General features: G+C 40.5%; 2 protein-coding genes across 2 annotated transcripts; both read left to right on the top strand.

The window, feature by feature from the left end:
- Nucleotides 1-45,861: 45,861 nt before the first annotated feature.
- On the top strand, nucleotides 45,862-53,105 carry IL12B (interleukin 12B). Its single transcript, XM_009815889.2, has 6 exons — nucleotides 45,862-45,943; nucleotides 47,902-48,183; nucleotides 49,337-49,454; nucleotides 50,486-50,679; nucleotides 51,499-51,644; nucleotides 52,980-53,105. Exons 1-6 carry the CDS (start codon nucleotides 45,862-45,864, stop codon nucleotides 53,103-53,105), a joined length of 948 nt encoding a protein of 315 aa, XP_009814191.2.
- Nucleotides 53,106-62,774: 9,669 nt separating this feature from the next.
- LOC104259613 (ovomucoid-like) lies at nucleotides 62,775-66,635 on the top strand. Its single transcript, XM_009815057.1, has 4 exons — nucleotides 62,775-62,838; nucleotides 65,580-65,599; nucleotides 65,954-66,081; nucleotides 66,590-66,635. The coding sequence occupies exons 1-4, from the start codon at nucleotides 62,775-62,777 to the stop codon at nucleotides 66,633-66,635; spliced, it is 258 nt and encodes an 85-aa protein (XP_009813359.1).
- Nucleotides 66,636-72,089: the final 5,454 nt, after the last annotated feature.

Here is a 72,089-nt window from a genome sequence, read left to right as displayed (position 1 = left end):
CACTGCATGAAGATTATTTTTCTTCCTTGGCATGGGACCAGCAGGTGAAAGACATTTCAGCAGTTCTGTCCTGTGGGGATAGCAACTGCTGGATTTTACTAATCCATCTGAGATTATTGCTGTAGTCCAGATAATGGAAACTGCTTCTTTCACTACTTCTTTCCCACTATAGGTCCCTCCCTTTCCTACAGAACTAGCTACCAGTTCTGAACTAGTTCTCTTTTTATTTTCAAGAAAAGAGAAGAGAGTACCCAACTCATGGGGAGCTATTTAGCCAGATAAGGACTTTCTCTGGGGCTTGTAATGCTTTCTAGGGAAACTGGACAGTTGCTTCTTTCTGACAGAGGAATTAATCACTGAGCATTATTAGCAAGTGAGAAAACACACACACTTTCAGATGTCGTCTTCATAGCTTTGTGCGTTTATCAGAAGACTAATGAGGAAACATTATAGAACTCTGAGTTCCTTATACCACTTCATTTGCATGAAAAAGATATCTAACCTGATGGAAGATACTCCCAGGGGATGCCCCAGCACAAGAGAACTTTCTGCTCATCACAGTAATGCCAGAAAATCTTCCCTGTGGCATTTCTTGCCACCCGAGAGTGCTCAGTGCAGAGGCTGAGGCCATGTTTTGCCTGTTCTTGGCCAGCTTTGTGCTAACTAGAACAGTTTTAAGGCTGCTCTGCCTTACACGAGGACCCATATGAAGAAACATCCTTGCTCCTATCTCTTTCTTGGGTGAAACAGACCAACAAGCACACAGAGAAACACAATCATGCTTTTATTTCTACCTTTCTGGAGAAGAAAGGAAAGGAAAATGAGACTTGCTAGCTCTGAAAAACTTGGTGGGGCAATGCCAATGCATAAACTGTCATTAAGTGAGAGAACCAGTTCTGCATTATTGAAGCCTGAGGTTTTAATTGTACTCAAGGGAATTTTGTATTTATTCCCTCTGAAATTCAGACAGGTGGAGCACCATAGGATTCCTTGGCATTCCCAGTGGCAGCACTGAAGATAACTCAAATTGTAAAACTCCACCCCACTCCTGGGACTTCCAAAAATACAGCAATGGATGTACAGACAAAACAGATGGCTGTGAGATTTTGGCAGAAATTAGTTTGAACAGAGCATCTCTGGGGAGCATGAGGAAACAAGGCATTCATTCCACTCTGCTAAAAGTCATGGCTCACTCACAATTTGACCAAAGAGAGGTTTTCTTCAAAGAAGAAACTGTCACGGAGCAAGTAGCCTCATTTTGGATACTCCTTTGCCTTCCTTCTGCTGGCTAGTCCTTCTGGTCCCTCTGCTTTTGGACATCACTTCTCTTTTAGAAAGTGTACTTCTGGCAGCAATTCCCTTCACAGCCCAAGAGTCCCTCACAGCATGGGCTCTGCAGAGCACAAAGGAAAGCAGTGTAGGGGGGAGGCATGGTGTGGCTCTGCTGAAGTTGTAGCTCTTTTGCCTATTGAGAAACAAAGCCAGGTTTCTCTCCAGAACATATTTAGCCAAACATTTCCGCCCTATGGAGCTACAGCCCTGTGATATAAAGTGCTGAGAATGGGCTTGAAGGATTTTGAGCGTGATGCATAAACTTTTCCTTTCTTCTGACCTCAGTGGGGGAAATACACTCAGGATTTATACCCTACTCCCTTTTAACCAATGGAGACAAATTCTTCCAGAGGTTCTCATGTTATTCTGGCCTGCTAAGAAGAAGCAGGTGCAAAGGCTTTAAACACTTCTTCAGCCAAAAAGGGATTTTGAGTATGAGCTAAAAGTGCCATACCCATAATAAAATGGTACATAGCTGTCATAGTCATAGTCAAAAGGAAGCACTGCCTCTTCAGAGGAAGAACAGGTCCACAAGAATGTGTTTTTCAGCTTAAGCAATTGGTAGTCCAGGGAAAGTCCAGTGAAAGCACAGTAGCAAGGTACCTCCTGTGGAGAGGGGATGAAGGTACAAACTTCAATGTGGGAGTGTACCCAGCTCTTCAATAATGTAACAGCCTTTGCTGGTTGGCAGCATGGCCCAAAACATATGAACAGAGTATTGTGATTTCTCCCTTTCTGCACCCAACATGCCTGCATTCACCAACAAACTTATCTTTCCTTTTGTGAGAACTATTTAACATCCTAACCCAACTCCCAGCCTTCCAACAGATCATTTTGAAGATTTTGGGGAAAAAATGGCTAGTAAGATCACATTTTCAAAACAAATGATCCAAATTTCTCCCCAAATGGCTGGTTCCCTTCTAGTTCTAGTGGTTATTACATTTTAGAAATTTACTATATAAAGTGCAAATTATTACATGGCTTGGCTCATAAAGCTGTGAGATGAGGTGCTGTCTGCGGAGTTTGAGGGGCTTGTTTGTACTTTGCTGGTTGCAGCCATTTGGGCTGGAACAGCCTTTGCTGTTAGTCAGGAAGTTAATTGCTGGGACATGAAACTGAGGTAGCATGTCTTATTGCAGCTCTCCTCTGAGGTTACTGAGAAACAATTGAGTGGAAGAGAGTCTTAATAGCAATCCAGCATGGGCCATTTCCCCAGACCTTCAATTTCTTGCTGAAGATTTATATTTTTAATTCTTTTAATGAAGGTTGTCTGAGAGGTCAAGAAATTCCTAATTGACACTGGCAAGCAGAATTATACATTAAACAGCGTTTCCAGCCACGTGCTGGCAGAGGCTTTTTGGGCAGAAATTCTGGGGGATCTCACTCATTGCAAACCCCTTGCAGCGCTTTGAGGCCAGGTTTTGTAGAGAGAGGCAACAAGCTCAAAACTGACCTTTTAAAGTAAACAAAGTCATCAGTTACAGTCCCCAATTTCATCTTCTGATTGAACTTGTTTGAGGAAAGAAATAATATTTTTAGGCTTATTAAGTTGAATTTTCTGCCAGCAGCACTATATGACTGGATTGCACACATATGGAAATGAGCTCTTATCTGTCCCAACACACTCCTGATGGAGTTAGCTCTGAAGGACCTAATGGTGTCTGGACAATTTTCTTCATAGCTGCTTAAAGTTCTATTTGTTAAACGTGTGTGGTATGTCTAGAGAAGGTAGGTGCAATACTGGTCCCGACACATATCAGCCCTAGCCCGGGTCCACAGGAGGATGATTTCCCTGATGTATGAAGGCCCACCTGCCTTCATCACTGCCATCCCCAGGGGGAAGGTGGCTGTGGCAGGGAAAGGCTGTATTTCATACAAATTAGAGGCATCCTTTTTCTGCATAGGTCCTGAAGCCTCTTCTCCCAACCTTAGGCATGTGACAGTGAAAAGAGACTCCTAGAAAAGCACCTAATCTCCAGCACACTCCTATTCCTGCTTCAACAGCCACTGCTACCTGAGCTGCTTCCCCCAGCCCAGGGCTGCATACCTCAGGGAGCCACGGAAGCATTTTGTGTAAAAGCTCAGGCTCTGATTTAAGCGACTGGAGCTAATGAAGGAGTTCCTGCTTCTCACTGTTACCTATGCATCAGACCCCCTTGCATGGCTTTAGCCTCTGGCCCTGGTGGGGCAACCGCCCGGGGCTGCTGAAGCCAGCGGTGGCAAGGCCATGGGGGTAGCAGTGGCTAAACCTGCCCTGCGCTAGCGGAGAAGGCATTTCCATGGGGTGAAGCTTCGTGACCCATTCACAGCATTTCTCTTGTTTTTCTTCTAAAATGATTACGTGATCCTAGAAATAGATTACTGTTGGAAGCCATTTCCGAGCATTTAATTTGTCCAGACTTCTATGCCGCAGGCTATGATTTTCTTTGAATAAACAGAGTCCATCTGCCAGGAAACCTGACGAGTAGGGATTTTTTAAGAGCAGGAATACAGCACAAGGCATCTGCGGGCAGTGGGATAAATTTTATTAGGTGTGAGTATGTGCAAGGAACTCACAACTTACTTAGTTTTACCTGCAGAGGACTAAACTACGCAGAATGTGACATGGGATGAAAGGACATTTGTGGGAACACTGAAACTTACTGACTGGAAAGCAGACATTTGGGGACATATCGACCTTAAGCAGCTGTCCACAGGGATGTTTGGAGCTTTAAAGATATCAATTTTTACTACCTTAGTAGCAGCGTACGTTCTTGTCCAGAGATATGAATGCTGTCAAGAGAGAAGCGCTGTCCAAAGTATCATATTATCCATTCACTACCTGTGAGAGACTAACTTTTGTAAAAGGGCACTGTGTGAGCATTTCCTGGCACGTGCTGAATCCTTGATCTTTTCAATGTCTTTGAAACTTTCCAGTTATTCTGAGCAAGTGGCAATTGCTTATGGCAGTTTAAAAGTCTAAAAATACCAGCTTCTTTCCCCTTCTGATTGTATTAGCAATGGTGTGAGCCGCAGCAGCTGGCTTTGGGGCAGGCTGCCATCAGATCTGAACAGGTCTGAAGTTCTGGCATGTCTCAGTATGGTACTAAGCATCATTCACAGCACCAGGATCAGAGTTTCCATCAGGACTGAGACTTAAGGGAAAGCTGAAATTGTGGGTTTCCCTTTCTGGAATACTTACATGGGAAGGCTGATGGCTGAGCCAGCTCAGCAAGAGTGTGCCTATTTAGGGTTTTAATTAATACAGTATTAAAGATGGGTTTTCATTGTGTTTGGATGCACACACTAATTAAGTAAATAGAAATTCTGTAATTTGCTGTAGGGATTTTTCTTGTGCTTGTTTTAAGTATGGTACATTCAGAGCAATCTTCCTGAGGAGATCCTGTGAGCCCACATACTGCAATCTCGGGAATCCTGGCATCGCACTTTCTTCAGCGATCACTGCAAACACTCTGGAGAACTTGCCCTTAGTTTCTCTTTTGCAACCCTTCAGAAGATAAGCCAGACTTGATCAACAATACAATGCAGTCCTGAGCAGAAATTTTATCCTAAAAAGAACATCTGGAAACTTTATGCCATTCAGTAGGGACTTTGCTATATTGATTTTACGTGGAAGGTACTGTGGGGAGATAAATGGTTTAAATGGCTGAGTTATGGTGACTAGCTTCCATGTTTCCCTCCACAGGCTGTGCTAGAAGAAAGGTCCTCTGAAAGACAACTTGGAGAGCCTTGAGCTGGCCTCTTGCTCTCCGTTTCTTACACCCACCATTTCTCTTGGCTCATCCATTGCTGAGGAAGAGCATCCCTGGGGGTGCTGTGGGTGAAAAAGCTACCTCAGAGCTCTGCCTGAGCCCAAGGTGTTCCTCAGCCCCTGCGACTGCTCCGTGACTGGGGTCACCAGCGCTTCCCTCCCTCGCTGAGTGCAGAACCATTGACAATTTCAGGGATCGTTTTTCTAACAGGGCTTGGAAAGACAGCAATGTAGGAAGCAGGCACTTCAGAAGTAAACAGTGTTACTGGTAATTACAATAAGCCACCAACCTCAAGTTTTCACAACCCAAGAGCAAAATAGTGGGAATTACATCTGAAAAAGGCTTAATCGTGCAGAAATGGCACATAGATTGGCATCATGAAAAAAGGAGAATTGAGAAAGCTGCATATTTTCAAGATAGTGAAAAATGTCACATATCTAATTCAGCACAATTGAACAATCACTGTTTTACAGTCTTCTAGAGCAAAATAAATGTCAAAGCAAAAGTAAGCTGATCTGCTGCAAGAAAGAACACCTCCCAGTCAAAACATTCAATTGCACTGATGATATTGCTGTTAACTTAGCAGTATATTGCTTTTTCTAAATGATATGAAATATAAATGAAAGTTGTAGACCAAAGGAAGCGCGTGTTGACTGGGTGGGCATGCTGTGTTTCAATTACATCTTTGTTTAATCATAGTTAGAGGTGTTACCTAAATAAGGTGGCATTATCTCCTCCTTAACTGAATGGCTGAAAAATGCATTTATCAGCAGGAAATTGAAGGAAAACAAGTGCAAGATGCCTGAATAATTCCCACTGAACTTTCTAGGGGGGCTAGCCCCACCACTCACAATAGGCTTCTCTCTCATCTCTTCTATTAAAATTCATTGAACAGAGGTACAAGTAGGAAATAATTTCAGGAGCTGAAGACGCCTCTGGAATGAATTAAGCAATTTCTGTTTGACATAACTTCTTACAAATCCAAATATTCAAAGACACCACCTCAAAGTAAAGCCATGGAGATACTGATCTATCACAAGTCCACACTGCATTTATCTCAACCCACTGAAATCTCTGCAAGCCTTTCTTCCTGTGTTGGTCAGTGTCAGGCCAGACCCACCGCAGGTGATAGCTGAGAGGACTCCAACAGAGCACTGAAACAGCAACGTTTCAGGTTGCCATTTGATGGAAAGGTTATTATTGCTTGTAAATGCCTACAAGAATAATTCTTGATGCATACGTATCCAGGCTGTGCAGGTCTGAGGAACACTGCCAGGCCATCTCCTGAGGTACAGTAAGGGAACTACTATGCTTTTCAGTCAAGAAGGGAAAGGCTGAAGGATAGTAGGAATCTAGGCTGAATGTAGTCACTGCGTATGATTGAATCAGTTGGATTGGCAATATGGGCACCTGGCGGGAGAATATACATAGTACTGCAAATAGATACATGGTACCATTTAATGAACATATCTTCTTCCTTTCTTAGTCCGTAGGAAGTGATACCACTTTGCTAATTGGCATGAAAAACTAAGAAGGTAGGAACTATGGGAAATGAGACTGATGATCCATCTGCTAGGCAGAGGCCTCTGAGAGTGGCTGTTCCACGTACAACAAAAGGACATTGCAGCCTTGTGAGGGAATTTCTTTCCTTACTCTAACCCCGTTATGCCTTGTCCAGTCAAGAATGAGGAGCTGGAATTGCTCCTGTCCCATAAAGAAGAAGTGCGGGAGAAATGAGATCACTGGAGAGGAAAAATGGTTTGGGGAAAATGAGACTTTGTGGGGAAAATTAGGCAGTAAAACTTCACTTCTCATCATTTGATGAGACAACCTGTAAACTGCATTTACTTACAAACCCTTCACTGCCAAAAGCAGCTTGCTATGGTAAGAGACTGAGTCACTGCTGTTGCTGACACAGAAAGGAGGGGCTCCCCATATGCTCACTTTACATTATTAGCTCCAGCATATGAATGTGCCAGGTCTAGGAGGGAATAGAGAAAACACAATGAACTTCAAAGGTCCTGGCATGATGGCATTTAGGGACTACGGTGGCCAGCATAAAACTGATGTTCCTCTGTGGCTGTTACATATTGGAATCCAAATTAGACCCAAACCAGTTCTCCAATAAGGGGAGCTATAGGAATAGCTAATAGCCTCTCCCGGCAGATGTAATAAACATATACAGAAGATATGATACTGAATAAATATAAAAATAACATTTTTGTGGCTTTTAAAGCACTTCTTTTGCAATCTCCTAACACAGGATTGGTGAATCATCATGTCATGCTGTCATTTGTGGAAGTGCAACAGATGGAGGAGCAGTCATCAATGATCCATCAGAAACCATCTCAGGGCTGAAACTGGTGTCATGGGGCACCCTCAGAGAGATAACTGTGATGGAAGACAGCTTCTGGAGATGGTCTGCAGGAACCCTGGATCACAATGTTTGTGATGGGTGCGTATATTTTATATGAAACTACTGGAAGGAATGTTACCAGATGATTCATAAAGGTGCCAAAAGCAAGGCAATACCACAGCTACTATTGTCTGATGGGCATTAGATCAGCCATCTTATATTTATGCATTACAATACAATGCTTAATTACTCGATTGCATACTATGTTGATGGAGGACCTGTCTCAACCACTGCTCAGGGTGAACTTCGTGGGATAAATCACCTGCATAGCAAAGCACTGTTGTGTGCAAGACCCTGCCTTCTTGTTGGAGGCACGGAAAGTCATGGACTGCGTAAGTCAGTGATCTGCCTGAAGGGCCAGAAGGGATAGCTGCTGAGCAAGTCACCTGAAATCAGACTCCCCAGATGTGGTTGCTAATTGTGTCACTAATTTTGTGGTAACTGTGGTATTCTAATGTATGGCACCAGGACATGTTTTGTAGCAGTACTGGCAAAGTACAACTGCAGTGAATGCTGATGAGTATTATGCCGTGAACAAATAAAGTGTTATCGATACAGTGGTGAGTATGGGAGAAAATTGTGCTGAAGGCATCCCAAAAATGTGCATCCTGGCTGGAAGGAATGTCCTATGAGGAGCGGCTAAGGACTTTAGGTTTGTCTAGTTTGGAGAAAAGGAGGCTGAGGGGCAACCTCACTGCTCTCTACAGCTTCCTGAGGTGGGGAAGTGGAGAGGGAGGTGCTGAACTCTTCTCCCTGGGATCCAGTGACAGGATGCATGGGAATGGTTCAAAGCTGCACCAGGGGAGGTTTACACTGGACATTAGGAAGCATTTCTTTACCAAGAGGGTGGTCAAACACTGGAACAGGTTTCCTAGAGAAGTGGTCGATGCCCCAAGCCTGTCAGTGTTTAAGAGACATTTGGACAATGCCCTTAATAACATGCTTTAAGTTTTGGTCAGCCCTGAATTGGTCAGGCAGTTGGACTAGATGATCATTGTAGGTCCCTTCCAACTGAAAATATTCTATTCTATTCTATTCTATTCTATTCTATTCTATTCTATTCTATTCTATTCTATAAGAGTTCTTTGATTTTCAAATGCAGTAGAAGTGTTTTGCGATGTCAGCACTCCTATGACTAAAGAGACTCCTTTTTTTCAATTTTTAATTTTTAAGCATTCATAAAGGTCTGCAGTTCTGGCTCTTGAACACATTGTGTGTTTGATTTCATTTTTATCATGGTTTCCCCTAAAAAAAACAGTACAGCTATAAGAGGACTCCACAAAATTTGTGAAATAAATGGAAAGGCAATCCCTTTGATTTGCAGATACTAGCAAAATCAAGACAAGACAGACTTGGAAAAGCCAGTTCAAAACTGCAAATAGGGAGGAAAGGAAAAGCTAGAGGGAAAGAGGTAGTATAGTCAGAGCAATTTATCTTTAAATTTTGCTTTTTTTAGTGGAGAAAGAGAAAGGGCTTGTAATATGTTGATCACCAAAACCTGATAAGACTTAAAATAGTTGCAGAGATGGCTATACTGGTAAAAGCAGAACCATTTAGAGGATCTAATAAGTTAATTTTCTTGGCAGAATTAGGAAATAATCAGCTGAAGAGAATCAGTGGCGACAGACAATCACAACAGAGAAGGGGGAAAAATCTGTGCAGTGGCATGTCCAGCTCACAACTTAGGAATTCATCCAAAGGGACAAGTAGTGTAGTTGCCTGGGTCTCAGTTTCACAAGGTGCTTAAATTTAGGTATGTAAACTGACTCAGTAATTTAGTAGATGACCTCAACAGAGCCTTTCTGAGTTATTCTATGATTAATCTCAGCAATATTAACTTGTTGATGTTTAAGGACACATTTATGCCAACTGAGTAGCTAAATTTGGATTCTAGGGTCCACAGCAGCAGACAACTGTTTAATTTTCAGTGTTTATGAAAGAGAAATTACTAGGCCCTTAAGAGTTAATACATCTATTTTGCTTCTTGCTTGCAGTGAAAATGAGATCAGCAGTATGTTTATTACATCCCCTAAATCATTCCAGACAGACAGCACCCTTTTGCAAGAAGTTTCCTAGCGGGCTGTCTGAGGACAAGATAATTCCTACTTCAACTTTGTTACCTTTGAGGATGTTTTCCCCAGAATGACTTTGATGTTTAGTGGACAAAGTAGAGTGGAATCAGGAGAAAAAAATTAAAAAGTATTCATTTGACCTGCACTGCTTGATGCTGCTGTGATAAAATGTAGCTTATTTTTTAACAGGTATTTTGGGAAGATCCATGCAATCTAACTTGAGTCTAAACTACAAAGTAATCTCAGCTTCCCTGTAGCAAGCGGCAAGAGAGAGGATATTCAGCCTATCCCAAAACAGACCTATAATACAGAATTAATTTCTCTTCCTCTCTACTGACCCAATGACTGTCTACATCAGAGGATATGGAGTTTACTTTCTGACAAGGAAGGGCCTTTTTATTTTGCTCTGTTGTTGTCATCATTTTCTGGTTTAAAAAAATAATATTCCAAAGCTTTAAGATTGTTTCCTTTTATTTTATTAAAGTTCAGCTGACAAGTTGCAATTTCTTTGATGTTGCTCCAGGTCATTGTTTCTGAGGAGTGATGGTTTGGGTGTAGAGTATCTTTGAGGTATTCTACAAACACATTTTCTGTAGCAACATAATTTTCAGCAGCATATAACCATGAAGGGGACATGCTGGTTCTCCTCGTGATGCAAAGCTGTCATTGTGTTCTGCACTTCTGCTACGAAATCATGCCAGGGGGTTGCTCCACTGCTGCCCACTTAATAAATACGATATCTAAGAGAGACTTTAATGGGAGTTAGATAAGGCATTGAAAGATTTAATTCTTTGCCTGTCTCTGGGTTTGATGGCACTCTGGAACAGAAAACACCAGTTTCATAATTCGCACGCCTCTTAAGCAAAAGAAGCTTTTTCCTTAATCTTAGGATTGTGTTGCTCGGTTTTCAGTTTTGAGGTTTCTGATTTAAAAACGTGCTGCCTTTCTTGAAAAGTTTGTGGATGAGGAGGTTGGAATGAGTTAAAAGGAATATTTACAAGAGTTCGATACAGTAGTTGGCTTGCTGCTTCTTGTCCCCCTCCGCCCCTCACAAAGACTACAGGCCTTTCGGCTCTACAGTGTTTTCAGAGGTCTGCAGCCCTCACCCTGTCCCTGACTAGTTTATCAGGATTTTAAGATTTTACATTCCCATAAAGTCCCTTGTCCATCTAATACTAAAAGGGTTCACAATTCCCACAAGAGGACATAACAAACCTGCTCTGCTGTTATTTATGGAGAAAAACTATTTATGGAGAAATAGTCAGGACATGCCTGCTTCCTTTGTGAACACATTCACAAATCCTAAAGGCTGTTAAAATACAAGCTTAAATATAAAAATACTTGCACCAGGCGGTCCTTATTCATGGCATGCCACTTGTCATTCTTGACTTTGAAAGCTTTAGTCAGCAGTTCAGTGAGCAGCACTTATCCTGTGTGACTCTGTAATAATGAACAGCCAATACTGAAAAACCCAACAATAGAAATTTGTCCTCCAAAACAACTCAGTTAGAAACAAAAGCACTCTCCTTTTACTTGAAACACCCCAAAATGGGATGGAATAAAAGGATAAATTGAAAAATATAATTATTAATGTAAACCATAGACTATACTGTAATAAAATAATTCCAAATAATACTTGATCAAAGGCTTAAAAGGCTTTAACCTGCTGCTTGTGCTGACCATATTTTTCTTAGTTTGAATAATTAAAAAAAGGTTTCCTTTCCAGTTATAAAGAAAAGCTCAGTAGTAATTATAGTGGTATAGAGACAGCTAATGTGGACAGGGGGAGTTTTACAGTTAAGTGCTTTTGAAAATCCCAGTAGATATTGATCTTCTGGTGTATTTCAAATTCTCATTTCTTTTTTCTAATTAGTTTTATTGAAGCATTCGTATGTGGTGGAACAATGTTGACGTGAGTGAGCTGTGACTACCGCAGGAGAACGCGTACTTGTTAAACATACAAGCTCTGAGTATACTTCTAGGCATATTTTAACATGATGAAGGCATCCCTTTGTCTTACATGCTAAAGTCTACATTAGGGAATGATTTGACATGACCAAACTTCTTTAAAGAAGTGTTGGAGATCAGAATCTACAAGCTTTGAGCATGCATTTCTTACCAAAGTGTGATTCCACACTTTTTCAGAATATCTCTGCATATGGTCTATCAGCCCATAATTCTCTCAAAAGAGGAGGAGCTTATTATTAATTTGTGTCTATTTCCTCACAGGAAATCTTTTAGGATTCTACCACAGAAGGATCCATATGATTGATGGAGTAAAGTGTCAGGAGCTCTTAGACAAAATAGTGCTGGCTGTATATACCAGCTTTACTGCAAAATCTTGGACACCTATCACATACCAGACTCCAGAGGCCCACACTGTGGAATTTTCCTTGGATCTTAGGTGATGACAAGGTAAGGCAGCATGTGCACAGCTCAAGGCATGGAGGCCATTAGTGGGATGTGGTGGGTGCCTTCCAGTCTGGAATAAAAAACTGTGTGCCAAATTTCAGAGTACAAATGGAGACAGAATATAAGGGAAGGTTCAAAGGAAGCATCAGATTTGGCTGCACCTGGAGCAGATTCTCTCTCCCACACTGCCTGCATATACCCCAAACAGAGATTAAGCTGTTAGGGTCCTAGAGACAGGCAATATGAAATACCTTCTTCCTCTCTCTGTGTCCACACCTCTTCCTCTCCTCACCACAAAGCCATCACCCAATAGTCCACACACCTTTCTTGGGCATGAGAAGTAGTTCATGGACTCCCAGGGACGAAAAGCAAATCTATTGATGACAAGCTTAGATTTGTTAATAGGGCTACAGATCTCCTTACTCCAGACCCAAGCCTACCCATACATGCAGCAAAGTTCACTGTATATGCTATCTCAATAACTTACTTTCTGAAAAAAAGCAAAAGTAACTTCTCTGTAATTGTGATCACATTGCTTTGGATCTCTTTTCTTGCCAGTGCCAGTGCATTTGATCTGAATCTAATGCAGGTCAGTCAGATGTGGTATTCATAGACATTTTGGATCAGCTCACAGCTTTCAGTACTGACCCCATTGACATAAGCCGTATCTGTAAATTCATTTGCACTGAATAAATGAAAAGAAGGAAAAGTTGGGGAGATTAAATCCCAGCAAAATCAAACAGCTTGCATAGTATAGTGCCTAGAACATTTTGTATTTGCCTTGTGCATAAAGATTTGAGAATGTAACAGCTATTGTATGTCATTCAGCAATTTCCTGTTTGAGTCAGTGCAGAGGTATTTATCCCCAAGGAACTTGAAGAAACCTTCGTTCTTAAGTCACTTGAAAGTAGAGAGGGCGATGCACTCCAGATTATAAACTCTGTAAGTAAGCTCTGTAGTGTGGTCTGTAGCCCTGACCTAGTCTTTGGTGTCTGGGAAGCATTCAGTGGACCTTCCATCAAGCCTGTAAAGGTCACTGAAAAGTTCCCAGGGCTTTTGGTTGCATTTGTTTAGGCCCAAATAGGATGGTCTTTTCTAACTTTACTTTCTGTGATTCCGTTAGAAAACCTCATTTTTCATTCATAAGGCCAAATTTCTATCAGGCCAAATTTCACTTTCACTTTGGAAAAATAGCAGCTTCAGGGGGATTTGGGCTCACCTGCCTGAGAGCAACATTGAAATTAACTTTCAGCAGTTGTCTTCAAGGCTTCCACATTCATTAGAGTTTACAAAGCATTTCATTTGTCAATGTAGCTTTTTAAGTACAGAAACTGCCAGATCATACTCCTTCTCCCAAGTACACCTCCCTTTGTACAAGTGTGTCTTTGCCCTTAGCTGTGGCTGCTCCGAGTCACCTTAGTGTAGGCAACAACAGCCCTTTACTGTGACCAAGCAGTCTTAGAAAATAACTGAAAAAACTTTCTCACTAAAATCTGAACTTTTTCTAAGTTGTGGAAACAAGCCATAGCTCAAGTTGGAGGACATTAAGTTCCCTTTTTCCTTATCTTATATTACCCTCTAGTGGCTGAGTCCTTAAGCATCAGCATCTGAAGTAAAGAAGTTAACTGAAGGTTTTCATGCATTGTTATTTAACTGACCATACAAGACCTCTAAATGTCCGATACGTTTTACCTTTTTTAAAAAAAACTTTCTTCAAAATAATAGAAAGCTTGCAAAAAAAATCCCAAATCAGTTTATCTTTGAAGGAAATGAATGTGAGAAACAATATCTTCTTGCCAAAGCAGAAGAAATGGTCTTCAACACTGAGTGATAGAGAACCACACTAGGAAGATAAAAATAGACCCTAAAAATGGATAAAGGTCTGTTTTTATCTTCCCTGACATCTTTCTGGACTAGGTAAGGAATGGGAAAGGCAAAAAGGCAGTGAGTTTAAATATTAAATACTTAGGAAAGGAGGAGTATATTAAAAAACTTTCATTTTTACTGCGGTTGTCATGGAGGAACAATCATTCAAGGTTCCTAGGGAATAAAACTGTTTTAAATTTCAGCTTCTATTTCTAATTTCAAATTCTTTTAAGGGTTTGGAGGGATTTATATAACAAATTCATCAATGTTTATCTCAAGGGATTAGCCTATGTAATCACTAAAATGTGTTTCATTGTTCAGTTTGTTAATATTCAATTATCATTCTAAATTCATTGAAGAGTCAGAACAGTGTGTCTATTATTATTAACAAATTAACAGACTCCTATTAGCTTAATTCCAGTTAAAGCAATAAAATAAATCTCAGGGCAATCAGGTAACTTTTCACACTTCTCTTATTTCCAAAGGAATAGAGAGATTCAGCTGCATATTTTCTTCAGAACAAGTACATTGAATTTCATATTTCTCTGACTTTGGTTACATTAGAAATGTTCAACGAGTACTCATGATGTGCTGTTTGCACTGTCATGGTAATGAGTTATGTGCTATTAGTTCTGTTCTGGCAGAATGACTATGCAAATAACCAATGTGATTCTAGTTATGAATATAAGAACAGAACATTCAATTTGAAATTACATTGTTTCAGTGTGATTCTATTGTTTATTGTAACTAACAGAAACAATTCAATCAAATTTGCATAACTGCCCCATAGTTAGACATTTCACATGATGTATTTAATGTCATTATTTTCCTCTAGTAAATCTTTCCATAAGAATTACATAGCAAAGCAAACTCAGCAGGCATTCTTGATGAAGACTTTTCAAATAAATGTATAATATTATTAGAAATTAATTCAGGATATACTGGAGCTTGGAACTCCAAGCATATGAATATTTCTGAATCACAAAACAATCCCCAAAATATAATCAGATCGACATTTCTTTGTAACTGGAACAAAATGTACAGAATGTTTCCCCCACCACTCAGGCCTAGTGTATGCAACGGTCCTAAAGACCAAGTTGTGGGATTATTTTTTTTTTGCCACTCTCAAAATGAGGGCAGCTGCCCAAAAGAGCATCCTTTCTGTCCATGGAACTTCACTGTAGTAAAACTCAAGTATTGTCGGGGATGTTTTATGTCCTGCAGTCCCAAACAGCTGGGTACTGCCTCAGAGAAAAGAAATCACGCCCAAATATCAGCACAGCACAAATGCCACGTGCACAATTTCTTGAGTTTTTTTGCCCCAGCGGGTTTGCTATCTGCAAACATCAGACCAGTTGCAGCCCATGCCCCGAGCATGGAAAGAGTGTGTTTATTCTGTGCCACGGTCTTCCTCCACTACGGAGAGATGGGGCTCCCCTGCATTCACACTGTAATGCCGCCACTGCTCTTCCCTCCGGACTGTGCTGCTGCATGTCACCTGGTGCGGATGTGTCAGGGACCCACGCTGCAGAACTCCGCATGGCCCTACGCCCAAAGAGAACCAGGTGCAAGACATGCACCGCTTTGCTAGCCTCTTCCCAAGGTTCAGAGATAACAGGACACAGGTGCTCACAGCTAATTCCTAGTTGAAACACCTTCCTAAACACACCCTGTTTGTTAGAAGGTATAAATTACTGTGGTGCCCCATTTTGTAGAGCAAAGGAAAATCTGAGGGTGCTGAAAAGAGATTGTTTTGGTTGTAGGGCTCTACTGGGACTCTCAGGAGTGCGCAAACCCGTGTATGTTGTTGCTCTGATGCTCTCTGGTAAGACAAGAATATGAGGAATTCCTTAGATTCGTACTCAAAATGACCTCTTTCTAGCCAGAGCTTTCTGTTTGGTTCTCTTTGTACTCTGTGAATGCTTATGCAGTAGGAACCTCCAAAAATACAGCAATTAAATAAGCTGAAATACCTTTGAACTGATCTAAAAACCTGTAATTCCTTGGGATATAAATTATTGGAGGAAGTGCTTTCTCATGGCTCTTTCAACTCTGAAGCTAAAGTTCCATTTGACATACAGAAAGAATTACCTTTCAGTATGTTGCCTTGCTTTTGCAAGTGGCTTATGGGTTAGGAGATGAGGGAAGTGGGGGACTAATTATTTAAAGTGAATTTAACAAATGTTGTATAAGCCTCAGTAAGGTCCACCTGAATTTGGTTCTGGTTGAGGTAGTGGTAGTAGTTCCTACATCTTCATAGACAATTTTCTTGTTTTTACAGAATATTATTCCTCAACACACCACATTTTTATAGTGTGAAGCTATTATACTCCCCTCTAATTTTCTAAGCTAATTAAAGAAATAGATGGTTGTTTCCTGGCAATCTACCTTCTTACACAAACTCTAATGTGTATATTCATATATAACTAAGTTTGTCACTATAACAAATAAAAAAATCATAAGTAAGAGATTGCTACTTGTGCCTAGAAATAGAGTTAGAAAGTTCCTGAACAAACAGTTTCTGTTCCCTTGAAAATGCTCCTACAAGGTCCCAAATTCCGTAATCTTTAATTACAAACTCCCACGGATTTAGCCAAGGATAAGGGGAGGGTAATCCTTTGGGATCCTACGGAGAGTCATGTGGATGTTCTAGTCTGTTTCCTGAGATGTTACTGTGTCATTAAGATCCAAATTCACACTTTTGGGTCCCAGCACTCAATTGAGTGCTGCAAAGTGTCTTTCAGATGAGATTTCAGAAACACTTGCATGGTGCTTTGTGGACTCATGGCCTTTTGACCACCTTGATCAGCCAAACATGGAGCAAAGCTAATGATGTCTCCCAGATATCTTTAATCAAAACTCTTAAAATCCAGTTAGGTTTCTGCTTTAATGGTCTGTCAGCTGTAGCCAGATTTGGGCTTTCTGCCTTTCCTGTATTGATATGAAGTCTAAAACTCATTAAAATGTAGCCATGGAATGGTGGAACAAGATATTATTTCTCACATAGGAGAGCCAGAGCCTTAAGAAAGGTGGGTACTGTAGGAGTAATTTTTTTTCTTTTTGGGCACAAAGGCATTACTCAACAGAATGTGGATGATTTTCTTGCTGGTTAGTAGCTTCAGAAACAACAGTGTCTGAAGACAATCACAAAATCAGATTCAAGCATCCATGCCTGCCTGACACCTTGATCAAAACTCAATGCTTGTGCAAGCTGCAGAGATTCTCCCGTGCCAGCTGCTGTATCTGAGTGCCTAATGAAATATAACCACGGTACAAATCCTTCTATAGTTGAGTCCTTAACAACGTTTTAGTAAGTTAGAAAAAATTTTAAACCTTATAGCTCAGTTGGTGGTTGGACAGATTTGGAGTTACCTATAATAATGTTGAACATGATACTCTGATTTCTGCTTAAGACAATCTTGGACTAAATTGTTAGAGCTGCTGTGAAAAATACAGAAAAGCAAGGTATTGCCTAGAGATGTGTATATCCCTCAACCCTTTGAGGAATCCTTAAGAAAGAGAGGCAATAGTAGGGCTTGTTTCTTTCACGGTTTTGTTCAGCCCTTGGAAAGTGTACCTGTTTGATTTTTAGGCTGTACTTCCAAACTGGGTATGTGCAAACAGGTAAGCCTGGCTGGATTTAAACATGGTAAGAAGCAAGAGAAGATTAGCCATGTCAATAATGTGAAGAAAATTAGGCTTTAACAGAATACCTTGTTAAATAAACAATACTGATATTTTAAAGCTGGTTTGGGTCATAATCAGAGGCAGCAAGGGTGCATAATGCCAATGTCTGAACCCTGTGAGACTCACAAAGAAAGCAACACTGAGACTGAAGACTGTGGTTCAGGAGACAGTGTGCATTGGAGAATCACCTCTAGGGTGGGAAATGTCATGGCACAAAATCTGACTTCTGAGGGCTAAGAAACTGAGAGCTTATTTCACTATCTGTATTTGAAAGAGGTCTCCGCAAAAATGAAGAAGCCTTTTTCAATGAAAAGGGTACCTTTCTCATAATACTTAAAAGAAAATACGGAATTTTTCTTCACCTCAAGAAGATGATACCATTCCTCAATTCTAAATATGGGTTTGCATGTGTGTGTTTGTGTGTTATTTTTTCTCAAACCACACTGATGTTGTCAAAACCGTCTAACTCTCAAAGACTACAGAGAGAATATTGCAGAACTGAGAATCTGATTTGGGAATACTATGTCAGTGGTGTTCTCAGTGTTTTAACAAGGGGATCCACAAAACAGCTCTTTTCTAGCAGCAGTGAAACCTCTAGGGAAACTTGTGGGTATGTGTTTGCCAAGATGAGAGATAAAGGTTGAGATTCATGGTAAGAAGATGGTAGAGTTTGTTATATGCTTGTGGTATGTTTGTTTGTGATACACTGCTTTTGGTGCTTGGGTGATTAAAAAAATCAAACAACTTCTAACACAGGGCAACATGGTGGTTTGGAAAGCAAATAAGGGCAGATTTCTCTTTTTGTTTTTGTTTTTTTAACCAAAGGGATAAATTGTCTGTGAACTGGTAGCAGAGATGTAGGGAGACCCCCCTCCCCTGCTATGCAATACTTGAGCATTTTCTGAACAAGCCCTCACAGGTGAAAAATTACAAAATCAAAGATTATGGGAAGACTTTGTATTCACTGGACACAGTTTAATGTCAGGACTACCAACACTGCGATGTAACTCAAAGGTCTGAGGCTGCAACTGCTTTATCCAGGACCTGAGCTTCATGGGGGCATGTCTGACCTGCTGCAGCAGCAGTCTCCCAGCCAACCCACCCAGCTGCTCACAGCCTCGGCGGGGGCAGCCACCCGCAGCCACCAGCACAGAGTGCCCCGGACAGTTTACTTCTGACCTCAAAATGTCTGTCCTGCTCTCAACCACTCCACCCCCAAGGCCTCTGTTCTGGGGATAGAATATAGTACTTGTTCTGTCCGTGTACCATCCCAGTTAATGAGGAAAGTCTCTGGAAGAATGAGGAGATGCTGGTTTTGCCTAACCTTTTGATTTCCTCCCTATAAAGCACAGCTTAAAGAAATTAAGTTAAGAATATATTTTGCTCATGTATTTGGTGTTAAGCCAATTAATGGGATGAGAATCAGAGAGGAATTTTCAGTGAGATTCAGTAAAGGACTGTGGGAGTTTCTTTTGCCTTTTTCTGGCAGCAAGAGATATGGTCCTTTTTTCAGGTGTTTTGTCTCGGGAATTCCCTGGAAGTGGAGGGACTCATTATACTCAATATAATGTCCTTGGTCTTTCCTGCTGTGTTATTGTGAGACACTGGTTTTGTAACCTTCAATTCTAAAGGTTTGGCTTGGGAAGGGGCTGATCAGGGGATGCTTTGGAATAAACATCTCTTGTGTACTTACGATGGGGAATTGAACTTGGTGATCCAGGTGTTTCTTCCAATTTCTTTTTTAACAGGCATTTCTTTAAAAAAAGAAAAGATGTCTCATAAAGAGATGTCTCAGAGTGGATAAATTTCTTTGTGATTTTTTCAGTCTTCCTCAGGGCAAAAAATATGGACATCTGAACTCTTTGACCATTACTGAAACACATGGTCTTTCTTTTCAGTGTCAGCCACTTCTTTTTAAACTTGAATCTACCAATTAAGGGCATTTTATTCACACATGTGGAAAATGAAAGAGGAAGAAAAGAAAATTGCCCCAATGAGTTTCCCCATTTCATACCCCTGTTAGTATTGTAAGAGGTCTCTTGATGTCATGGGAATGAAGCTACCGCGGACATTTTCCACCCACCCATGAGATAGGAAGTCCACTGTATAAGGATTACATTGCTTTCTCAAATACTAAGTTCTTTAATTACTTTATGATTTTGTTCTTATTGAAGCAAGAGGTTTGAATGCTTATGAAGACAGACAACCAGCACAGAATAAACGGTCACAGACACTGAAGAAGCTATGGCATTTCACATTGATGTGTGCCCCCAAGCCCAGTGCTTTCCCTGTGCCTATGAGGGGAGCTCATGTCCACAGTTATTCTGGCATTGGCTTCATCCCTGCAAATTCTGTTTGCTGAGACACAGTAATAGGTTGAAGATGACTGGAGGGGCCCTAAGACATGGAGTGGAGGCTCTCCTTCACTGTGGAGTGGGAGCCACCTCTATAGCAGAATGGCTGTGAGGAATTTGGATGGCTGCAAGCTGTTTCCAATCCAGGCTCTGCTGAAGAGCCACATTGCCTCCTCCTGCAACCTTAGGGTAAATTTGTGAGATCATTTCAGCTCACCTAGCAGCACACTGTTGTGAAATGGAGCAGTCCTGCTTCTTTCCATGTTTGCCACTGGTTCCCAACCACATGCTCTTGGTGCTGGGCTGTGGAGCTCATTGGCCTCTGCTGAAAGTAAAGGAGCTGGCTGATGACCATGGAGGAGCAATATTTCCAGCAGCCAGGACTTGTAAGTACACCTGGAGAAAAGCAAAGTCTCTTTCATGTTTTGGCTCTGGGTCCTGGAAGCCCTTTGACTCTGGGCAATTGCCTGGTCTGTGGAGGAGCCCCAGGGTGGTAGCGCAGCACTGCCTTGGGGACATCTGCCTTGGAAGTGGGCACAGCTGACCAGAGGTGTCTGATTCAGCCAAAAACATGAACTGGGCATAGGGAGAAATAACAAAAGGGAAGTGGACTGAAGAAAAGAATTGACTGTACATTTTTTTAGGAATCTTTTTGGAGTTTGTTAATTCTGAGATGAATTGTGAGCATTAGTCTTGCAAGTGAGATCACTCTTGATATGAGTCTTTAATGGGGATTTATCTATCAGAATGTGGACTGAAACTACTCAAACTTTCTATGAAGCTACCCATTAAATATCAGTGGCTTTCAGTCACTGTAGACTAAGGTTGGAAGTGAATTTCTGATTCATAGGTAAAGACTCGTCATCCTCTATGTTAGAAATTCTTTATACAATTTCTTTCCCATTTTTAAGTCATTTGCCTAAACAGAGAAGTGGACTGACCTTGTAATTAAAGCACATGGCAGAAGCAAATCATGTGCGTTTGCATTACTTCAGTCAGGTTACTTAATCTTTCAGTATATGAATTTCTCAATATCAAACGCCACGGTAATCCACACTGAGACTTCGTGGACAGTCAAGACTATCAATATGAAATTATTGGAGGGAAGATACAAATGCTTAAATAATATTAAAATAATGAAGGCATTTGCAAAATACTAAGTTGAAAGGGGAAGTTGTGTCAGGTAACATTTTCTGCCATGAACTAGTTCTTGGTGGACTGAACTTTCACAGTCCAGTTGCTTTGGGCGTACCTGAATGTCATACTCCATTTTTAAAGAAAGTGGATTATAGCACTATGTTTCACTTAAAAAATCACTTTCATACTGTCATTTGCTTTCACATTACCTAATACAGCTCAAAATCACATTACCTTGTATTCTTTTCTACTTAAAATACCTGCCACATGATTCTTGTGTAAGATCCTCCTTTTCCTTACCTTTTCCTTTTATTTTCCTTCTCTCCTTTCCCTTCTCCTCTCCATTCCTCTCATCACTTTTGCCTTTTCTTCCAAAGAACACATATGTAACGGTGACATAAAATCTGTGTGTTTACAATGTGGTGGTTGTTTCCAGGAAAATAATGTTCACTAATAATAGACTCTGTTTTTCACATTTAATTTGCCTTACTGTGATGGGTTGACCCTGGCTGGATGCCAGGTGCCCACCAAGCTGCTCTATCACTCCCCTCTGCAACTGAACAGAGGAGAGAAAATATAACGAAAGGCTCGTGGGTTGAGATAGGGACAGGGAGATCATTCAGCATTTACCGTCACAGGCAAAGCAGACTCAACTTGGGGAAATTAGTTTAATTTATTACCAATCAAATCAGAGTAGGATAATGAGAAATAAAAACTAAATCCTGAAACACCTTCCCCCCAATCCTCCCGCCTTCCAGGGCTCAACCTCACTCCTGATTTTCTCTACCTCCTCCCCACCTCTAGTGGCATGGGGGGGGATGAGGAATTGGGACTGTGGTCAGTCTAACACACGTTGTCCCTGCTGCTCCTTCCTCCTTAGGGGCAGGACTCCTCACACTCACTCTTCCCTTGCTCCAGCGTGGGGTCCCTCCCATGGGAGACAGTCCTCCATGAACTTCTCCAACGTGAGTCCTTCCCATGGGCTGCAGTTCTTCATGAACTGCTCCAGCGTGTGTCCCTTCCACAGGGTGCAGTGCTTCAGGAACAGACTGCTCCGGTGTAGATCCCCCACAGGGTCACAAGTCCTGCCAGCAAACCTGCTCCAACGTGGGCTCCTCTCTCCATGGGTCCACAGCTCCTGCCAGGAGCCTGCTCCAGTGCGGGCTTCCCATGGGGTCGCAGCCTCCTTCAGGTACATCCACCTGCTCCAGCGTGGGGTCCTCCATGGGCTGCAGGTGGATATCTGCTCCACTGTGGACTTCCATGGGCTTCGGAGGACAGCCTGCCTCACCATGGTCTTCACCACAGGCTGCAGGGGAATCTCTGCTCCGGTGCCTGGAGCACCTCCTCCCCTCCTTCTTCACTGACCTTGGTGTCTGCAGAGTTGTTTCTCTCACATATTCTCAGTCCCCTCTTCTCCGGCTGCTGTTGCACAGTTGTTTTTCCCCCTTCTTAGATATGTTATCCCAGAGGCGCTACCACCATCGCTGATGGGCTCAGCCTTGGCCAGCGGAGGGTCTGTCTTGGAGCTGACTGGCATTGGCTCTGTCGGACATGGGGGAAGCTTCTAGCAGCTTCTCACAGAAGCCACCCCTGTAGCCCCACCGCTATCAAAACCTTGCCACGCAAACCCAATACACTAACAGGTAGCATTATGTCACTGAGTAGCAGGAGAAAAAGCAGTGTAATGCAGAGACCGGTATAACTCTTAGTACAGACTACTGTGTGCCCTTCGCAGTGTTGTACAAAGTGAATTCACTTGTTCAGGACAGGTTCCTGATTTTTGTTATACCAGTTCATTTTGCATTAGTTCTTTTGTTCTGAAGCTGCCAAGCTTTCAGCTTGAACAATTTTTCAGTTCCCATAATCAGATCTTTTTGTAAAAACCATTGCCAAGATTTGGTTTTGATATCATCTTATGTCATTGCATACTTGCATGGGTCATATGGACTTTGTTGGCACACCAGAAGTGAGACTTGTAGTCACATTGGAAAATACGTTAGTTGCCCAATTTGAATGTCACAAATACATTTGAAGTTTCTGATTCCAGCACTCTGATGCCAGCAGTGGTCTAAAAAATGTTAATGAGGTCTGGGTTTAGTGAAAATGTTCACAAAATTCAAATGAACTGCAGTTTCTGTTGGGCTTTTTAGAAAATCACTGAGCTTTGAGAATTCGGGATCTGGTTTAAACACTGCAGATGACTCCTTGATAAAAAGGGCATGAACCAAAGGCTAGAATTAGACACAAGGAAAGGTTAAAATTTGGTATAAAATGCAAACTGGAATGTATAAACTCTAGTCAACATACATGATTCAAGTCAAGCATTTCATGCAACTTTATTACCTTCAAAGCAGAAGAGGTTCTTCTGAAATGCACTTGAGGGAAGTGAGCATGAAGGGAATGAAAAGGGATAAGAGGCTTGGTGTGGTTGGGAATTTCGGAAATTCAGCAGTAAGTCTGGAGAATGAAACTCAGCTTGTCTGTGATGAGAAGGATGTAAGGAGAGTGAGTAGTAGGAACTAGCAGGGAAGGAAGGCAGCTGGGACACTGCGGAGGAGAGAGAGGATGGGGACAGGGTGGAGTGTGGGGCAGAAGGTTGGGAGGGAACGATGCCAACTGTGGTCCACAGTTCTTAAAGCAGGTTCTTGGCAGACATGAACAAGGGACTTGGGGCTTCTGGCAGTCAACGTGACTCCACTGCCAGAGAACAGGGACAAAATCTATTACTTAAATTATGTGTCACATCTCATCCTACTTGCACAGATGATGGCCCTCCCTAGCTCTCACCATGTCTGTCTTAACCTTGTTTGTGGGTGTCCAAAGGCTCCTGGTGACCTATATGGTGGCAATGTGACATGACACAGTGGGACTTCTGTGTTTCCAGTTTGGTTTTGTTTTTTGTAAGTACTGAAAAGTACTGACAGAATAGCCACAAAAAATTACTAAAATCGCCAGTCAATTACTAAGATATGTGTAAAAGCCCAAAAGAATAACTTCCCTTAGAAGGGTGGTGGTGTGGATATGGGAGGGGATGAAAGTCAAACACCTCTATAGTTAATGTAAGTGCTGCATAAGAAACTTGTATCAGACCATCTGTGCTCTTCTGTCAAATCAGAAATTCTATTGAAAAAATAATCTTCATAATTTATTCCGATGTTTTATTTTGCCAACAGCTAAGCACTGATTAGTATTTTTGAGGTGTGTCCATTTAGCTTTTCTTCTTATTTGGCAGCACCTGGAGTATGAAATTAAAATCCTCCTTGTTTCTATTTAATCTCCACTGAGCAATCAGAAATTCTTTAATTCCTACTGCCATTTCACAAGTCACATCTGTAAATACCAGGAGTGAAATCCTGACCCAGTGAAATGAACACAAGTTTTTTTTCATTCTGAGTTAAATATTCTGTTATTTAAATGGAGCAGAGATAAAACTTCAGTTCTTAAGCACCTAGAAATCATCAGCTAAATCCTGACTCCAAAATAGTCAATGTAAAGCCACCATTCATAGTTACAGGACTGTGTATTGACATGAAAAATATGTGACACAAGAATGAATTGATGTCCAATATAACATGGTAGGATTTTATGTGAAAAAAAAGCATTAGAAATTGATTTGTGAAATGTTCTCAGAAAATGAAGAAAAACAGCTTCTTTATAATTATTTTTAATAGATGACGCTGATTTTTCACAGTGTGAGAGATTTTTCTATATAGAATATGGTAATTAAAACTCTAAAGAGCAACTGATCAGCAGGACAAGATACGTACAAAATATTGGTGTAGTTAGAGAATTAGCTCATGTTCTGTGCTTTAAGGATGCTATCTCTTTAAATCTATTTACATTGTCAGGAGGCGCTTGGGTTTCAGTGTTGCTATTAAGTAAAACATAAGGTTTTTTTCTTATGCAATGTTTAGTTTTTCCACTGAATTTCGAGTTTGGCCTTCAGACCTGCTAAAAAGATACAAATCAGATGCCATACAACGCTGTTCCACTGACAGGAGATAATGACAATATGGTAGCACTGTTGAGTTTCAGCACGTGAGTTTGCATCAGAGCTTACAGGTTCTTTCCCTGACATACAGAGAAATGAAGTTTGCAGAGCTGTGCTTACAGAGACAGGTAAAACCCTTCTCCACCGAGCTGCGGGCAGGCACACTTCCCCTGCCAGATGACTTCTGAAGATAGTAATCACTGAAATCACAGGTTTTCTGGTCTTTATATTTCACTGGATCAAATTACCCTCCTGTCCCCAGCAAATGCGTTTTCTTCTCTTTATTCATTGGATCTAAAAGTCTTGAAATTTCTTTCTTTCTCTCCATCCTCCAGCTGGTAGCTACATGGAGGTACCCTTCGCTCCATCAGCTGGCTCACTGTGACAGCAATATCTATGGCTCAGTTTTCATGCTCTTGGGATATGATCTTCTACAGACCTGTTGCTTCTGGCTTGAGATGATTTGGAAGTAGAAGCACTGTTGACTCAAGTAAGAAAACCCGTCAATTTTCTCATACTTTTTCCTATACAACAAAATTTCTGTCTGTCTGTGAGAGAGACGGTGCAGGTATATCAGAGGAGGAACAGTTCATGGTGAGAATGTCCAAGTTTCTTCGAGCTCTTCCTTTCGTTTGGGAGTTTGCATTGCATGAACTTTATCAGAGGTATTGGAAGGGAGGGGAAAATTTGTGTGCGCACACACGCGTGTGTGTCTCTGTGTGTATGTGTGAACCCACCACTTCACTGTTAAGTGTAATGACTGTGCTGCTATTGATACTCATATGACTGCTACGACAGCTCACTTTCCTGTGATAATAAAGAGCCAGTTTCAGACTTCTGGGTTTTGAGGTCAAGTTAGGTCTTACAGACAGTTCTGGGGGAAGTACTACAGCGAATACAGACTTACGTCTTCTTTGAAAGGCTTACTATTTCATTACATAATAGAGCTCCACTTCTGACTCATCGTATTGTTTTATTTTCCCTAATATGTAAATTAAACCACAGACTTGTTTTGACTGGAGCTGGTTATTACATCCCTAGATAACCAGTCAGCAACTGGAAGCTTTGCTAAAGCCGAGGCAGCTATGCAAATTAGTGACTGCGTACTCCACCTCTGGCTGCTCTCAGAAGGAAACAGCAAAGTTTTTAACATAACAAAACTGTCTTAGTCTTTCAAAACTGAAAATTAGAACTGTTGGGGGGAGAAACTGTGACTGCATGAGGAAAAAAGTCACTATTTTGAAATAACATTCAGTACATAGCAATGACTTCAAATAACACGCAGGTAGTCCTGAATGGCCAGTTGTAATCTGAAGCTCTTTTATCTTGTGGTGAGTGAGAAGGTGGGCATGAGCAGCGCAAACCTATACTATGCTCCTGGAGGAATTTGCAGTGAATAGTCACAGTAGCCTCAGTGGACAGAGATGCAATGTACTGAATGTTATTTCAAAATAATGACTTTTTTCTCATGCTATGAAGGAGGAGGCTGTGGCCCCCACGTATTAGCTGGAGCATATGAAGGATACCACTGGAGCAGTGGGGCTTTCCTGCACCCTGCGATGAATGTGCATGGGACACCCCCATCCAGCCAGCGTTGCTATCTGCTTCTGCAGTGAGCGCCTCCTGAGACTTGTTCTTTCTGTTGGTTTTTGGGGTTGTTTATTTTTTTTCTTTGACATGCATCAGCTTTGTTGGGCTTGACACAAGTCTCTGTAAGGAAAATATTTCCTTTACTTTCTGAGGCAGAGAAATCACTCTCAGTGAAAACGGCCAAATTCTTGCAAGACGAGGGTTTCCAAGAAAGATAAAATGAATCTGAGGAACTGGCATTTCACTCTGTCATTACGTGGCTGTGTTCATATAGACCCCGTTTTCATTGAAGAGCATGGAATACTCTGCACTGTGAAAATGGCCAGTAATGAGTAAAAACATGGAAAAAAAGGAAATTCTGATGGCTTCTTCTGGACATTCATAAAAATGTCAGCCAAAGTCATTGTTAGCCTATGCAAAAAGATCAGGAAAAAAGGTAAAAACTGTGCTTGCCCTGACTAAACCAACAGGCCTGCTGAGACAGAAGCAGGGGCTGCTCCCAGAACTATTTTCGTGATGTTTCCTGCCAAGAAATCCCAACGCCCTTATTAGATCTCTAGTGATACAGATGGGAAGACAAGCCTCTGCCTTTATGTGATTGCAACTGTGCTGGGGACTCTTACATGTTCTGCGCTGACAGTTCAGACTGCCTCCGGATGGTGCGATGTGAGGCAGTACCTGGGAGAGCAGTGCTGATGAGGGGGTCTCAAGCAAACAAATCCATGTTGCTGTGCACCACGCAGACCCCGTGCAGGTCCCTCGTGGTGGCCAGGGGGGACAGGGCCATCACTCGCCCATGCTCCATTCCCACACTCCAGCCTTTGTGCAGCAACGAGCATTCATTACTGCCACCTTTTACACTTCCAAGCCATAGACACCATTCAGCTGTTTCTTACTAAGAAAATGTTGAAGTTACGTGGCAAATGTCCTGCTCCTGGCCTTCCTCTTTCCCTCTATGGTTTCACCACAATACTTACTTCTTTAATAGGTTTGTACAAAAAAAAGAAAAAAAGAAAAAAAAGGAGCACGCCAAACAATCTTTTAGTAAACCAAAGGTTTCGATCTTAGACAGAGAAAATGTTGCTGAAACTCAAAGTGGTTTCTTTTTAGTGAAATTGTGAAGGAAAATGGAATTTTCTTTCTTACCAAATGTTCCATTACCTCAAAAAGTCATCAGTATGGAGAAAAGGGATCCAAAGATCTGTGAAGAATTTTTAATCAAGAAAGGCCAGAACTACAGGCAAAATTGACTTAGAGTGCTTTTTATTAGTATGCTTTTTTAAAAGTCCGTAACAGTAAGTTTCCCCCAAACCAGACTTTGAAATTTTACTTTAAATGCTTCTACTTTTCTTTCCTTCTGTTTCCTTCTTTGTTTCTCTGATTTTCTTTCTTTGTTTCTTTCTCTCTTCCCCTCGTGCCCAGCCCTCCCCACTCAAATCTGTCAAGACAGTTTGCTGAGTGCCTAATGTTTTCCTAATAATTATAGTAAGACTTTAAACTGATTCCAAAGAAATCTAAAGACCTTCTTATCTCTGTACAGCCAGCTGAAGCTCCCACAAGCTGCCCAAACCTAAGCTGATGTGAACAAATTTTAGCACCTTTTTCCTTTTTGCATAGCACAAGCATTTATAAGGAACAACTTTCTCACAGATGCTAGTACAGCCACCCTGCTGATATCGATGGTTGCTAGAAACATGCAAACCACAACATCACTAGGAAGTTTAAACTATTTAATGGGATATTACCTATTCTCTGCCCTGTCCATGTGCTCAAACCAGTGAGCAATACCAGTGAAATCCTACAGGGATTTCGGGTCAGATTCTCAGTCTGTGGGAGTCATGCTGGCAGAGCTTTGCAGTACCACTGCGCCTGTTCCTCTCATGTAAGATTCTGATCTTTTGTTTCCTTTTCTGCAAGTGGCAGTTTCTGCCAGCTGAGCTGACATGAGAGGAAGAGTCTTTGATTCGTAACAAGCAAGTAGCTACATCAAAGACCGTCAGTAGCACCAGCAGGGATGGCTTTTGTCATGATTGAGGTCAACAGGATCTTGAACATTTATGCCAGGACTGTGTAGGAGGTAGTCTCTGGTCTGAAGCTAGTAGTAAAGGTCAAAGGCTACCAGGTGTTACTGGCAGCACCTTGCGCCATCCCGGGGTTCCTGCTGTATCTCAGATGCAGGAACCCTCCCACATGGTTGTGGGGCAGGTCTAAGCCTCCAAACAAAAGACAATGACAGGGAAGGGCAGCTGCCAGATGTTCTAACTTCACACTGAGTGATGGACACAGTGCCTTCTCCTATAAAGAGGATCTTTTATCACAATTTCCTAAGTTTAAGCAAAGGGGATTTTTTTTTTCTTTAACTTTGACCAAGATTCCCCTTCCAACTGAAAAAATTGCTTCTTTTAAGAGGACTGGCTTTAGATTTTCCTTCCCAAATGCAGATATGCTGAAGTTGTTTGTGAGGAATATTAAACTTACTTGCATTCTTCTGGATTTCAACACCAGTAATGCCTTTTTTTATAGAAAATGAGAAATGGAGGTAAAGAGTCTCTAGGACAAACCCTCATGGCTAAGTATTTGAACAACGAGTAGTGATAACAGACATAACCTATATACAGCTACATACAGTGTTATCTACTGATGCCTTGTTTGCATCATACGGTTTTATATGTGCTGTTAATGAAATGTACCTATGTCTTTTCTACCACATTTCTGCCTTGCTTGCTGGGAATCCTGATTCAAATCATAGCAAAAACCTGAGCACTACTGAACATGTCAAATGGGACCTTTCTCAAGAAAGACGTCTCCAGATAACCTATGAATGCAGACACAATGTACAACAGCAGTGCAGTGTGAGATAACGTAACCTTCACTGTCCTGACAAAAATCAAGGCTATTTAGCATAATCTGTGTTTCTCTCCCTGTCTTTCCTTTTCCATAGATTAGTTATTCATAAATAAAGCTGCAGCACAAGTGAATAAAGTTCTATCTTGCCTTCTCAGTCACAGGCATTCAAAAGACACATTTGTGCATAAGATAGTATAAAGTTTCTGGGTTCTCCTCATTGCTATTTCTTCCTTTTCATGAACAATTAACTGTAAGGAAAAGGCAATGCAAATGTAGTCGCCTATAATGAAATGGTAATTACAGTATTGTCACAATGGAAATTCATGACTGCTAGGGATTTTAACTCTGATGACTCTGTTCTCAAACCCACGGCTGTGCCCAGCCACCTCCCATCTAGCAGTTGTGAATAAACTTTGCCCTCACTTATTTATAACTCTACTGCAGATTGGAAAGTTCCTGTTTTCTTAAAATGACACACTTTTTTGCAGAGCTGACTTTGGTGGAAAGCTGTGTGGTGACTCCAGGGGTATGGCTGTCTTCGTACCACATCCTGTGTCTGTGGTGTTTCTGCCAGCTGGCTCATGGAGCAGTGCCAGGCTCATGATGCTGACCACAACCTGCAACGAGACTGGCCCTTTCAGCCAGCATGAAATTCCCTGCAGATCCAGATGGAAGTCTCCTTCCATGAGGATGTGCACAGTAGTTAAGTAGTATGTTCATTAAATTCAGCTGGTTGAGAAAAAGAAATAGCAGAAGGTAGCAGTTCACATATGAAGGATGCTATTGGATATATATTATTCTACCGCAAAATTTCTATTCCATCCAATCTATCTACAACATTAAGCTACCTATACTGGACTGCATTCTGTGATAAAAGTGGCTTTCTGCTGGACTCTCTAAATATGATTGACATCTTGTTTGCTTTGGGCAAACAACTATTCCTTTGACAAAGGGATTTATTGTTATGATTGTCAGACTAAAGCTCTCTGAAGTGATTCTTATTCTCAGATGTTAATTATAGGTGGAGGGAATTGAAACAGAACATCTAAAACTGATATTATTATTACATATACAAACAAGTGTTGCATAGGAATATTAATGTTTAACTTGTGAGGTAGTCAGGTGTGTGCTTATGGAAGAGATTCCGCAATGTAGGGCTTTCTCCTGCTATTTCTCACTTGCCTTAGAAATTCCATAACTAATTGGGAGATAGTACAGCTTTGCCTCACAATATTAGAGGAATTTACATTGTGGAAAGTCACAAATGCAAGCAAACACATCACTCAGTCAACAGAAGTCAGAGAAATAAACAGTGAATATTAGATGTACTGTTTTCATATGGTGTTCCTTGCAGTAGCTATTACCGCGGGAAGGAAGTAATGTCATTTGTGGCTGGAACCCACATTTGACTGACTTTCTAGTGCCGGGGAAAGGTTTGGTGGAGGTACGAAGAAACTCCCTGGTGTGTTCATTACGTCAATACCTATTGTGTAACTTCATTTAGCTTTGCACAGAGGAATTGAATTTTTGTTTTGAGTACTCTGAGGAGTGTCCGAGGGGATTTTGCTTATAGAAAGAGACAACAAAAAAAGCCAATTAAAGATGTAAAGTTAAAAATGGAGTGACACACTTTTGGCTCAAATAGCTTATAAAGTCAAGTGGAATTTGGGGGCCCATGAATCTTTATGCTCTGAAGCTCCGCACTGTGGGGTTGGAGACTGAGTTTAACTTCCACCCTGTTCATTTATTCTCCAGCTAGATAGAGTGAGGACTGTCCGCCAAAAAACACAGCTAAGCTTCAGGGAAGAGCAGAGTTAGGAAGTGACACAGGAGAGTCAACAATCACTGTGTGATAGCTGCAGGGGTTATTTATTTACTTAACAGTAAGTTAAGTAATCTCTTCTCCCCGTAATCTAGAAGGTCCTGGTTTCATTACCTTCATACTCTCTGCCTATACTGAGAGCAGAACCCAGCAGAGACTCTCTTCTTCTGGCACAGGATCAAATGAGCTCTCTTATGTGCAAAAAGCAGTCAATTTTAGCTTTAATTGAGTATCGATAGTCCACTCGCAACTCTGAAGAACCCTGTGTATAGGATCACCCAAAAAAAGGCACTGGGTTACATTTTTGGCAAAAACCAACCCTAAGTACAAATCCATGAACATTTTAAATGTGAAACTATGTCTCCTCAGACAAATTTAAAAGAGATCTCATTCCTGCTCAAGTCTAGGAATTTACTGACTTTGGTCAATGATTTCATCTGTGTGACGGACGCTTTTTCTACAGACCTGTTGTGGTGCATTTGCTCAGGATGATGTCAGAGCCAAGGGAGGAGCAAGAGAGCACAATTCCCAATATGAGCAACTCCAGGCACATCCTCATACTCCATGGCATGATGGTAAGCAGAAACAAATGTGTTCACTCCACACAAGCAGTTTCATCATTCTTTTGGGAAAGTACTTAGTGGAAGTTCCCTCACGCAAGGCTTTCTCCTCACTTTGACACCTAAATTGTTTGCTGAATGACAGTTATTGACCAACCAGTAATGGCCCCTGAATAAGGAACAGTAGGTAGGTTCACACCCAAAATCTCAAAAGACACCCCATAATGACATCAAAAGCTATGGGTCTGCTTTTGCTTTGCTCAAAAAGAAAAATAAGCAGTCACCTCCTTTTCTGTTTTGCTCCCTCTGTGTCCCAGTCCAATTACATTGCTCGCAGGCAGTAAGAACTGAAGGACAGTGATCACTCTCTCGGCTCCTCACCTCTCTGCATCTGTGCAGTTCAGGCAATAGAGACCTGCTCCTTGGATGAAGCAGCTTGATCTTAATGTCTTCACCCTCCTACTCTCTTCCTTGCATCTGAACACAGGGGCTGTACCAGCTGGCTCAGTGTTCACCTTCTTAGCTATTTGTTTGATGTTGTATCCCCTGAAAATAGCTTTTTTAAAGAAACTGCAGAACAATAGCAATAACAACAACACTGGAGTATGTGACAATGTCTGTTAGTCCCATTGCTGTTAGGTCTTGAGACAAGGCATTGCAGTGTGCTTTGATGCGTCTTGTGCCATATGCAGTCACAAAGACACAGGACACTGCAGTGGAACTATCCTCTTGTTTTTTCCCCTGCCATAGTGTTTGGGGTCAGGTAGATGTTCAGATCTTTCAAGGGTAAAATCAGAAATAAAACCCAGGATTTCTCAGAATTTTTAGAAACAATACTAAAAAAAAAATTATGTTCTTTTGTTTCTTTATTTCCAGTCACGTCTATCATTTCTATCATTCTAGCATCTGTATATGTAACACTGTTGAGTATGATTTTGGCCAGCATATGGATCAGTCAGCAGCTCAATATGAAAAGAATTCTCTTTAGATACTGGTGTGTGCTTGGTCTTAACTAACCTAAAAGTCTTCCCTGTGTTCTCTGCTACTGTTTGAGATGGGGTATTGAGCTCAACTGGCCTTTGGCCTGATCTGGGCCATACATTCTTATTCTTTGCTTGCCGTTTTACTTTTTTTTTCCTTAGTTAGAAACCTAAGGGGAGATCAGAACTGTTAAACCATGAACTAGTTATAAAAATGCTGCATGATGCAACAAAATCTACCAGCAAAAGAGTAACTTCTACAGGATCCGAAACTGAGTCAGAGATCAAGACTCTGTGTGTTCCTATGGGCTCAAAAACCTGCCGTAGCTGCATTCTCATGATCACAAAGACTGTCCATGTTGCTGTCCTCTGCAGTTTGTGTAACCTATCAGCTAATGAGGTAGTGCATTTTTTGAGCACAATATAAAATGAAAGCCACAGGCCATTCAGCACGCAACAGGGAAAAGAAGCAGAGCGGTAGGCTAGAAGCAGCGACTGACCCACTTGTACCCAGTACAAAACTGCCATTCACTTGGCATGAGTGGAAACAATGTATTCCTGGTGCAGAATGGCGGTGGCAAACACTGGGAAAGCTCAGGACAGGGACCATACAGAGGTGCAACTTCAGATTGTCATTATTATTCCATTCCTACAGCTGGCATATTGGCACCCACACTTGCCCCTGCATCTTGAACAAGAAGCCTTCTGCAAAGATTTCATTCAGAAATGTGTGGTGGCGAGAAATGGAGTTGTGGTTAAGTATGAAACAATCTAATTCCCATTAATCTTGTACAATGCAGCTGGGAATGAGACAGACACAATACAGTTTAAAAACAAAGACTCTTATGTCTCTTTCCTCTGCCTGTTTAATTACTTTTGGCTGCAGAGAAGTCATATTAGTAGTAAAAGACATTTTTAAAAGACTTCCCCCTTTCAAATAAAAACAAGATAAATTCAGTTCACTGATTCATGTCGTAAACATTGTAACAACAAGGACTGTTCAGCAGTTTAAAAACTGAGGAAGAAAGCTGATACTGTTGAGAAGAGAAAAAAAAACCCACAGATTTCCTGTTTCACGGCTATTATAACTCTGTAATAAAGGACAATTTTTGAGGGATGATAATTTTTAACAGTAAAAAAATGTAATACCAAATTACAGCACAGTGCAGCACTACAGAAAGTGTGTTTCTGCACTGAAAGAAGTGACACTGTAGAAATAACTTTCTGGGTTTCCATTTTTTTAATTTACAGGGAAACCCATTGAGAAATTATTGAAATATTTGTATGCTTCCTATTAGAGTTCAGACCTACTCTGAACACCTTTTTAATGGACAAAGTTAAGGAACATGAATTGCATTGCACACTTCCAACTTAAACTCACGTGTTGCTGGTCTCCCTAGTGGCTTGCTGCATGATTAACTGTATGAAACTAACTACACAGAGAGAACAGAATATATTAGCTTTCTGTCCTTGAAATTCCATGATAGATGACTCAAGTGGATATTGAAAACCTGGGTTTCATATTTCTTCAAATTTTCCAGTGGAATTTCAAATGTCTCTTGAGAATTTTAGATCACTGTGGTGACCTTACTCTTTTAAAAGCTCATTTATAAGCATCTTAGAACAGGCTGTGGGCCAGTTTATGAACCTCTGTTGCACAGAATAGAATAAAAGAGCCTAACATGTGCATTCATTCCCTAAATAAGCCAGAGGATAGACCTAGGTCTCCTGATCCGCTCTTTGAGAAGGCAGGCAGCACGCTTCAGGTCTGAGCATGATCCATTTAAAAACAGTGGAAGTTTTTCCTATCCTCGAGTCCAGTGGTTCCAGGTTGTTTCAGCCAAAGCCTGCACACATGGGGCAACCTTTCTGCAGGCACCTTGGTCAGATTCAGAGAAGTCTGAAGTCTTAAATAAGTTTTCCTGTCTAAGCATTGTAGCTTTAGTACCCAAGAGGTTTTTTTGTGAACACTGGCGCAAAAGCTGTTTCCACTGACGTCTATGCTGAAACACCCATCATATTAGAGGGAGAAGGATTAAGCCTGTACTGTTTTCTCTTTAATCATGGAACATTCCTTTTTCCAGTGTACAAACTCTGTATAAATTCGCATTAATCCGAATTTGTCTTCTATCAGGAACAGAAAATAAAAACCAAAAATAAGGCTTTTCTTTCAGCTTTCTTTTAAGATAGTGCTGCAAAGTTCCAGAAACTGCCCACAGATGACTTTACCTTTTGCAGTTTATTAACATAAAAGCTATGTAAAATTTTGAATTACATAGTTTTAATTAGTCCTAGTCTAGTACCAAGCAACCTTATTAGTTCTCTAATTATTGATTAATTAAATATAGTATTAATTAGAGTATTAAATCTCACAATTTTACAGGGACTCATCTTTTCTTAACATGACCATTAATCTTAAGCCTTAGATTTACATGATAACATGAGATTGAACTCTCAGCTTACATTTTTTACTAAAATCAGCTTCCAGGTATTGTAGCTGCAAAGAACAGCTGATGAGTGTGACTTGGCTCCACCATGAATCCTAAATACAATACCAGCAGAAGACAGAAAATACTGTTTAAAAAATAGCTCCCTGGAGTAGATAATATCTGGGGACTGCGGAAAGCTAGCAGGGCTGTAGCCCCTCCTGGGCACATTTATTCCAGTTGTTATCTGGTACATAACAGCAGGGAGGATTTGCCAGTCCACAGTCCCTCTCTTTTCCCCATTCTACTGTGGTTGCTTGAAACCATCACATGTCAAAGCTCCTTAATTTTTAGCACTCAGGGTTGGTAATACTGTAGTCCCACTTATTACAACATGACTTCAGCAAAGCTAACTTTCACAGAAGTTACAGAAGTGAATGTCGTATCACAAAGCAACCACCAGAGTAATTTCAGAAATTTCCTTTGACTTTCAGAAGTTGAGGGATGCTTCAGTGGTTCATTTGTGAAACATCTTTGCTTTCCAAATAGGCCTTGTATGACCTCATTCATTAATAGTCATAGGAGGTGTTAAAGCTCTTATGACGTGATTTAAAATATCTTTTCACCACCTCCAGGAACCTGGAATTTTCTGACATAAAAAATGATGCAATGAGATGCCTAGATCATGACGGGGCACTGAATCTTGCTATGAACCCCTGGTATCCCTTATAAGATGAAGTCCCATTCTCAGTTTGAGTCTCTAGGCTTTAGCATAAAAGAAATATATACATATTAATAATTACATAGCAAAATAGCAAGTTGTCATGCCTTCCCTTTTCTTCCAGGTATATCCCTGAGTACTTTAATTTATGTCCATCTTCCCCTTCAAAATAGCAATAAAAGCAGATAAGAGAAGTATTTTTCATAAAGATTACACTTTGTCCTGACATACATGCACTAAGGGTGCAATTGAAATTCTGTCAATGCAGTGTTTCATACACAGATGTCACCTTGCTCTGCTGGGATCCTGAGCCTGATCAGAACTTGCATGGCAGTAGTTAGCATAGTGCCAAGCCTGAACTATGTGCCCTCTTAAGAAAGGTTCAAATCTGCGTGTGGAATACCATGTAAATGTAGACTTAGTCAATGGAACTACTAGCAAGAATAACTCCTATGCTCGGCTCTGCTCTGCTCTACTTTGCTCACCTCTCATTAACGCCACCGTAACAACCTGGTACCTGAGCAATGTGCATGTATATAGCACAGATTGTTTGTTTTCCCCAGAGGAGGAAGTGTGTGCAGATTAGAAGGGCAAGAAGGAGGGTTTGTTTGTTCTTTATAGACACATTGCAGGCAGGGTAAAAAAAAAGGTGCATTTGGAGCGGATGTTTTCTGACTTCCTGGAACATTTCATTCAGAAGTCTTGGGCCATTTCTGGAGAAAGACCTGTTTTTCTCCCTTCTTCTTCCCTAAAGAAGGGTTAACTTTATGTCCAGATTTCTTACTATTAAAAAAGTTGAGAATTTTTAACCCCTACCATCCTCTTAACACTCTGGGCGTTGTTTTAGATTTCCTGAGCCCAGGTCTGGTGCAACTGGAAAAGAATGGCTATGAGAGTCCCAGATAAAGTTGGCAACTTATGTGAGTTTTTTCAATATACCACCAAAAGGCTGGAGTGGTTCAAAATGTCTTTCAGTGCCTTCGACAATTTTCCCTTTCCGCCAAAAATGGGAGAAAATGAACAGCACTTTTTTTCCCCAGCTCTTCCCTTCACCAAAGCTGCAGATCACTTAGCATGAGCTACACTAGCCAATGCAAAAGCAGCAGTCCTTCATCTATGGTTCAGGAGCAGCCTATTCCTCATAAGGCCTTTTGATATTGCATGTGGCCATAGGGATGTAACAAGCTCATACTGCATTAAAGGAGAACAGTCTCATGTTGCCAACAGCTTATTATTTGTTTCACCTCTGAGACATCAAAGGCACCTCTGAGACTGCAAACACAAGTGCCAAAATGAATTCTTACAGTTGCTGAAACAGAATAATTAAAAAAAGTAAACTGTCCTTCAAATACTGTGCTATTAAGTGGTAGGCGAGTGGTTAAAAATAGAATATTCCGTATATTTCCACAAAAATTACAACATAATGACTCCTGAAATATAAAAGATCTGCAAAAGGTGTTGTTAAAACCAATTTCTGTCTCTCTCTGAGACATGCTTAACCTTTGCAGTTCTTTTCTACTCTGCTTCTGTTTTGCTTAAATTCACTCACTGAACACTTTGTCTTAAGTGTGTGCATTAAAAGCATGTCACTTGCTGTACAAAACTGACATGTATCACAAAGTTAATTTCCACCTATCAACAAATACATTTTGTAATGATATCTAATCAAATAGATGTATTTCATATGAGAAAATCAGTTAATGTCTGACAAAAGTATTTGATGAGTTTTATATGATTAATACAATTCCAAAACCTGAGAGTAATTTCTCAATAACTTCTTCTCTAACTGAATGTTAGTGTAGATGTTTTTTCTTCTCTTCAATGTCATGCTAGAGTTCTCCACTTTATTTTTCTCCTGCATTGGTCTTCCTTCAACTGTGGCCAAGGAGTAACTGAAGAGCAGTATGAGAGCATCAAAGCATTTTCCAGACTGTACAATAGATGCTCTCCAGTAATTGTCCAAATTGAAATTATTTTCCTACATTGCCTGACCCTAACAGCAACAGAGAAGTCTTATGTGTTAACTGGCTTTTGGTAAAGTAAATACAGACTTTTGCAGGAATGTTCTTATGGCTTAAAGTACTGTGATGGGCTACATTGGTTGTTGCCTCCTTTGTCACCTTCAAGTTTATGTAGAAAGGCTACCGTTGTTTCCTGTAGACTTGTTGATCCCAGTCCAATAGTGTGATTCTGGGTTTTAAAAGACTATCTGACCCCATCACACATCCATTGCTAACAATCACTGGCTCTAAAAACTGTGACCGATCTATCTACCTACCTACATACGCACCTACGTACCTACCTTTCCCTGTCATGTCTTAAATCAGCTGAAATTCCTAGTCGTGTAATACAAATCACAAGTATGTCATCAGGTTCTTTGCACAGATACTCAGCTACTGAATTTGTTACCCAAGGATTTTATCCTTGTCTATTACTGACTTATTGTGAATACCTGAAAAAATGCAGGATGCAATTTTAGAATTGCAAAAAAATCAAGTGTCCAGCCTCCTTTGTATAGATGTTGCCTGACAAACAAGAAAATGCTGCTTGAATTTAAGTCAATAAGTTACTACTGGGTTTTTCCCTTTACTTTCAGTTTGATATGTTATTTCCCCCACCCCCAGCACTATATCCTGGTCTAAGTAATGGTGACAGTGGATTTCAAATAGTTGCAACATCACGCTCAAGAAATGAGGGAACTTCACGTAAAGTGAGCAACTTGCATCTAGGTCCTACAGTTGAGTGTAGCGTATCAGATTTATCAAATGTAAATAACAGATTTATGACGGAAACAGGAGACCGATGGAATAGGAAGCATTGCATTGCACTGCATTGCATTGCACTTAAAAAAAACAATGAACCATCTTCATGTGCATGCTCTGAGGGAGGAACTTTTGTGCTTCCTGTGTTAAAGAGGACTGGGATCTCTACAGTTCTGCAATGAATCTTACAGAGATACCAGTTTCTTTGTATCTCTGCTCCATATTTTCTGAGTGACTACGAAGATTTGCAAAAGCGTATCATAGACTGAGCAACCCAAATCCCATTGACTCTCTGGAGTCATTTACTTCAGAAAATGTGATTTGTTCTTAAAACCCTTTTGAAATGTCATAGCTCTTTTTGCTTTTTTTTTCATCCTTATGAAGGATAGTACTATCTCCTTCCTCGCATTCTTTTTTTACTTCTAATATTGTCTCTAAATACAGGCTGTATATATAATGGAGTCTATGTAGAGACACCCAATGCATTGTGAGTCGTAAGTTGACTGGGCAGATGTGGATTTACTGGGGGAGAAGGGAGCAGGACCAAGAGGTGAAAACTCCTTCTTTCCATTTCTCTTATTTAGCACCAGCTAGTGCTCTGTGCCTACATGTATTTTATATCCACATTCAGCCCTACGCTGAACAACAGTTAGCTCTAATTTGAAAGCTGAGTAGTGACATTAGCATGACACCAACCAATTAATTAGGTCAGGCCATGGTAATGCTATTGTGCAGTGTTTACTCTGGAGGTAGTGAATGGCCGACCAGCTTGGAGCGCAAATGAGGTAAACATCTTATTGTCCTCACCATCTAAGGAGAGATACCCAAAGTCCCCCTCTTGGGTGGCTGCTCTAGTTGTGTCATAATGAAAATGAATCACTGTTGTATAAAGCTTAGATTTTTTTATTTTTATTAGAAGTGGGATGTATTTTTCCCCTCTGTTGTTTTGCATTTCTCTCAAGGTTTGACCTTGGTTCAGTGATTCCATGTAGTAGCTTGCAACTGGAATTTTTAGGAAAGTTCATTGATATGCTAATATTACACAGTATTTCCTGATGAAGTCACATAAATCACTGTTTACTGAATTACATATAAAGATCAGAGTTCCCTTCTCACCACTACTGCATTAATAATAACAGTAATAGAACTTGATCTTTGGCATTAATCTCCAAATCGACATCCGTGCAAAACTAGCCAGATGCTGAATGAAATTCCGTATGGAGGAATCATACTGATTATACAATTTATATAAAGCTTCCTTTTACTAATGTTAGGCACGTTTTTTCCTGGATTGTGGTGGAAGAACTGTGTCATTCCACAAAATCATCTGTCCTTCAAAAGAAAGGAAAACCATTTTCAAACGGGCCATTTCTGCCAAAAAGGAGTGTTTCCATTGCATTAGAGCAAAACATGGACATAGAGTTTCCACCATTCTCTTTCAGTGTCACAGGGGAAGTAGGAAAAAATGATGGGAGAGAAGCTGCTGTCCTCCAAATTTCCCCTTAAGCATATATGAGCTCATAATGGAAAAACAGACTGTCATCAAAAGATATTTTCACAATCTCTATGTTTTAATATTTAAAAATTCCTCTGACGGATCATAGCAAACTATCCCATCATGGAAGTTCCACACAGATGTGTCTGTGCTCCGTAACTGGCATCTAGGATTCTTGACATAAAGCTTAGATACTGTATTACTCCATTTGTTCTGTAACAATAACTGAGCTAAGGCTTTATGCATGTGTGTGCAAGCATACACTCTGAAAATGTGTATTAATATTAATATTTGTGTATTTATATTAATCATTAACTATTAATCATTAACTATTCATGTTTCACAACTAAGCAGGCATTTAAAGACTACCATCAGGTTGGGCAGGTGTTTAAGCTATGCATTAGTAACATTATAGTCAAAAAAGAAAAGCCGTAATAGATGGTTGACATAAGCAAACAGGCAAGCTAAGATGGGTTGACAAAGAAGTAGGTAACATGTATGGAAAGTTACTTGTGCTTTTATTTACCTGCTCGGTGACTGAATGCAGCTCTCGGGTTTTCCTAGTCATTGCCGGCTTGGGCTTGCTGTTAAACTTGTGTGTTATCACAGAAGTGAATTTTGGAAATTGGAAATTGTCTTAAATGGGAACAAAGTGTTGCCTAACCTTGATTCAGCCTGGGCTCTTTCTCATTTGTGAAAGGAGAGCTGCCCTAAGTGCTTCCCGGAGGCTGCAATTAGAACAGGCTGAGACTACAAGGGGAAAGGGGTGTCACTGTTCACTGGGGCTTCCCCCCTGCCCTTGTTACAAGGTTTCCCCTGGGAGGAGAAGCAGATGAATGGGAATATGGTGCACAGCCCAGCCTCCTTCTGACATGCATTTCAAAGGTAGTCAGGGGTCAGGATCAGAAGGAGGCAATTTTGTCACCTGGAACTGTTTGACTACCTTTCACTTGCCTGTGCCCCAGCTGCTTCTGCCACATCTTTCTCAACACACTTTCTCAGACTGCCGTTTTCTCTTTCTGAACAGTGAAAAAACAACGGCAGAAGAAGTGTCAGTGTCCGCGTGGCCCACCTTTGGCAAACTGGCCTGGATGACAACAGCTGTTAAGATAGGAGTGGGAATATAAACAGTGTATGTGAATGGAGGACCCAAAACTGCCTGAGAAGACATTTGTCCCAAATGATCATGTGAGAGAGGAAGACAAGCATCAGCCAGAGGCAAAGACAGTACATGTGCTTGTAACGCACACGTCCTTCCAGTGTGTGTCTGTAAGACCATGTGTATGTGTGGGAGGGGGAGATTAGAGCTTTTTGGGATAAGTGGAGGGTGGAGCTGTACAGGTATTAATTAACATTTTGGAAGTGTCTAGTACTCTGCCTTATCTGTTATATTATTGGTATGGATCTCAAATGAATAGTTCACTGGTTGCTGGTCAATTCTGTGTCATGAATAAATCAATAAACCACTTTGATCCAGACTCAGTATGTGAAGGGAGCAGTTTTTCTCTGTGACAGAGCCGCCATTTCAAACCTGCTTCAGAAAGCCGCTCTCACAGCCTGCAGCCCTCTCTGCTCTTGCCCAGCTCTGGCTGTGAGTTCTAGCAAAGGGAAGTCTGGGGCCAGCGTTTGAGTAACAGGTTGTATATACTGGATGCAGCAGGGAAATTATTAGGCCCATCTGAGGATTGCAATGCTCTAGTTTTGTGTTTTGTTAGATGGGAGGGAGTTAAAGTTCAGCTGCCAAAGGTGTATGTGATCCTACTCAAGCAGTGTTTCTTTGAAGAGAGTGGCTAAGGAGAGAAAAGGATTCCACTGGCAATACTGTGCATTTGTGTAAAGCTTTCAGCATGGTTAATCCAGAATCCTGAAACTACTGTCTTTCAAATTAGAGCATGCCATCCTCTCTGCTGTTTGCCTCCCAGATGTGTGACAATAAACAGGAACCTCATGCACTGGGAACTGCTGGAGTTCATAAGTTTATCTCACTGCTAATTTGAGTTGTTCCTCCTTTTGTTTTATGCTCTTGTTTTATGCCATATTTGAGGGCACCAAATGTGCAACATATTGCAGATGCTTGTGCTGTTTCATCTGTGTGAAGGACTCCTGAAAAACCATTGACTCTACCAGAAGGGACAGGCACCATCTTCTCATTGCTGGATTACTACATTATAGCTTTGATCTCTGGGCTGTGGGAATACTCCTGTCACTAGAAAGCACACAGGATGGAGTTGTGTCTCTTTATGAATTCCTAAAGCATGTCAGATTGAATTTCAAACCGTTTTTTTTGCTTTTATAAGAAATGTCTTTCTTTTTGCTTATAACTTTTCAGTCATCTTATTCAGGTTTGGAACAGGGCTAGAAGAACAACTCAGTTTTGGTTTGCCTGACAAATAAAGTGAATTGTTTTTTATTATTTCACAAACAATAAAAAAATCAATAGAAACTTTTTCCTTATTTTCAAAGTGTATGTTATGTATGGGGCTTTTCTTATGCTTGAGTACAGGTCTAAAAGGAATATCAGTTTATAAAGAAAAAACAATAGGTTATATTTAAAAACAGCAACATAAAATAATGTGACAATCTCAGGTTTTTATCTCTGAGCCAGAACTAATTGTTTATTTTTTGGCTGACATAAGTCTCAATTTTTAGAATAAATACAATTCTAAAACAGCAATTAAAAATTAATTTTCCCTTAGCTTTGCTTCTGGTTGATGTGGTAGCTGCAATTTTATTTCATTTGTTTATCTCTTTTGTGCTTACCAGGTAGAACTAGATTTAGTTTATTTAACTTTCTCTTTCTGTCTTCATAATGTATTTCCCATCAGACAGTTTTGGAAGTTTATTTTGTCTGTATTTACTCTTCCTCAGATGAGGAACAGGCAGTATGAGAGAGACAGAAAATCAAGCAGGAAAGGAAATGCCTCTGGCATACCATAAAGGTCATTGTAACAATCTCATAATCTCATTTCCTCTTTAAAGTTTACCTGGGAGTCCCAAACCTTTTTTTTTTTGCTTTAGCTCTGCCACTATGTAAAAAAGGAACTCAGGCCACGTGTTGCAATTCTGTGGTATTGCGGTGAAACGGAGCATCCCTTTCCTTTCAGAGTTTAGAAGTATTTATAAGGGAGCCAGCACTTTGCTTCCTTCAGATCACAAAACCAGCCTGCCTGGCAACTTCAGCTAACAAGCATCACAGGAAAAGGTGAGAATCCCTTTCTTCTCTAACAGTGGGGCAACACAACAGCTGGTACCAGCTGCTTCAGATGAAACTAATGAAAACTTAAAATTATTTATTTAAAAGTGTATTTAAATAGTTGTCATGATATTTTTCTCAGGACCTTATTTATATGCTTGTGTGCCTGAAGTTAAGCACATAATGTATATATGTATATAGTTCATAGACTTGTTATCTAACTAACAAAATAGCTAATGTTATAAGGTAATAATCTTTTATATCTTACCAATATTCATGTTGCTGGGGTGTGTGCATCGACAAATATGTATTTATGGTCGGACCGTTCTCTGTTTTAGAAAACAGGCAATGCCGGTGACTTGGTCCTGCCTTGAGCTGGGACTGGTCCAGAAGACATCCAGAGGTCCTTTCTGACGTAAATCATTCTGTGATCCTCAGTGAAGGAGTCTGTGCTGACGTACAGCAGCTCGTGCTCCAGATCACAAGGGAACATATGATGTTGGTACACTGTCCTCATCTATGAAGTGCTCGGGCAAATGCACTGATTAGTGATGTTCAGAAACTGAGTTTATTTCTGATTAATTTTTCAACAAAATTTTGAGGGAGGGGGTCTTCTCCCCCCCATCTCAAAAATTGAATAATTTTCCATGAAAATTGTTAACTTTTTTCATCAAAAACCTGAATTGTGAAGCTTCTCCCGAAAACCAGGAGAAACTTTTCGAGGTTTCAATTTTGATGAAAGGTTGATATGGAAAAGAAGGCATGTTTTACACCCTTCTCCTCCTCCAAGTTTGAGTTGATATTTCAGATATTGATTTTATGAAGCATAGTGATGAATGCCGTGTTACAATGAAAGAAACGCGCATCTTTCAGAAAGTTACAAAATGTATTTTTCTTTCGCAAATTACAGATAATCCTGCCTGGTTAGAAAATCATCAGGAGCTAAGAATGTTTTCCTTTTAATGAAGCAATATACTGCTGATAGGCTGCCTGATAGTATCTGGCTTTCCACTGAGGCTCCTGCCTCTCTCTGAGTACAGATGCAATGTGATCTGGTTCCTCTCCCAGATACTTTCTACAGATACTCTACTTGTAGCTTCTAGTCCCATTAATAGCCGTGCTGTGTGGTGTACAAAATCAGATGGCATGGTTTCTTGGCATTGGTCCAGAGACAGCCGACTTCCGATTAAGATTAAGGGCTGTTAATAATAGCAGGAGCTGCCAGTGAGTAACAGATTTGGTGCACTTAGAAATATACATATACTCTTCCTCCATAAACCCAAATGAAAATGTTTAATAGCCAGGAGGACTACTCCCCTTTCACTGAAAAAGACTGGTTTGGGAGGGAAAAAAGCCCAGATCACTTAACTTTCTGGTTTTCGTGTGCATTTAGACTCCCACTGATAGCCAGAATAGACTTTGAAAGATATAGCCCTTTTTCTAAGTCACATTCCTATTCATTTGGCTTAATCTCCAGTTGAAAAAGATCTGAAAGCGTATCTAAATAACTGTCATTAAAGTTTTTTATGCACCCAGTGGTTACTGCAAAATTTGGCAGATATGTTTTGTGTTCCATGAAGAGCTCTAGCTGTATTTTGAATTCAGGACAAATGCACATTTATATATTGTATATACAGCTATATGTTATATATATATTCTCAAGTGAGATATCTGTATATGTCTCAAATGGACACAGCAACAATGATATACATATCCAGACATTTCTGCAAATATAGCTGTGGCACTGAATCCAGTAAGAATTTTGCCTGAAATTGCTTGCAAAATTAATTAGTCTGTGTAACCTCAGGTGGATATTAGAACTAGTACCAGTTAGACAAGTGTCAGTATTGATGTCAGCTCTACACTGCATTATTGACACTGCTGTCACTTGTTCTCACAGAGATGATGAAGACTACAGTCCAGAAAAACACTTCAGCAGGTCCTTCATTTTATTCGCAATCCTTTGTTTTAGTAGGACTACTGACATGCTTAAACCAAGGAATATACTTAAAAGCTTTGTTTGACTGGAATTTAATGTCCATTGATCCTTTCGTCCAATGCCTTATTCATGCAGCTAGTCTCACTGGCATCAGCAGGACTTTTCTTACATGAGGAATATTTAACTGAGGGCCCTGGGAATGCTTCTGAGCTCTCGACCATATAAGGGCCAAGACCACTGCACACAGCAGTTTCCTCTAAGTTCCATGATTTCTTCTCTAAACTGGTTTGTGGTGTGAATAACAAGCGGATAAAATCTTGGCTTGCACTCCAGTACAAACCTGATATGCAATTTTTATGTAGTCTCAGCATTCTTAGAATGGGAGAATGTTTGTTAGTTCACTGGAACTGACTCTGTCTTATTATCCCGTCCAGCATTAAGCTCAATTTCAGTACACACTCAACAATCCTCAATGAAGTTTAGTAATTTTTTTTTTCCCTGCAGATGTCTCATCTACTATTTGCCTTACTTTCATTATTTTCCTTTGCTGCCCTTCTGGAAGCACAGTGGAAACTGAGGGAAAATGGTAAGCAGTCTTCACTTACTGAGACCTACGGCTGATTGTAGGACACAAGGGTATTTCAGAATTATACTTGTGTCCACAAGCACAGAATTTGTTAACTATAGTATCTTAGGCCAAGGTTCTTCCTATTTGTTTGTGAATAACTAGCCAACTAATTGGTATTAATGGAAGAAATATGTAGAAGTCCTAAAATGTTGTACAACAGCCATTCTGAATATTTGCATTGGAAACTGTCTTATTTCCTATTCCCTGTTCTCTTGTTTCAAAAGTTTCAGTCATGCAGTCTGGAAGCAGAAACAGTATCTTGTGACTTAGGTAACGGCCCACAAACAAACAAGTGAAGAATTAATTGTCAAAAAGAATATTTCACAGTAAAACCTAAAACCTATAAATAGTTTATCAAACTTTTCTGGTAAATAACCTAAATGCAAATGCATTTGTAAAAATACAAGGTCAGTAATAAACAAACAAATATTTTTAATAACCTACCAGAAAATTGGGCTAAATTCAGATAATCAGATTTGCTGTTCTTATTCACCCAGTGTAGCTCCATAATCCAGGCTGTCTTCAATGTGGTTATTGAAAAAGAAGGACCCTAATCAAAATGTGAAAAGCATTCTCAATCTGATTGTGTTTTATCTGTAAAAAGTAATTCGATAACTTTTTCCTGTATCTTTACATTAAAAAATTATTTATCCTGTGGGTTCCCTGAGCCATACCATGGTGCTGAAAACTGCAAATACATTTGTCAATATTGAGAATAATCTTTGTGTTTCAAGTCTGTAAGATTTACCTTGCCTGTGCTTCAAATATCCATAAGCAGTTTGGTAAGCTTCCAAGCTTCCTAGAGTTGCATGTTTTCTGCCATTTTAGATTCAGCATTTGACATGTATTTCTTAGTGTTTCTTCTTTGTGGTTAAGTCTTAAAGCTTTCATTCTTGTAGTGAAATGTTTTGGTGAAAAGGTCTTAGAGCTCACTGGAACTCCAATTTCCTAAGCTGAGTACTTGCTGTGGTGTTGACACTAAGAAACAAATTTTTGCCACTTCTTGCATGTAGAAGAGTATCTGAGGGCACTAAACATGGTTGGGGAGTATATCTGAGCAGTAACAGTTAAATTTGAGAACTGTTGCCACACAGAAGTGTAGGTAAAGTTCTCCAGCCAACCACAGCAAAGAGACAAGAGAAGGTAATATTTCTTTAATGGAATTGTTCCAAATTATTTTGTTATGTGGTGTGTCTTCTAATTTGGAAGATCAGCAGGGCATTTCAGAGTTACAAGCTGGCATTTAGAAGACCACATCTTCCTGTTGCAGTCCACTTACCTCTGCTGTAGCTGAGAGATCCCCCATGTCTTAGTAATTGCTCCATTTGGACCAGGGTGATAGGAGTACAGATTGTTCCCTGTAGAAAATGGAAAACAGCATCAGCTACAGGCAAATACAAACCACTTACCCAGAGCTTCCCTCCTTCCCATTGCTTACTCACAGAACTTTGATGCTGAAGAGGGCAAAGCATCATAGCTTTGCACCATAGCAAAACACCATAGTATGGAGGCGTTTTACACACCATTCTGTGAGCAAAGGCCACAGGCCATGTGCAGGAGGAACACCTGGGCTCAGTATGTCCTGGCATCCTCACCTTCAAAACAAAGGTACCTGCCTACTTCCCACGGTTGTGAACCCCTGTAAGATTCCCTGGGAACACGGAAAAAAAATCATTTCTTCCATTAAAATGTCATCCCTATTGATCAGCAGGTTCTAGATAAATAATGCTGTAAATTTCTAAGTCGAACCTCTCCTTGTAGTAAAGATTTCCAGGTGATGGTGAGGCCTTGGAAAAGAAAGCCAGAGATTTGTTAGCACTTTTCCTGGAGAGTAGAGCTGAAAAAAAGGTCTCAGTTCAATCTTCACACTGTTAAGTATGAGTAGCTGCTAACATGTCTTTCTCTTCAATGTCCAGTGTATGTCATAGAATCAGAGTGGAATGGTGAGACACCGGCTAAAAGAGTGGAGCTCACCTGTAACACATCTGATGAAGAACTGCCAGTTTACTGGAAAAAGGGCACAGAACTGAAAGGAACTGGAAATACTCTGATTGCCGAAGTGAAAGAGTTCCCAGATGCTGGCAACTACACCTGTCTGACAGCTAATACACATGAAATTGTCAGCTATGATTTTTTCCTCATAACTAAAATAGACTCCAATGGGCAAATGATAAGGTCAATTCTGAAAAGCTTTGAAGGTACGGTAATAAGATGATGTATCTTGCTCACCTTTGTGCATTGGAGCTTTGTAAGGACCAGGGGGAGCCCTCTGGAGAAATGCATGAAAAATACCCACTTTAAAATGGGTCCTCTTCAAATGCTTTACTGACGGTGAAAGGCAAATGATGCCTTTTGTGGGTGTGTGTATATGGTGCAACTGATGAGCAGCATAGGAATCGGTTGCCATGGGATTAATCTAGGACTCTCTAGACCCACAGGATGGAGTGATGGTAGGAATGATTAGATACAGGATAACAGCAATATTACACTACTGCTTTTCTGGTGAGGGAGCAATTGACTTGCGTTGCCTCCATCTCAAAGACCCAGCACTCCAGAGAGAAACCAGGGCTACATGATTTGACAGAACCAGGGACTGACTTAGATTTTAAGTGCTGTCACATGGGCTTCATTCATGATTAACCCATTGGGACAAGCCTGTGATGTTTTGCATTTTCTGCATGAACCTCACTCATCTATGTCTCATATTGCAGTCCCTCACTGCAGTGCCAGGAACTTATGAATTTCCAAGGCTTTTTCCCTGGCTCCTGGACCCACATATCAGATGCAGTAGGCTAGTCTGCCAGTCAGCTACATCCAAGGTACAATATAGAGTTGTTGAGAGTCTGCAGTGCTGGGCAGCAGAAATTAAATACACGCCTATACTGAGGCCTCATTCACTTCTCATACTGGAAACATTCCCCATCAAGTGCCCCAGTGTGTGAAGGCATGAGATTACCCGCTGCGTGCACTCTCATGCGCAGGATAACAAATACAGAGGTTTGCCAACTGAACAGCTGCAATGTTTCTCTGTGAAAGGAACAATGGATTTGTCTGTACAAATCTCTTACTGACAGCTATCTGCAACAGCTTGGGTATGCTCTAGCTCCTGTCAGTAGCCGCGTAGATGTGGCTAATGTGGTACCACGTAAACCAGCCTTCAGCCACAAACTGTGGTTATATGGCTTTTTAACTACCAGTGGCTGCCCAAGGGGCAGTATGAGACTGTGCCGGCCTATGCACCCACCACCTGCCAGAGGAGATGGGAGTCTACTGAATTACTGTTTTCTCTCTGCTTTGACCATTTTGGCAAAAAGAGTAAATAAATCATGTTTTCTTTCTTTTTCCATCCAGAGCCAAACAGGACATTTTTAAAATGTGAGGCAAAGAACTACTCCGGAATTTTCATATGTTCATGGATGACAGAAAATGAGAGTCCAAATGTGAAGTTCACAATCAGAAGTCTAAAAGGGTAAAAGCTTGTACTTTCCTTAACAACCTCATAGTAAGGCTGGAACAGCCCTTTGTGTTACTCTGTGTAGGAGATCCTGGATTTTAGGCTATTGAGGACATGTAGAAGGCGAAGAATCCCACTTCCAGGGTCTGAACTTCTGCAAAATGTTTTGAGCCATCACTGGGACTAACTTAACTAATAAGGGCATGGAAGTTGCTCAGAAATTAATAAAGACTTGAAAATGGAACAGCCCCCACTGGACTGTTACAGCTGCTACAGTAGAGCCACAGAATAACTTAAGCAATAGCAAAAACGGTTCATGCAGGGGAGAGAGAGGAAGTTGAGCCAAAAGCAGAAACCATCATAGCACTGAATGCCTTTGCAGCAGATCCAGTGGAATTAAGGGAGTGGGAGGCTGCACCCACTGCAAAAGCCACATGTCCACTGACAGCTCTCTGTTGAGGAACACTGCAGAAACCTGCGAGGGAAATATGTGAGGGGAACCTTGTGGGGATTTCCTGCCTCTCATTACTCTTGGGGGTTTCTCCAAAACATGGAGTGCTTGAGCAAAGGTCACTTCAGTTTGTTAAAGAAGAAACAACTGCAAAGTGTTTTATTTTGCTGAATGCAAAAATAGAACCAGATTCAGGTAGTACTTTATAGGTGGCTTTTGTTATTTATTTCCCAATGGATACATTTTAACCTTCCCTTATTTCTTCCAGCAAGGTTTTGGAAAGGGCTAAGGAACAAAGTAAGATACTAGAGCTTGTCATGGGACAGTGGTAATAAGAAATGAGATATCCTATTTTACGTTTAAACACTAATTCCTTCTGCTAAGGTGGGGGGGGTTGTGATTTTACATTAATACGTAATACAGCACTGAAAATGTAAGAACTCCCACTGAACTGTTTCTGCCGCTGTTGAAGCGCAGCCATAAAATGATACAGGCAACAGCGAAAGATTACCTTACCAGCTACACGTTATCATGGTGCCAACAAATTCTCAGAACAAACCAGCATTTCCAGTATTTTTCTCTGTTCTGTATTCAGCTCTGAAGGAGATGTAATCTGCAGCAGCCCTGTAGCTCACACTGGTAAATCAGTGACTGAATACACAGCCCAGTGCCAGAAAGAAAACTACTGTCCATTTGCTGAAGAACACCAGCCAATTGAGATGTTCCTGGAGGTCATTGACGAGGTGGAATATGAGAACTACACTAGCAGCTTCTTCATCAGAGATATCAGTGAGTAGACCAGGAATTGTGATTAATTCTTAGCTTTATTCTTGCTGCTGATAGTGGAAGTAACAATGGTAGCTGATCAAACCAAGCTTGGGAATCCCTGCCCTATTCTACTGTAAATCTGTATCAAGCCCCCAGTTACAGGAACAGGGGAAAACAAATCTTGGCAGCACTCCAGAAGAGGATGAGGAAGTGAAGAAGCAACATCTCCCTAGCTTGTGACCTCCAACCCTCTCACCCCCACATCTCCCAGAAGTTTCTGTAGCCTTCTCTTTTAGATGGACATGCTTTGGAAGGGGTATGTGGGAGAACTCGGAGAATAACCAATAACCCAGCAGGCTCTTCCCTGAGAACTGCAGATTTACTCAGATAATGGCTAACGCTATGTGTGCTTCCCTCCTGATCCATTCTTACAGAACGGCTTCCAGGGCAGGTTAATAGAAACTGACAGGAAGTAAGAGGACCAGTTGTGACTGTGATGCCACAGGGCACAGGAAAATGAAGCAGCATCCTAAAGAAACAGATGTTTTGCTAAATGCCCTAACGGTCAGCAGGGTTTGGAGATATTCCTCTGTGTCTAACAGAGCCCTCTGCAACCCTCCAGGCAAACAAATAGAAGGATCTTACCCAGAGAGACTCTGGGAGTGTGCTTAATTTTCCATAAGAAGCACACAAGGCGGTTCTTACACATCATGCCTACTCCTCTCTTAATCTCATGGAGGCTCCCAAAGTTGATTCCTATAAAACTATCAACAGTAGTACACCAACATCTGATATTATGCTGCTAATGTGAGTTAATTCCATCTGTATTTTCTCTTGCAGTAAAACCTGACCCACCCCAATGTCAGTATGTGGCCACAAATGGAACAGTGACCTGGACATATCCCAGAACATGGAGCACACCGAAGTCCTACTTCCCTTTGACTTTCAGGGTCAAAGTTGAAAGTACAAAGAAACACAAAAGCCAGGTAGAGATACAACATTTGAAACACGATTTTCTTGTTTCAACAGACAGTATAAGTAATATAAGCTTAGTATGCAAGAATAATGGACTAGAATGAAGAAAAAGAAAAAAAAGGGTGCTGAGACCCAAATGTGGCAAAGTTCCATCTTGGCAGAAAAAGGCCTCCTTCCCAGTTCTATGAGCAGTAAGATCCAAACAACACAGTCCGGGGTGGATGCAACCCTGATGTAACTGGAGAGATAAAATCGTGCCCAGCATTGCATAGCTGTGCTAGCGTGAGAAAACTATTTACTAATTCATTAGTAGGCTGTGTGGGTCCTAATGTGGGAAAATCCCAGTTCCCAAATCAAGAAGTCTAGGATCTATTGCACTGATTTCCTTGTATGTTGTTTGCACCTGAGCAGCTCAGACCTTCTTTATAGGTGGATTGGCAAATAAGGAATCAGTGACTCATTTGGTAACATTTCTGTGGAGGCTGGCGAAGACTGCAGTCTTTGCCACACACTCTCCAGTTATTAGTTGATTGTTAAGTAAGCATTGCTACTCTGCATTAAGTTTAAATCACACAATGGTTTTGCTTCTTTTGCTAATGCGCATGGATACACTAAAGGGTACACGACAGCAATATGGCAATTTGCCTAAGCTGGCAAAGAAATCAACATCAGATCTGGAAAGAAATACACAAAGCAGTTGACCACGGTGCAGGTCCTTAACTGCAGTGCTGCTCTTCCTTGGTCCAGCGATCAGAAAAGTAAACAAACGTAATGATCATTCCAGTTTGTCAACTGCTTAAATCAAAGGGTAGAGGATGTCTTTTTCTATGTGAAAAAAATAAGCAAGGCTGTACCAGCAGATGGGGCCATTCCCCTGGCGCTGACTCCCTGATGTTAGCAGGGTTGTCTTCTACAATCCCTTAGGTAGAGAAGCCGGCGAGTCTACGGCGTGCTTCTTGTGTCAGCCACGAGTCCTCGGTGGAAATTTCAACGACACTGAAAATCAGCAACTTCTGTCTTTTAGGGTTCCCGCTCTGGGAGAAGAAGGAAAAAGAGAAAAACCCAGATAAACAAATAAACCCTTTGTTCTAATGACTGTTTCAGTTTGGGGTCTGGATCACTTTACAACGCTAACTTCAGTGGAAAGTGGGCTTTTTAGTTGTTTCTCCTGAGGCTCAAGTTCTCACAAGTCCTCCTGACTTGTGGATGAAGATTGGTGCCTTTGAAACAACAGACTACCAGTGGGTTTTCTGAGTGACATGTGCTTGTTGTAATCTCTCTGGCACTTTATTGTGTGTTCTGCTTGACCTTTACAATCCGCTGATGGAGCTGTGCCCTGTCCATAGGTCTATGATGCTGATGAGCAGTATATTCAGATTCCAACGACTTCGCCAAAAGACAAGATCTCTGTGCAGGCCAGGGATCGCTATTACAACTCATCCTGGAGTGAGTGGTCTTCACTTTGCAGGTAAGACTTAAAGAAGCTTCTACTGGAGGAGCAGGGATGATTCCTTACCTAGGAGAGTAAGGAGTCTACGAACTTCTGCTTCTTAAATACTCATTTATTTCACATTTCCTCATAATCATTTTTGTTTCCTGAACATCTTTTCATGAACTATCTGTAAGAGAATAAACATGTAAATGTAGACATGGGCTGTCTAAATGATGATTCTCTTAAAAAAAAATAATTGAGGAAACAATTAGAATCCACTTAAATCAGAGAGGAAACAATGGATGTAGGTTCATGGACATGGGTAGTGTTCTACCTAACTAGGCAATTATAAAATATTTAAGAAATATATGAGCATTTAGCCTCTGCTAGTGTAACCCATGCTGATTTTTATCCTTTCTGTTCATTGATAGCTTATGAATCAATGTTGAGCATCTAAATAGAGCAGACAATCCATATACAGCCAAGTTTTACCAGTAAAATGAGAAAGGGAGTGCGAGAGAGGAGATTCTTGCTACTAGAAAGAAAAGCTATTAGCAGCTTCTGCTAGTCCCAGGAATGGCTGTTTTCTTATTCCGTGAATTGATTAGCATATCTGACAGCTCTAAATTACTCTTAGCGTAGCTTTCCAGGTCAGAACATATTTTTAAGTACGGAAATAGCCTCCTTCAGATCAACACCAAAAAGAATTATGCAGATTTTTTTATCTTCTTCCTCTCTCTTGTAATTTTGGGGTGGGTTTTTTTCAATTAGATATAGATGCAAATCTCTCTGACCTCCAAGTTTCCTGAGTCACACTGTTCAAAAGTTGTAAACTTGTAGCCCCACTGAAGCACTTGAAATGAGATCACACTGTTCTGTGGATCCAGTCTTCATTGGTACAGGGGCATTTATGAATACCAGTGGGAACTCAAGGAAATTTTCAAAAGGGCTGTAGCTGGACACATGCCTTGCTCTCATTAGTTGAAGCTGAATCCCTAACCCCATCAAACATGGGAACTTCTGAGCCTTGCATTATGGGGTCGAGTCTTTTAGAGAAATTGAGTGGTGGCATTTCACTAGATGGCTCAGACCAGCAAAGCTTTATTGAAAAATGGACTAAAAATCTAGGTCTGAGGAAAATAAAGATAATTCTTATGTAAATTTCCTTTCTCTTGTTTTACAGATAAACAGTGAGAGATTCTAGGAGAATGGCATAATGCTCCTAAAGAAAGCAGAGAATGAACTAACGCAAGAACATAAGCATAATTAGAAGAAAAATCTGCATTTGAGATTATTAAGAAGCCATATCATATCTTTTTTGTAACAGATTAATACGGTCCTGATTTTGGCAGCTCTTTTAAATTCCCCAGATTTGAGTAACACCTTCAGCATACATCATGTTATATTAACATGCATAGTATTTTGATACATTGCTGTCAGCTATTATTGTAGGTTCTGCATATTATTGCATTGCATTTATTTATTTATCGTTATTTATTTACTTGATATGAATTGCAATGTCAGATGATGTCAGTTGCTATTCAAACTGTTTCATGTGTTAATTTATTTGGGAAGTAACTTACTGAAAGAACTGTTTTAGTAGTCCATTATTTAATTGTTTAATTATTTGATTATTTAATTATTTATTTTTATTTATTTTGTTGAAATATATCAGGATAAAAAGCCTTGGCTGCATGAGGCAGCTATGTATCATGTACCAGGGCCAGCCTCATCTTCCAATCTGATGGCAGATGTTTTAGTAAAAGAAGGAATTGCAAGTTCAGAGTCCTCGAAAAGTTAGCTGCTGCATTTTGTCAGCTGTCTGTGCTTACATCATGTTGATGCCCAGCTGGTGAACGCTGCAGATGGTTGTTGCAGGACAGCTCAACCACTCTCAAAGCCCTACACTTGCAGCTGAACCCAAGCTGCAGTGGAGGCAACTGGGAGTGCTGGCGTGGAGGCAGCTTTGAGGTGCTGTGGTTGAAAGAGCCCTGTTGCCAGCTCTCATGAACATCAAAGGAAATGGGAGCCAGTAGCTGAATATAACACCTCCTAAACAAAACTCTTTTGTGTTTGTGATCACTAGAGGCCCTTTATTCAGTGACCCATGGATACCCAGCGCATCTCCTGCAGTGGAGTTTTCTGACAATAAAATTAATTCAGACCTGCTGTGCCACAGGCAGAACCACAGGGCACAAGTAGTCAGGAATCTGCAACTGAAACCAAGGCAGCTTAAATTATTTAGAAGTTTAGCTGCAGTGTATCTGATATTTCAGAGAATGATTAGTAACTGGTTTTATATGTGGATGTTAAGCATCTAATTAAAGTTAGTTTTAGAATACAGATTTTTATAGTTAATTTTGAAAGTACTTCCCTAGTACTGCAAGATGTGCTAGGTGTCTTCATAGAACCTTAGGAAAAAACCTAAAGTCCTAGTTCTGAACTGCTTACAGTGTAAGTCCCCAGGTCTGGAAAGATGCAGAAGCATGTGTTGAAGCCTGTACATTCTTGTGAAACCACCTAAGTCCTGACTTTCAGGAAGGCAAAATACATTAAAATATCTTTGAGGATTTAGGCCTTAATCCCTGATACGGAATCAGACTTCCATTGTGACCATGCTTCCTTTTTTTCCAGTCTTAGAAATGGGTGGTAATTTAAGATATTTAAACATTGAAATGTGGGAAGTATCTGATATTTCAGACAGCTGTTGATAATCTAGCTACAAGTGCTGTTAGTATTTATTAAGTGCATGCATCTTATTTCTGCTATAAATGCAATTTACTGTGCTTGTTTTACAAAGAAGCTAATAATAAATACATATGAAACCAAGAAAATTTAGTTTACTTGTGATCTTTTCAGAAGAATGCTTAATACCACGCTTCACTTTCCTACCAGAATATTATACACTACTTTTGAGGCAATGTCTGTAGGGAGAAGTAATATTAGTGATTAATGCTACCAAATTCATGGCCTGTAAAAGTGTACAGGACAACACAGAAAAGTGACGTCTGTCAGTCAGCAGGCTCTTCTAAACCCTCTTCTGCAGGCTAAGAAGTGATTGTTTCTTTTGTAGCCTAAGAGTACATTGAAGTTCACTGGCCTTTGTGGTGAGGAGGTTTGCAGTTGAAACCAGGCTGACATATATCTTGAGGTCTTTGAGGTTTCTCTCTAATACTGTTGATACAGTGTTCAGAATTAGTAGGACCTTCCTGTTCTTCAGATATCTGGGTTGAAACCCTGGCACCATTGAAACCAATCACTGAAACCTCTCATTAACTTTGATTCAGCCTAGTTTTCACTCTCAGAAATACTCAGGCTAAATTTACAAGTATCCTGACAAGGACTATATTGATCTATTATCACCTTTAGAGGAACATGCCTTTCTATCCTATGATCCCATAAGGTGAATTAAACCTCCCTAGAGGAAGCTTTTCTGGCATAGATCATGAGGTAATGAGAAGCCGGTACTGAGGGAAGTCATGGCCTAAGATTCTTCAGAAAAATAACAAAACACAGCTTGAAACTGCTCCTTTTTCTGTAGAAACCAAATTAATTGTAAAATGGCTGCTCTCTAAGACATAAAGTTGGCTTCAGTCCTTGGTTATCCATTTCCTGGGCCTTATATGGATGCAGTGCCTCTGAGTATCTGCTCTAGAAATTGTCAGACAGTCTCCCATCTCTGAGGAACTCTCTAGATTGTACAAAAAGGTGTTAATATCACAGCACAAATATTCACTAGGGTGGCTCCATACACTGGAGATCATTTCCTAACATACTTCATCCAGTCAAGAAAATAGTAGTTGATGTGTCAGTTAATCTTTGTACTTCTCTTTCTTAATTCCTCTCCTTGTTGCGCTGCAAATAATCTGGAAACCTTCTTACAGATGTCACAATGCATAGGCTCAATCAGGCTGCACAAAATTGGCCCCAAAAAACTTTAGATTGCAAAATCAAAGCTTCCAAAATAAAATAATGATAGAACTAAGTTTATTCCTGAGGCCCCAATGGTATGAGAGTCATTAATCATACAGACACGTAATAGGTCTTCTACTGAACCCCTGTCTTACTCAGTGACCCACCATTCTCTGGGAAGGGGCAGCTCCTCCAGCTTTCTATTCATGCTCATCATTCAACACGTGGCTTTAGGTTTTGCCTACCACACCTCCCTAATTCTGCACTGAACAGAGACTGACTAATTCCCTTCAGGGCTTTTTGTGGGTGCTCCTCATCTTAAAGAATGCTTCACAAATGGTGTACTTAATGAGGCACTAATAGGTTGCAGTAGGAGCTTGCTATCCTCTAAGCACTTCAGCCATTAGAGCTGGGTAAGCAGGCACTTGCTAACAGCAAAAGGAAAAAAAAAAAAAAAGGCTTATGTCTAATTAGGGGTTATGTGAGGGAACACAGATTTCAGGTCCAAATGCTTCATAGCCACCCTTCCTTACATGTTGACCTTCATCCTATCCCCCTTCTTCACAAGTTGTAGCTTCTCTTCTATAAAAGTTATAATGTTTTTAATAGAGGCAAAACAAATGTATGTCCTCTAGCCTTGTTCTGAGACATGAAAAAACCTTAAAGGAAACCTTTCCTCAAATACTTCAGTTTGACTGACTTCAGTGTGACAGAACTTCAAAGTGCTGAACACCTGGAAATTTCCTCTTAAAATACAAAATAGAAGGCAATTTAAAATAAGTCCTACTCAATGCTCACTCTCCAATTAATTCAGTGCTAAGAGTTAAGCTGCTAATGCCTGTTTTGCATATATCTGTGAAGAATCAAGTCATTCAGAAACATCAATGGTATGACACTAAGTAACTCAAAGGATTCACAAGCTAGTTGCACAATAGCAGGTATCACATCCTTGTAATTTATCTTAAAGAGATCAGAAGATACAAAGAAAAAGAATAAAGATCAGTTCCAGCCTTTGCAGAGAGTCGTGGTGATGGGTTTTTTTTACTTTCTAAAATTACATATGAAACCTTCAGCTGGGATCTGTCCCAGCTTGATACCTGCAATTTTAAAGAAAGGCTCCTTTGATCTTTCTTAAGGTGTGGAAAATGGGAAACTCATCTTCCTTCAGGCAAATACCCAAAAGTTTTGGCACCGTTTGATGCCTTAAGAAATGCATCACTTGGTTCTCAAATCTTCCATTGAGCAAGATTTTAAAGTCTGATATATTAATTGCACATGGGTGGACAACCCTAACCACCCACACACAATAAAACTGAAGGAGCCTCTGTACTGGGTTGCGTATAAACATGCACTGGAATCACTAAGAGGTCTGAATTCCCATTCATGGCCATATCAACATCTATCTTGGCTTGTACATTCTTCCCAGGTATATATGGTGTGTGAGAATATGTTTTTTAGCTATTCCATGTGCCATTTTTTCAGCATTGTTGATGTCCTCAATGTGAGGCACTCCATCATATGAATGGGAACAAGCTACTGTGCATCAATGCTTTCTGGAATGCAGCCAGATCACATCCTCCCGTGCAGAATAAAGCAGGCCCTTAACTAATGATGTGCTGCAGCAGCGTACTTGGCATCACATTTGTGCTCCATTCGGGGCTCCAAAACTAAAAGCAATAAATCAATAATTGTGACAAATGTTCTCACTCTCAGAAAAATATGCACTAATATTTTATCAGGTATAACAGACCCATTGAAGTGAATAAACATTTGTTCACCAAGTAATTACTTTTTCTTCTTCAAAATAACAACTTGGAGAGGTAAGAAGTTGGGAAAAGACAAGATACAATGATAAAAGGAGAAAACTATCAGAGGTCCACAATTAACATACACCTATTCAAACAGTACCTCCTAGCTCAATGGAAACCAGTATGAGTTTGCTGATGAGGCCAAAAATTCACTCACAATTTTTCAATCCAAACAGAGTATTTACCATGAATTTCAGAATCAGTTTCAGGTATGGTAAAGAGGCCTACTTATCCAACTCTGGGAAGCAGCTATTACTAAACAGATCTGAACACTTGTTTTGCAACAAACAACTTTTTTTTCAAGTAGCTAAAATCAATCCAACTACTCTATTGTCCATGTCTGCTTTATGAAATCTAGAAATGCTAACTTGTAAGGACAAATATAACATGCCACAAAGTCCCTAAGCAGCTGACTACCAGCAACAGTTAGTATTCACCTGTAAGAATCACAGAATCAGTTCAGGTTGGAATGGACCACGGAGGTCACCTGGTTCCCCACATCCCTGCCCCACCACCAGACCACGGCCAGTTTAGAACACATTAATTTTTTAGTATCTCCAAGGATGGAGTTTCCACAATCCCTCTGGGCAACCTGTTCCAATGCTTGACTACTCTAATTGTGAAATTTGTTTTCCTCACATCTAATTGGAATTTCTCTTGCTGCAATTTGCACTGTTGTCTCTCTTCCTTTCACTGTGCACCTCTGAGAAGAGTCTGGCTCTTGTCTTCTCTGTATGCCTCTATAAAATAGCTGAAGACAACAATGATACTTCGCCTTCTTTCTTTAAACTGAACAAACCACTTTTCTCCATCTTTCCTAGTATGACATGTGCTTCATCCCTCTAAACATCTTGGTGGTCCACAATCCTTGGTGGATTTGCTCCAGTATTTCAGTGCCTTTCTTGTGCTGGGGAGCCCAGAATTGTACACAGAACTCCAGGTGCAGCCTCATAAGTGCTGAACAGGGGCAACCAACAATTTTTTAGGACTTGATAATTACATTCAGCCCAGTATGCAGAGCTGGACTTGTTCACTATAGGGGGAAAACCATTGACTCATGTTCAACTTGTCCACCAAGAGAAGAACCGCTCTATTCTCCTCTCAATCTACCACTGAATGTTCTCGAGGACAGCAGTCTGACCTAGATGAACCTTTGGCCTACCTGACGATGACAGGTTTCAGGTTGTCAGACCAGCTCCGTATGAAGACTACCAGGGCAAAAGACAAGCCTGTGCAAGTCTGGACGGAAAGACGCCTCAGATGAAGCATTTTTTCAGTCAAACAGTGACTATTTTCTCCAGTTAGCTAATGTGAATTCTGCCCATTCTTAAAGCTAGGCATGTAGATACTGAGACATTTCAGTATCTTTTTAAACTGGAGTTGCAATAAATGCTTTGTGGCATTACCTTTTACCGAATTTCATTTTGAGATTTTGCATACAAGTATTATCTCCCTGCAGAAAGTGAAACAGACTGTTGCTTTCTGTGTATGGCATTTTTCTTCTCAAAGCTTCAAGATAGCTTTGATATTTCAAAACACAAAAATCTCCAGAACTTCGTCTGACCCCTGCTGTGCCCTGCTTGTAGTGAGCTGCTGTTTGCACACCCTACAACATGTCACAGCTTCTCATCAGAACTGCATCCCTCCTATCTGAGTGGTCTGGGCAAGCCCTACAAAGCTTAAGGTCCACTGCTCAGAAAATTAATCTTAATTTGATTCAAAAGCCCTAATCAAAACACCTAAACATTACCAGAAAGAAAACATTCCCACCATGGCTTGCCTGCTATAGGGCATAGAATAGCATCAGGAATCCTTTCAATAGCAAGGTAATTTTCAAATGCTAAGAAAAATCTGATCCAAAATCTGCCTCCCTCGTTAGCCACCTCTCATATCCAAAAGCCCTCTCTTCCTTTCTACACTAGTCATAAGAAAATCTTCCTACATCAACTCAGAAGACTGCAAACAGATGTTTAAATTATTCTGTTAGAGAGATGGGATGGATACTGAGGTTGCATCAGACAGTACACTCTGTAGCACCATATTAGGCAAGACAGTGTAACCAAAGTCGCAGATTTCCTCATACCAGTGTCAAGGTACCTGCATGTTCTGTCAAGCTGCAGTTTTATAGTTTCAAGATCTCCTTAAGAGTCTTGTTTGCTCAAAACTATTCAGGCTAGGAGTACCTTCTGGGTTGTTTCGGATTTTGCTCTTGTTGCCTAATGTTGGTAAATGTCCATCAACCAACGAACATGTCCTGAATGTTCTCCATGATGTTATACACGCTCTATGCCAGGCTCTTCAGAAAAGTTTTGGGCTTTCCGGAACAAAAATTTCACTGACATCCCAAAGTAGCAGAATCCAGGCCAATCCTAATTTAAATCACAGCCTGTCTTTTGTGATCTCCACCTCACAGGAATATGCACAGATGTCCAAGTTAAAAACAAAGAAAAATTTAAAATGAAATCACTGAAGTAAGGGCATTTTAAAAAAAATCTGCAGGTCTCCACCTCAGACCAGATCTTTACCTATCCTGGAACTGGATTTAATGGCATTTATTTTTTTCGTCCCATTAAGTGATGAGAAATTAACCATTTATTCATTACCTACATTCTTTAAAGACAAGGTGATTCGTATCCCTCTTGGGATGAGTTAGTGGGGCCCAAGGTCTACTTGACCTATTACAACCTTGTCTGTAAGAACTTTCAGTCCCTCTGTCTTAGTGAAATTACCATATATGACCCTAACCCCTGCATGGGGAGAAAGTCCCTGTCTATCTTGCAATGTAGGGAAGGTGATCACTGAAATACTGTGAATTGTAATGGTGTGCAGGGATCTTTCATACTGAGATAATTCCCACATCTACATTGCAAATCACTAAAGAGAAGGCAATTCTGGAAGGATGGGTTAAAAAAACCATATAGGCTCAAAAGTCCATGTTACTTTGAACTTTATGAAACCTAAGACTCAGATCTGAGTTTCCCGTTGTGACTCTACCCCTGGTCTGTATTATAAAAGCCAGAAAATTATGCTTATTGATTGTCACCGACACACTGGTGTGTTGGATTTGTTTAAGGAATCCCACATGATATGACACCTATTGTGCTGGAAATAGCAACAAAGGAGAAGATGGGCAGCCAGAGGGATCGTCTCCATATCTCCATGACAGCAAACTAGGCAGTAACTCAGCAGGATGCACAATGGCTGTGAACTCACCACTTCTTTTTGCTAGGCAGTGCAATGCAGTACCTTTGCTCCTTCCATCACAAAGCATTGTTTCCAGTCTCTAAACTGGTGGAACTTTAAAGGCAGAAGAACACTGAAAGACTGGGGGATCTTCTGGGCTGTGTGTGAAGCTGAGGGTATTCATGTGAAACATCACAGACTTTTCCAAGCAGCAACTACTACCACAGAGCAGTCTGAAAGGGCCCAGTGCATGACCACACTAACCAGCATCGCCTGTATCCACAGCTAGTGACAAGGGTCTCCAAAATTTCAAGATAACAGGAATTAAGCATTTCAGCTCTACTGGTATGAATCTTCTGGCACACACCCAGTAAGAACTATTTTTTTTCTCTGGGAATTATGTTCAGCTGTAAGGGTCAATATGGCAATAACAGAACAGCAACAAGTAACCACCTTACTGAGTCACTCCTTGAACTCGCTAATGGAGATGAAACAGTTAATTGGGCAAGGGGATTAGCCAAAGTACAATACATCTCCTTTATCAACACAATCCATGCTGTGACGCTCATCTTTGCCCTGTACTTATGACCTTCATGTTGTACAGAAGACATTCTTATTGACACTACCCATGGGCAACACCTTCTTCTAATTATCTTCTCTACAAGGGGGATTTCATCACCAGGGTTCCTGCTCTTTGTGCCTGTGTATATATATACCTGCTCTCACAGACACATGAACACACATTTAAGCTAAGTGTACTGGAATACTTTAGAGCACAGTTTGTCTGTGAAACAGGTCAAGAACCCATGTCTGCCATGAAGATAACAAGCGCCTTTGTGCTCCTCACCCTGGCAGTTCTTTGCTTAGCAAGTGAGTAACCTTTTTTACTTCCTGATATATTATAGTTCTAATGTTCAAACACTGCAAGCTTCTCAGTCTACTGGGATAGTAAGCAATGGTTGCTGGACTTGGGTGGCAGAAAGCAAGTGAAATTATATGCTTGTGCACTATTTCATAGAATCATAGAATCACAGAATGGTTTGGGTTGGAAGGGACCTTAAAGATCATCTAGTTCCAACCCCTCTGCCATGGGCAGGGGATACCTTCCACTAGCCCAGGTTGCTCAAAAGCCCCATCCAACCTGGCCTTGAACACTTCCAGGGATGGGGCATCCACAACTTCTCTGGGCAGCCTGTTCCAGTGCCTCACCACCCTCATGGTGAAGAATTTCTTCCTTATATCTAAATCGACCCTCTTTCAGTTTAAAGCAATTACCCCTTGCCCTGTCACTACGTGCCCTTGTAAAAAGTCCCCCTCCAGCTTTCTTGTAGGCTCCTGTCAGGTACTGGAAGGCTGCTAGAAGGTGTCCCTGAAGCCTTCTCTTCTCCAGGCTGAAAAACCCCAACTCTTTCAGCCTGTCCTCATAGGAGAGGTGCTCCAGCCCTCTGATCATCTTTGTGGCCCTCCTCTGGACCCACCCCAACAGATCCACGTCCTTCTTGTGTTAGGGGCCCCAGAGCTGAACACAGTACTGCAGGTGGGGTCTCACGAGACCAGAGTAGAGAGGGACAATCACCTCCCTCAACCTGCTTATTTATTTAGCAATATTTAGCAAGCAATATTGCACCAGCTTTACAGTTAGCAACTTGAGTAGATGAAACCTATTCCTTGATGGTGGTGTGAATCAGAGCTGCATTCTGCATTGTAACTAAAAAGTGAACTGTAAAGCCTCAGAACTAAAGCAGGATTTTACCTCCTTATTTTTTTTCTCCACCTGAGCAGGGAGCTTGGAGCTGATGAGGTCCTTCTCCTGCCAAACTGAGCAAGCAGGAGACAGTTGATTATGCACAGGTCACATAACATGGCTGTGAATAACCTCCTTATGATGTCAGTTTGCCAGGCTGGAGAGAGCTTTGAGGCACAGGTTGCTCTATGGTAAAACAGGGAGCTGGGAGGAATTTCTTGTGCCTTCACTTGGTAATTTTTTTTTTTTAAACAAAAACTTGCAATAAAAAAAAAGAAAGACCTAGAAAAATTAGTACATTTAGAGTAACTGAAAGAGGAGAGCCCAAATCTTCTCTGCTAGTAGTACAGCAGTTCAATAGCATTATGAATGTTAAAGAAGCAAAACAATGAAAATGTTAAAACAAAACCAAAATTATGAACAAAATAATCTTTTTCCATTTTGAATAGCTCTGAAAAGTTTGCTTTGAAAATTGTCTCAAAATCAAAATTTGTATGAAAAATGTCACTTTCAATGAAATGGCATGCTTTTGATGGAAACGGTTCTTTCAAATAGTGTTTCACTAACTGCAGAAAAATAAATAAATACTGCTTTTGTAAGAATTCAAGCAAATCCCTTCCTTGAACTTTCTAGTTTATCTTGTCTGCATTAAAACTTTATGGATCAATCTTTTTTGCATTCACTCCCAAATACATAGTGGATACTAAAAGGTCACCAGAGAAAAAATACATCTTAATGTTTTTGTGGAAGTAGGTTAAATCTAAACCCATTTCAGAATAATGAAAACTCAGTCAAACTTCTGGTGACATAGACTGAAGCTTGACATGGAGCATTATTTATGCCAGTTTTCTTTACCTCGGACAACTTTATTTGATGAGAAAATATAAGCAGCTCCATGAAAGGACGTTTCAGTGGAAAGCTTAATCAGTTTAGAGATCAAAAAAAAGCTGTATTATGTCAGATGATACACAAGTGCTAGAGCTGTATTGCCTTTTAAATCATAATGCTTTTGCTTCCTGCTCCTTCTGTACAGAAGCATCTGCCTGATAACTTTTATCCATTGGAAGGCACAGAATGACAATTACAGGACAGGAGAAGAACAAAATACATTCCTAAAGAAAGTAACAAATGTGTCACCATAATGGAGACGTGCCAATGTTACTTGATTACTTTCTGGGAGGCGTAATTATCATTGTTTTGAAGGAGCTTTTTGAAGCCCCACCTGAGAACAGGGCTCCATTATATTAGATGCCATGTGTATACAAAATAGGAGCCAATCCTTCTGCCAAATAGTTTACAATCCATATTGACTGGCAAGCGAAAACACTTTTTAAAGTGGTATTATGATCCAAATTGCATTATCATCATTATATATAATTAGTATTATATTTTAAAGAAGATATTATCCTCACTATTGACAGAAAATCGAAGTATAAAAGGACCATGTGATTTGCTTACAGCCACATATGATTCTTTTTTTATACACTTGGGAAGTAAAACCCAGTCATACTCAACAACTAGTTCATCCTAAACAGACTGGCCATTGAACATAATATTGACTCCTGGGTCTTCAATCTTTCTCTGGTGAAAAGGGGAGCAATAGCCTCCATTACCTCTGACGACAAAGGCTGTTCTAGTTGCTGACACAGATTTCTAAGGTAAACAATATGATAAAGTCCACTTGTTTAATAGGTCCTGACATCTGTATCTTATTAAACACTGAAAAACTATGTCAGTATTTACTTTCAAGGAGGTAAGAGGCTTGGTGTTGCCTGAAGGGCTGGTACTAATGAAACCATCCCAGTTGCAAACTGAGTGTTCAACAGTGTTTTTTATTTTATCTTTTGTGATTCTGTTTATATTGCAGATGCTGCCAAGGAGAATGAGGTGAGGAATTTTCTCCTTTATTTCTGGATAAAAATATATAGTTTGTAACAACATGAGGTCCCTGAGGTAAAAAAAAATAAAACTAAACATTATTTAAATGCTGCCAAAGTCTTTCAGAGAGAAATCCCTGAGTTTAAGATATGTGTCCCTGACATGGGTAGCATCACACATATCTCTATCAGAAGGAACATTTCTTTCTTGAGGCTTAGGCTCAGCTAATATAAATGATGGAGCCCCATTGACTGTGCTGCTCTGGACAAGCTTGTCCAAAAATTTCATATATTCATTATTTCTGTAGGTGAATGGAGAATGTGAGAAAGATGGATTCAAAGAAAAATGATACTGTATTTGCAGGTAGACTGCAGTGAATACAAGAGGCTAGAGAGAGGAAGACCTATTTACTGCGAAAGACTCTATCAACCTTTCTGCGGCTCTGATGGGAAAACGTACAACAACAAATGTTCTTTCTGCAAAGCAGTCCTGTAAGTACAATACTATGTAATTACTCCTGAATAAGCCAAGATTTGAGATTAGCTGAGTTATCTGATAATTTCCATTCCACCTAAGTGCTATCATTTTTTTCAGGGTCGCTACTCCTCTGCTTCTTTGCTTAATCTTCATAGACTAATTGCTTCTCCCACCAATAAGGCCCAATCAATCTAAACAAATGACCTTGATATTTGTGTGAGCAACTTTCTGTTCTAGCAGAAACTGTAGAAGTCGGACAGTAAAGAGAAGAGTCCAATGAGCAACACAAGGCTAACAAGGCACCTGGACCCAAATGAGGTCATATAAGAATTCAAAAGTGGTACCAGAAATATCTTGCTTTTTATGGATAAATTTTTTACAAATCAGTGCCTTCTTGTCTGCTACACATGTTTATAGTGTCTTCTCTGTTAGCAAGCTGTTGACTGAGGACTTCAGAGAGATTTTAGTTCATAATGTTAAGCTTACTATCTGCAATGTCTATGTCCTTCCTTTCCTTTGCAGGAGAAGTAGAGGCACCTTACACATGAAGCAAGCAGGGGCATGCTGAATGAATTCTGCATGACAGAGAAGAGTGCTGAAAACAGCTTTACACTGCCTTATCACAATTTCTGAATTTAATTTCATTCACCCTGCCTGTTCTGATGATGGTGAACAGAGTACAAAGTAGGCTTTTCAGCTGTGCCCTGTCATTTGCTGCTTCTCTCTGCTCCAGAGTGTTAGGATTGACACTTCTGTCCTCCCTCCAAAGCACTTCCTCAGGATTCTCAGGAGCATTCCTGTTTCTGTAGCAAGTTGGTTTTCACATGAGCCCTTCACTATATATTTGTCTCCATGGTTAAAGTTCAAATCTGATAACGGCACCTGATTTTAGTGGACACAAGTCAGTGCAGGCATTGCCTCTGCTTTCCTTGTCGGTGAAGTGTTTTCTTTCATTTACCCAGAAACTTTTGCAGATACTTCCTTTCAAAGGCTTCAGCTTTCCCAGGCAGTGCTTCCAGTTTTGTAGCTAAATTTTAAATTCTCATTTTTCTTCTAACTTTGTTCAATTCTGATTCATATATGTTGCTTACCTACTTAGATTGCATGGTTATTAAAATAAACATTGACTCTTTTTTTGTCCATGGTGACCTTTCTAGAGAATAACTTTATTGCATCCATTATTCACAAATGAGTTATTTTCCAAGGTACAGAAAATAATCATAGAGTAGGAGCTAGGGCCAGAGGTAAAAAAACAAAGCCTGGAAGTCAAAAGTTGTAACAGTGATAATATACACTAGATGGCCTCATGTTACTGGAATTTACCCTACGATCTGGCTCTTTTTTTCCTTCAAATGAAACAAATCTGGTAAACTCTAAGACTGTATAAGCTTTAAATCCTGTCATTTAAATGTGATCATCAATGAGTCTGTTTAATTCTGATAAATCGGCTGCTTTCAGACCTGAAGACATTTTTGTTCTGCTCTTACATCCTTATCATCTTCATTATTAAGCTACTTTATGTCTTTTGCACTTGAATAGTCAGTCAAGGGAATACATTTTCCCAGAATTAAAACTTATGAATGACTGTCTTTACTGGGCTTACACATGAAGAAAATTTTGGAACTGGAATGTGGGTATCATTTCTGATAATTTCTGTCTGGTACTCTAGTTGGGCTGGAGTAAGACTCATACTTCAAAAGAATGGAAAATGAGGAAAGAAGCTCATGTCCTTGCCTTTGGAGGCAAGACACCAAAAAGCCTAGCCATTCCACTGCTGGCTGAATGTTGCTGTAGCAGCAGGCAGATTGCATTCTCTAATGGAAGGACCAAGAAGATTTGTTGGACCATGGTGTTAGTATATGCTCTTTCCCCTGGCAGAGCTGAGAACATTACCCTCATTCCCTGTAGAGTACAAGAGGCTGTAGGATTTTATGTGATGCTGATTAATGACCAAAGAGAGAGTCCTTCACAGGCTACTTCTTTACCAAGGAATTAAACAGTGCCAGGACACAGCTGTGAGCACTGGAACTCCATCATCTTTACTTTGAAATTCTGAGCATGGCCCTGACATGATCCTGTCTTGGATTGAAATTCTTCCCAACAGTTCTCAGGCACATATTGGAAGGCTAGGGACCATTCCCACATAGGAAACGGGATGGAAGCACCCTGTTTTGGAAGCTAAGATGATTTCATAGCAGAGATGTGACTAGACTCAACTAGTTAGCCTCTGGATAAGAGAGGCTCCATTTTATTTGCTAGTACACACTGATGTAACCCTAGTCTCTGGTTTGATTTATCATGTGAACTGGCTGAACTATTTTTACGCTAATTGCCTATTGCAGTCAGTATATCTGGAACATCTGGAAGAATGATAAAACTGAAAACTACAAAAAATTAAAGGAAAAATTGAGGATTAATGAAATGCTAGATTAAGTATGTAAATGGAGTGCTATTTTCCAACGAAGCAAACACCATAAAAAATAAATACTCTGCTTTTCTATGTCAAATAATACTAAATAATGAGTATATTTAACAGGGGGCTTATTTTTCCTGACTGTACATTCCCTAATGCATTGTATTTCTGGGCAAAATAGCAGTAGCTACCGAATATTATGTAAATCTTGGCCAAATGGATTTCTTAACATTATCCTATGCTGTTTCCAGTCACTGGTGTGTCCCATGAAACCGCAGGTAGCAGAACAGGAGCCTAGGGACTGTTTTTGGGATGGAGGCTTCAGACTCCTTTCCAAGGGACAGCGGTGGTCTTAGTATGTTAAAAACCTACTCAGCACTCCGGATCATTCAAAGGCCACTGAAACTGATGAGACGCTACCTTTGACCTTGGCTTTAACCCTCATCTTTCAGAAAGGAGAAAATGGGCATGTTATTTTCTAGGTGATGCATAAGCAGAAGATAATCACTTTGAAGTTCTATTGAGGTTATCAGTTTAAAACAACAGTCTTAGCCAAGTGCCAGGATAAAATTGGAAACTTAAACATTGAGACTAATGAAGATGGATGAAGAGTTTCTGCATAGACCACAGCCCCCTTCTCTCTGAAACTGAAGTCAGGATTAATTAGCATCTTAATGTGTCAAAGGACGGACTGCTGCTCTGAATGCCAGATCACACAAGTATGTGAGGAACATAAAGCTCCTAGAGCGAGGAGTGTAGTCTCACTCCCTTCATGGTACCTCCCAGACTGTGTTTCTGCTTGGTGTGTTTCCCTCAATAAAATCAGACTTTATGTGTGGTGTGGGTGGGGAGAAGCGGTGGAGGGGCTCGTCTTCAGGGGCAATGTTATTCATGAAACAGAAAAAGCACAGTTCATTAAGAGCGAGCTATAGTTCCCCACAATGCCAGCTTATCGATGTTATTCCAGAAAAGCTGGCAGAACAAATCATGCCTAAAGGAGAAAGGGAAGACAGAAGGTAGATAGACAATACTGGAGATGAATATATCAAATGCTGAGAAGCAATGGAATTCAAGTCAAAGAGGATTATTTTTTATGGAAGGTAAAATACATTATCACAACAAGGGAAGCTAAAGGTGAAATGTAAACAAATATTACAAATCTTAGGAAAAATGAGAGGAAACCTTCAGGAGAAAAAAGCTCAGGGAAGATTTTAAACCAGGAAGCTGGAGAGCACTTGTCCATTCCTTCTCCTCAGTATCTCTTCAGGCTTACTTTAGTGCACAAACCAGAGCAATATAATCTTTGATGGTTCCTAAGGACGCATCTGTTAGCTGAAAAAATCTGTAGTGAAACATACATTGACCATACTGCCTTCTTTCTCTTCCCATGATTGCTTAGTGGAGAAGACTCCACATGTTCAGCTAAGCCATGTACTCAAGAATCCTGCAGGCTGCCTGAAACACTAATAAAGGGTTAGGTGCAGATAGCATCTTTTTATCTTCTCTATAAAATAAAGAGGCTGGAAATCCTTGTAACTCTAATACAAATAAAGTCACGTGGACTTTTTTAGGGGTTTATATAGTTATCTTCCCACTCTCTTTCAACCCACCATGAACTTCTGTGAATAAATGATGGAGAACACTAGAATGGTGGCATATATTATGAAAATAGTGATGTAAACTGACATTAGAGGGTTTTTTTCATTTTTCTCTGGCCAAAGATGGGGACATTACATACCATTGAAATATTTTCTAAAAATCTTCGGGAGTCTAGTGAAGTTGCCCTGTCTTGAAGTCGCAGGTAAGACATCTGACTAGAAAAGCAATGCAACAAAAATCCCCCATTGGGTCAACAGACTATTAAAGTACTTTCAATGCATTTTTTCTTTCTTCTTTAGCTAGACTGCTCACATTAGTACCTCCAGCATTAATTGGATATGTTGCTGGTAAAGAGATAAACAGTAGATCTGTGCTAACGTAATAAGAAACTGTTGGATAGAGCCACAAGTGCTCATGACCTCTGGCACAAGACCAGCAAGACTTAAGGGCTGTGTGCATGGACTGGTGAAAGAGGCTAGTCAGATGGCTCTGACTATTGTCTTTTGGATTAGGACATGTATAAAGCATGAGAATGTAGGCTGGTACTGAAACTAAAGATAAATCAGTGGCAGCAAAAAATCTGCCAGGATGAAATGTTACTGCTCATCAGCTAGAGTTGTTTCCTGTTAAAAGAGATAAGCTGAGAAAGGTAAGGAATCTAATTCTCTTCATATTGAATGAGAGGAATTAATGGAGGACGTTGGCAGAGAATTCTTCTGTCTATCCTAGGACACAGACTAAAGCCACCACTATCATTCTGCTTATCTGGAAAGCAGGTCCCAGCAATTAGGCAGTAGGAATGCAAATGAGCAAGGTAATATTGTAAAAGTTACTCATAGCTCAAAAGCTTGTGGCTCTGGACAGTCAACCTAAAAAGATTCTCACAACAGGTCAACTTGCCAACTTCTGAATGTGTCTTGACCGATAAAGATCAACATGAGAAAACGAAGATCAAATTTAGAAAACAAAGATCAAATTGAGAAAACAAAACCGAACTCTGATGTTTCATCATGATGTCAGAAAAACCAGCAGACAATTTGGGGATATTTTCTGCCTTCTAGCTTGGCTTGTTATAGCCTAAGTGGATATTCACACCATCTGCTTTAGTATATTGAGATATTTAACTGTGTTTCCTATGCAGCCAATGCACATCCACAAGGGTGATTCAGAGCCCTGTAAGTTAGAGGTCTAAAATAGTTCACCAGAGACCCCTGCATCTACCATAGACTCCTGGGACTCTAATTCATTTCTGATAATTTCTGACATCAAACAGTCGACAAGAGCAGCTGGAGAGCAATACTCTCCAACATGGAGTGCTTGTGCTTTTTATCAGCTCCTGCTAGCATCATGTGCTGGCCCATAGCTGCAGATAATGCTGAGAAGCATACCAGCTTTTGCCACATACCAGAGCAAAGAACATGATTTGCAAATTGCTGTAAGTGACATCTGAAGAACATGCTGAAGCAGCCAGACAATCTGGACAGTCAAGTTTGTCTGATGGAGCAATGACATAGAAATATGGGGAAGGAAAAATGCACATAGCTTGAGTGAGCTGATGAAACATGCTCAAATCCTGTTTGCTAGAAAATAAAATAGAGGTAGCCAGATACTGACATAGAATGGAAAAATAGAACAGATCTCCTTGCACTCATTGAGGATTAGAGTTTTCAAAACTCTGCACTGAAAAGGTACTCATATATCATTGATGTATATATTTATATGTGGAGGAGAAGGAGGGGCTTTCACAGTAAGGTCTATGACATTATCACTTCTATGACAAGAGGCAATGAAATACAGGCCTGAAAATCAGATGGGTTGGATTCCCAAAAAAGAAAATGCCAGTGCTATAATGAAGCTACTTCACTTGTCCATAAAGCTCGCACTGTATTTTCTGATATTGTTGTTACTGTCATTGTTCTAGCATGTAAGTGCAGCAGATGAAGAGCACTGGTGCTAGGTCCTCTACATGCTCAATATAAGAGATGGACCCTGCCTCTAAGACCTCAGAGA

The sequence above is a fragment of the Gavia stellata genome, chromosome 16 (assembly GCF_030936135.1).
Source record: "Gavia stellata isolate bGavSte3 chromosome 16, bGavSte3.hap2, whole genome shotgun sequence".
NCBI lineage: Eukaryota > Metazoa > Chordata > Aves > Gaviiformes > Gaviidae > Gavia > Gavia stellata.
Note: the sequence above shows the minus strand (reverse complement) of the source record. Positions and strands in the feature narration are given on the sequence as shown.

Excerpts from the sequence above, each read along its gene's own strand:
- IL12B (XM_009815889.2), top strand. The coding sequence starts at position 45,862 with ATGTCTCATCTACTATTTGCCTTACTTTCATTATTTTCCTTTGCTGCC. Across the intron at positions 48,184-49,336 it reads AATTCTGAAAAGCTTTGAAG|AGCCAAACAGGACATTTTTA; the intron begins GTACGGTAATAA and ends TTTTCCATCCAG. Across the intron at positions 49,455-50,485 it reads ACAATCAGAAGTCTAAAAGG|CTCTGAAGGAGATGTAATCT; the intron begins GTAAAAGCTTGT and ends TTCTGTATTCAG.
- LOC104259613 (XM_009815057.1), top strand. The coding sequence starts at position 62,775 with ATGTCTGCCATGAAGATAACAAGCGCCTTTGTGCTCCTCACCCTGGCA. Across the intron at positions 62,839-65,579 it reads GGCAGTTCTTTGCTTAGCAA|ATGCTGCCAAGGAGAATGAG; the intron begins GTGAGTAACCTT and ends TTTATATTGCAG. Across the intron at positions 66,082-66,589 it reads TCTTTCTGCAAAGCAGTCCT|GAGAAGTAGAGGCACCTTAC; the intron begins GTAAGTACAATA and ends TTTCCTTTGCAG.